We start from the raw sequence: 64326 nt of genomic DNA, 5'->3' as shown, positions 1-64326 counted from the left end.
TCGAATTGACCTTAATTTAATTGCAGTAAAGCAGCTATTGCTATTGGCAAAATCAACATTTTTCAGCCGGTTATTTTTGGGTTTCGATTCTTACAGACTGACTTAAAATAAAATGAGGACGAGACAAGAGCTATTAGCACCGAAAAGGCTTTCTTTGGATTAACGGATTAAAATCTCTATTTTAAAGTTTAAGACAAAAGATAATATTGTTTTCCAAAGATATGGAACATATAAATTTTTACAGTCTAGAAACGCCGAATATAATATAGTAATTATTTAGCAAATGAGTCTACCTCGACTGTTCCGCTATGCAACAGAATTTTAATTTTTTGAATATCACTCCAAAAAATAAAAACCTGCATGCATGGTACAATAAAATCAAGGTAGGGCTATGATGCCATACAATTTAAAATTTTTTTATTCTGTTGGCTTAATATGCCAACTTTATTTGTTTATGTACACACTTCGTCGATCCATACGTTGCAATAAACATATTGAAAACACCCGATTTTGAATATTTTCTGAACAATTTTTTATTATTGAAAAGAAGACACACACATAAGCAAATGAAGTTGACATATTAAGCCAGAAAAATAAAAAAATTTAAATCATATGGTAGTTCTGCCCTACCTTGAATTCATTGTACCATGGTACCTACTACTACTACCATGGTAGAAAAATACAGGTAGATGCATCAACGCTTGGGAACATTGATATGTCGAAAATTTTTAAATTTCTTTTCAAATATAAGTAGATTTCTATATGTTTTCTTATACGACGTCATTCGGAGGATATTATAATATACGTTTTTCAACAATTTTTATAAATTTAAATAATTTTTCATTCAACATTTTCAATTCCAACTTTGGTTTGACAGTTCATTGTCCCAGCAGTTGCGTCGATGCGTCTACCTATATTCTTCTACCATGGCTACTACCATGGTACAATGATATCAAGGTAGGGCTATGATACCATATGATTTTAATTTTTTTATTTTCTTGGCTTAATATGTCATCTTTATTTGTTAATGTATGTGTTTTCTTTTCAATAACAAACAAATTGTTCAGAAAATATTCAAATTCGATTTTCAATTATTTAATCAAAATAGTTGTTTGATTTTTTGTTGTTTCGATACTAATTCTGACATTACAAGCCAAACAGGCAGACCCATGGTAGAAAAATACAGGTAGATGCATCAACGCTTGGGAACATTGATATGTTAAAATTATTTTAGTTTCTTTTCAAATGTAAGTAGATTTTTATATGTTTTCTAATACAACGTCGTTTGGAGGTTATTATAATGCGTGCTTTTCAACGATTTTTACAAATTTAAATAACTTTTCATTCAACATTTTCAATTCCAAAATTGGTTTGACAGTTCATTGTCCCAGCAGCTGCGTCGATGCGTCTACCTATATTCTTCTACCATGGGCAGACCTCTATACTTGCAATTTTTTCAAAGTTGGCCTACCTTCTCTTCATTGTACCATGGCTATTACCATCAGCCTTTGAAAATAAACAGTACACAAACATAGTGTACTGTACCGGTACACTACCGCTAAAAATTTTTTTGTGATACTGTACCGGAACACAACGATGATCGTAGTGTACCGCAATCGGAGCGCTAAAAAATCGTAGTGTATCGCAGTCGGAACACTAAAAAAACGTAGAGTACCACATGCACCATATTAAAAAAACGAAATCATAAAACTGGTTTTAAACACCCAGCCATACTTTGTAAAATATTTAATTTTTACACCTACATTCATGGTACAATCAAGAAAAGGTAGGTCAACTTTGAAAAAATTGCAAGTATAGAGGTCTACCTGTTTGGCTTGTAATGTCAGAATTAGTATCAAAATAATAAAAAATCAAACAACTTGTTGCATTTATTTTGAATAAATAATTGAAAACCGCGATAACTGAATGAAAGGTCAACACTTCTTTTCAAAATCATATAGTATATATCTCTAAAGGATTATTTCGCTACAAAAACTCTAGATTTTGTCGATGCATACGTTGAAATAAACATTTTGAAAACACCCGAAATTAAATATTTTCTGAACAATTTTGTTGTTATTGAAAAGAAAACCCATACATAAACAAATAAAGATGACATATTAAGCCAAGAAAATAAATAAATTAAAATCATATGTACCATGCCTACATTCACCTACAGGTAAATTATTTGCATAATAACACATTACAACCATGGTAGAAAAATACAGGTAGATGCATCAACGCTTGGGAGCATTGATATGTCAAAATTTTTTAAATTTCTTTTCAAATATAAGTAGATTTTTATATGTTTTCTTATACGACACAAATCGTGGGTTGTAAAGATATGCATTTTTCAACAATTTTTACAAATTTAAAAAATTTTTCATTCAACATTTTTAATTCCAAAATTGGTTTGACAGTTCATTGTCCCAGCAGCTGCGTCGATGCGTCTACCTATATTCTTCTACCATGATTACAATGAACCCACTAAAATAACCTTTTTCGCGAAAAATTAAAAATTTTAATTTTCAATGGTTAAATACAAATTAGTTGTGTTCCAGAACCTACAAATTAGTACTAATTCTGCTACAACGCGTTCCCGTAGAAACTAGCAAAACTTGCAGCTCTCTCGAGAAAAAAATGGCGCTGAGTGGTGCACATTTCTGCTTGTTTTAGCTACATGAATTTGGCCGAGCAGAAATGTGCATATTGTAAATTTTACATTTAATTGGCAGGGCTAACAAGGTTGAAAAATGTATTGATACATTTCAATGTTCGCGCGTCACAACAAAAATAAAGAAAATGATCAACTTAAAAACTAAAGGAAAACCTAATATTTGTCGTGCAAAAAACAAAAAGAGAAATTATGGAGCAACTGATGTATTCACCTTTGGATGATTCCAGCAGTGAAGAGGACTGGCTGAATGAGGAATCAGATTATTAATTATTATTATAGGTCGTTAATTTTAACTAATCGTCTTCAATACTCTTTTTAAATTTTGGCGTCCTTTTCAGAAAGGTTTCACCAGTCCGATTAAGACAGCTTTCTTTTGGAATTTTGACATTTTATCACATTTCTGCTAATTTTCCGTTCCCTTTTTTTGAGCACACCTAAATGAGAATGACATTTCAAACTGTTTTCTCTTCTGCTAGTTTTACTACTAAAAAAGTACTCGAACACAACTATTATTATCACTTCAGATTTGGTCCTCTTTTATTCTTTCTACCAATTCCCATATTTTTCTACTTTTGCAACCAATCTAAACATACATGACAAATAAATAAATTCAGCTTTTATTTTCACAATATTGTATTGTATTTGTAATTTTTGCATTATCAAAAATATCAAACATCTAATTTTTCTCACAAATCCTAAACAACACATATGTGGTACACTACCGGTTCATTATTTTTTTAATGTTACGCCATGTGGTACACTACGATTTTGTAGTGCTCCGACTGCGGAACACTACGATTTCGTAGTGCTCCGACTGCGAAACACTACGATTTCGTAGTGCTCCGACTGCGGTACACTACGTTTTTTAGTGCTCCGACTGCGGTACAGTACGATACTCGTTGTGCTCCGGTACAGTATCACTAAATATTTTTTAAGGGTTGTGCTCCGGTACGGTACATTATCTTAGTGTACTACTCCACCTCGGAACGGTACGGAACACTACGGTACAGTAGCATACTGTTTATTTTCGAACGCTGACTACTATAGCTCAATAAGAAATGTTGCCCAACTTCAATGAAACTAGAAAAATGCAACTCTGTGCTGGAGTCTTATAGCGTCAAATAGACTTTTAAATATACATTAGTTGGTTGTGTTTATTTTTCATTTTTTAACAAACTTCTTATATTGGGGAAAAACCGCGAAACAAGTATGGTATTTTGGGGCTATTCTCCAAGATTGAATCTAAAATAGTAGAAAAATACAGATTTATTCCAAAACTGTACAATGAGTTGCCCATTATCGTCGTAAATATCCATTTATTTTGCAACCAAAGATATGAAATATTATTGTGTTTTTTACTCAAAACAATACACACAAGTACACAAAATGTGCATACGTTTTGACAGATTAACGGCACCAAAAGAAAAAAATATAAATAGCTTTGTTCTACCTTCTTTAATTTTGCCATGGCTACTACAAGAAAAAATTATATGCTAGGAACACAATTGGAGCGAACGACGAATTTCGCCCTACGCGGCGACAAAATGAGCCGCGAAAATTCGTCGTATGGAACACAATACCGACGAAATTATAAAACAGCTGATGAAGTTGTTTACTTTTTGCTCATTTGTTGACTACAATGAATTATACAAGAACACATAATTCTTTACGTTCTCTATTATAATTTCACTTATGTCCATCTTCTCTATTATAAATTCACTGATATCCATCTTCACTCAGGCGCAAGTACACAAATAAATAAACAAATTAATTATGTTTTTTTTTTTATACGAGTAACAGATAGTAGAGTGACCATAACAAATTTTAAAGTAAAAAGTAACTTTATTTACTAAAACACATAAAATTCGTACAAGTATGGCCACCTTGTACTGTTTTGTTCGCCGGTCGCCGGCGTATGAAATAGAAATAAAGCTAATTGAGTTCGCGGCGACCGACGAAATTTTCGCCGGTGCCGTGATTGTGTGCACTTCCATATACACATATGTGTTTTATTTTTGACGTCGAACCATGGCAGAAGAATACAGGTAGATGCATCAACGCTTGGGAGCATTGATATGTCAAAAAAAATTAAATGTTTTTTCAAGTATAAGTAGATTTTTATATGTTTTCTTATACTATGTCAGCCGGAGGCTATTATAATTCGCGTTTTTCAACAATTTTTACAAATTTAAATAATTTTTCATTCAACATTTTCAATTCCAAAATTGGTTTGACAGCTCATTGTCCCAGCAGCTGTGTCGACGCGTCTACCTATATTCTTCTACCATGCGACGAACATACGCCCCGAAAAAATTCGTCGTTCGCTCCAATTGTGTTCCTAGCAATAATCATGTGATTTCTTTGCCCTTCTGAAAAATATATTGTATATTGCAAGGTAGATGTACTAGGTAATCGCATCAGCCCAGCTGACGGCACCATTAAATGTCAAAACAAATTGTTGTAATGATGAATTCGCCCTAAATGAATGCAACAACAAATTTGTTTATGTTGTCTTCCCTAAAAGTACCTTTTAATAATATTTCAAATAATTTAAGAGCAAGTTTAGAGTGAAACCAGTAAAAAAATAAAAGAAAATAAAGGAAGGAGATTAGAATGGAGTGCAGGTTTAAGAATTAAGTTAGCCTCAACATCTAAGATTCTCAAAGCACATCACGGGGAATAGTGCAAGAATTCGACTCTTGCCATTTGCAGTTCCGGAAAACTTTCGGTTTAAACCAGTAAAATATAGTCATTATAAGTTTCTTGGTTTAAAAAATATCGCAATACTACAATTAATACTTATTTGTTTTACAATAAAAACTTTTATTGCGACGTTCGATTACGACGAGAGGCACACAAAATAAAATGTAAACAAACACCTCGTTTCTGATTGGTTGAAACAAATTTGCCGCAACCTTTTAATGTCATGGCGAATCTATGTTTTTCGCCTTAGATGCCAATTTTGACATTTGAGGGGACCACAAAAGTTGCTTTGTTGTAGCAATTCGCCGATGCGGTTACCTGTTAGATCTACCTTGGTATATTGGGTAGAACTATGAACTCATCGCTAAATATTGAAAGCAATTATTAACAACCATGAATAAGGAAAACGTAAGTTAAGAAGAAAAATAAATAATTTGTTATCGTTTATTCAGGTTTATTCACGATTGAAACTATTTTCCTACTAATTTGAATGGCAAATCTGGTTTTATTCTTCTATGCGGTCTAATTAAACCATTGATTTTGAAAATGCTTTGTTTTTATTTCTTATGCCATGTTTACGTTAGAACTTTTTGTAGGGTTAACCTACTTTGAGAGGATTTATTTGACGTAAAAGTAATGGATATGACAATTTAAATCCAAATCCAGTGGGTTAACCCTCATATATATAAACGTACTGTTACATCAATAAATAAAGGCAAATGACTGAAGGAAAACGAGCTCTCTTAGAAACAAATCAGGCGGTAGATCTGTAATACCTTTTTATTGTACATTCGTCTGCAACTGATTCCCCGATTGTCAAATTAATTTGAATTAGATTTGGCAACTCCAGTGCATATGGAGTGTATTTGTTGTAAAGAACGAACCGTAAACAACAGGGAAAAATTTTTGCTCTGCATAATAAGTAATTAATTAAGTAAAAAATACTTATTAGAACTAATCCAACACACATAATCAAGAGAATGAAATGAAAATCTGAATAAGCAGTGGATCGTATATTTATTGAATCTCGTGTTATGTTGCGGCATATTTAACTACAAAGGATAAGGCTTTGAATTTTATAAAAAAAACTACGGTCGAGGGTTATTTTTGCGTGTTGCGAAAGGTAGGGGCGACTTCAATGGTGTTTCCCTGGCAGTCACGAAATAATGCTATTAATCCCGGCACTACGAGCCGATTGCTGGTGGCTAAGGCATTTCTTATTGGGACATTTGCCTTTGGAACTAGATGTTGTGATGCAACAGCCACAGATATTGCTCTCGATGCCAAGGCTACATTGACGCATAGGATTGACAGTTTAAATCTTTTGGTCTACACCTTCCTGCTTACCTTGACGGTCTTAACGATATGGTTGTTTAAGCACCATCGAGTTTCCTGGCTCCATGAGACGGGCCTCGCTGTGATATATGGTATGTAATGATTGCTATAGTATGTAGTAGGGTTTAAATGCAAAAAAAAAAAAAAAAAAAAAAAAATGACGACATTACATGCATATGATCCCTTTATTTTGCATTGTCAGCATTTTTTATTTTTTAGTATGCAATTGGCGACCATAGCTATAAGCCTGATTTAATTTCGCAACAGAAAGTTTTTTTTTTTTTAAACTATTTCCTATTGTTACAGAATATAGAAAGAATATGGAACAACTCTAGTTTAGTAAAAACTCTTAGATTTTTTCGAAAATTTTTCCAGAGGTAGGTATTTTTACCCTGATCCCGGGAAACTATTTTTTTCTTGGGGGACGGACCCGGGACACCAGATTTTTGACCCGAAAGTCCGGGATCAAGACCCCGCCTGGACCTGGATCCACTTACCCGATATAGACAATATGGGTATCGATTGAAATATGGAAATACCTATCCAACAAGTGGTCACATGAAGGTAAGTAAGTTGTCATGGTTCGGAAGTTATAGTATATATATCGATTTTTTGGACCCGGATTTTTTATGAAACCCCAAAAAATTCAAAAAAGGGCCCATTATGGGGGTCATCAAAATTGTTTCCAAATTATAGCTGACACTCTGACCTTTCCAAAATGCTACAATTTGTGCTAATACCTTTTTCGGTTCCAGAGATATGGGTCTTTCCATCCGCATAACGCGATTCTAACCAGTTCATTAAAATGATGTTTTCAATAAAAAAAAGTGTTTATTTCGCGTAGCAGTCGTCGGAATAACAAAAGTTTTCTAAATTTGGAACTTTTTGTAAATAGCCGGCCTTCGGCCGGGGCTTGAGATTTTCACCTATGGGTATGTCCGACACCGGCTAACGCGAACAAAAGGTTCATAATTTCGGCACTTTTTGTAAATAGCCGGCCTTCGGCCGGGGCTTGAGATTTTCTCCTCTGGGTATGTCCTACACCGGCTAACGCGAACCAAAGATTTCTGAATTTCATGCTTACGCAAAATATACCTTTTTTTATTGAAAACATAGTTTTAATGAAGTGGTTAGAATCGGGTTATACGGATGGAAAGACCCATATCTCAGGACTCAGTAAAGTTATTAGCACAAATTGTAGCATTTTGGAAAGGTAGAAGTGTCAGCTATAATTTGGCATCAATTTTGTTGCCCCCATAATGGACCCTTTTTTGACTTTTTGGGGGTTTTATAAAAAATCCGGGTCCAAAAAATCGATAACTTCCGAACCGTAACATCTTACCCCATCATGTGACGGATAGGTATTTTCATAAGCTTTCCAACGATACCCATATTGTCTATATCGGGTAAGTGGATCCGGGTCTAGTCGGGGTCTTGAACCCGGACTTTCGGGTCAAAAATCTGGGGCCCCAGGTCCGTCCTCCAAGAAAAAAATAGTTTCCCGTGATCATGGTTAAAATACCTACCACTGAAAAAAATTTCGAAAAAATTGAAGAGTTTTTACTAAACTAGAGTTAAGCGAAGAATATTTGTGTACACATTTCGGAAATGTACCATCTGTTTACTGTTAATATGGACTGCTACAACTGTGCCATAGAAATAAAAAAGCTATGGCCATATCTTAACTAATGGTGGCATCGAAAATAATCAGTTGATTGATTGTTTTATGATGAACACTCGACAACATATCTACTAGGAACTAAATACCCATGTTTGCGGATATGAATGTATGCGGATATTGTTGTAGAAAATTTCCAGTTTTTCTATAGAATAAAAAAATTAATAAATACAAACTACTATATTTTTGCAACTACCTGATAGTCTTTCAAAATGTAGCTATCCGACTTATTGTGTTTTAGGGTTGACATGCGTTAAAATGTTGAGGAAGAATCTTTAAATTTTAAAAGTAATATATATTCTAAGTTATTAGCTTTAGTGTTGCAATATATTTGTTACATTACTATAAGATTTTATTTAAAGGATTCCGTCAAATACAGGGATATAAATTGCTTGACAAGTTTGACATCTGTTAGATTACAATTTAGTGGAATATATATTCTATTACTTTATTATCATAATTTTAATAAAAGTCTCTATGGGCCGATTCGAAGCTTATAGCTATTTTATATATCAATTCGATATAATTAACATATTTTCATTTTTGAATTGGTTATTATGTTTGTTGTTGGTTATTATGTTCACTTTAGTTCTTTATTATTTTTGTTAACAGAAGTTTTGGCTAGGTGCCTTTTAAAATTCGTTCTATAAATTTCTACAAATAAAAATTATAATTTAATATTTTTGCACATGCAGGACTAATTGTTGGTGCGGCAATTCGATATTCCGGTTCATCAACACCCTTAGTGCACTTGGAAGTAGAGCCGGAATCTAATTCAACATTCAACCAAACATTGCCACCTGATACGCTATGGCTAAAAGTAAATTCAATACAAAATAAAAATCTGACGTACAGAAACATTTTATATATTCTCCAATCTTCTTTTTTTATTAGTTTCCGGGGAAATTAACTCCAAACGGCAGTGATGCAGTTGAAGACAAAACATATGCCTACACTTTTCGTAGTCAAGTTTACGATGTAGTCGAGAACGAAATTGATTTAAAAGCTACATTTGATCCTGAAATATTTTTTAATATTATTTTACCACCAATAATATTTCATGCTGGGTACAGCCTAAAAAAGGTAAACTAATAAACTTTTAAGTAGATGAATTCATTTTAAAATATCTTTTATAGAAATATTTTTTCCGCAATTTGGGCGCAATTTTAACATTCGCCATACTGGGTACTACATTATCGGCGTTCCTAATCGGTGCTCTTATGTACGGTTTTGTGAAACTGATGCCAACATACTTGAGTAGCAGTTTCACATTTCTGGACACGCTGTATTTCGGAGCGTTGATATCACCAACAGATCCACTAACAATTCTGGCGATTTTTCACGATTTAAACGTTGATGTGAACTTGTATGCTTTGGTGTTTGGTGAATCTGTTTTAAATGATGCTGTAGCAATTGTTTTGAGTGGGTATGTAGTTAGTAAACATCTATTTTACATGCTACTAATGACAATTCACTTTTAGTGCGATACAAAATTATGGAGAACATTACTCTAGTACTGGAGAGTTTGAAACATATGCCTTTTTCCGAGCGCTAAGCGACTTTTTTGGTATATTTATGCTGTCGTTACTGATCGGCGCTCTAATGGGCTGTTTTACAGCATTGATATCCTTTTTAAACAAATTTCCATCTATGTTTGCGACAAAATTGCCCTTTACTATTGGCTACAATGCAAGCTAGTGTCGTACACACATAATATAATAATAATTGCATTGGGTCACAATTAGCACATGCAATGTAGTTGTTGGAAAATATGCTACGACAGGCGTTAAAATAGCTCTTTCAGCTTTTGTATTTTAGGACTATCGTAAAAACTATATTGCGCCTTAAGCATAGCCCCTAAAAAATAGAGACGAAAGTCAACTTCGTACGTGCAACTTTACTATTGAACAGGAAGGGGAATAAAAACTAAAAATTTGCAAGGTTTGCTTATGTTACGAACGATGTATCATATAATTATGTGGAATACTGCACTAACAATTGTATCTACATTTTTTGGAGCTGGGCAATTACATTAAAAAGTTATTAAGCTCAGAGATTAGCTGCGTAGTTCTTTTTGACAAACTAATCAGTTATAAATTAACATAAAGCTAAAAATTCAATTCATAGGTTTTGCCGAATTCATTTGTCAGCTCACTAGATAACAGGCTATTTATTCGTGTTTGTGTCCATTGCTATTGTACGGAGCGCATACGAAGTAGATTTCCGTTTGTAAATCATCGACACAATTTTTGCAACCCCTTAAGGCAAATATATACTTGATCTGCTTAAAATTTTAGCACCAAAATTGAAATATGGGCAGTCGAAGTGCGCTGGTGCCCCGATTAAAATGGGAAAATTCCACATTTTATATATACTTTGGGAAATACTTCCTCATTTTGCAATGTGTTTCTATTCGTAGTTGTTGCAGATGGTGGGTGAACTCCGAGAATGGCATTCATCCTGCAATTGCTAATGGCATCTGTGTATGAATGGCACTCAGACCTGCCTGATAGGCTTCTTGATCTAGAGGCTCTCTTATAGCGATGGACCTCCCTCTTTAGATCATGTATGTCCTTCCTGACACGCCTGGGTGGGGGATGATGACTCCCACGATAAGATCCAAGCAGGTACTGCAAAGAAAGCATATTGTTATGGGAGGGTCTTTCGCCTCCTCATGTAGATGGTCCTCTGGTGCCATGAGGTGGTACCTTGTCGCAGTTCTCAGGGCAGCATTCTGGTAGATCTGGATGTGCTTCCACTGCGTAGCAGTAGTATTCGCAGATCACACTGGAGGCGCATAGCTGGCCACAGACCGACCTATCGCGTTATAAGAGGTCAACAAGGTTTCCTTGTCCGCACCCCAAGTGCTGATAGATAGCGCCTTAAGGACCTTGTTCCTACTTTTCATCTTGTCGCAGATAGCTGTGGCTTGCGCGGACGACTTGAACATGCTGTCGAATGTGACCCTAGGATCTTGGAGTAGTTCGTGATCGGTATTAAATTTCCCTCGATCACATTCAGCTGTATTCTTATCTCCGCAGACCATTTGGTAAAGAGTATGCGGCAAGCTCCTCAATGTAGAGGTTCAACCTTTCACATATGTCATCAACCACTGGGTCCGATACCATGATCGTACAATCATTGGCATACGTTACCATCTCTATCCCGTATGGAGGGCGAGGAATTCCAGAAAGGTTAAACAGTTTAGGAGATATCACCCCACCGTGCGGAACTCTTTGTTTCACTCTACGAACTTCAGAATTCTTGTTCCGGAATTCCACGTACGACTGGCGTCCACACATATAGGTGAATATCCAACGTTTCTCTATACATATCAAACAGTGTGGCATGATTGAAGTATATAGGTGGCTTCGAGAGGTTGAGAATTTTCGTCAGGTACTTAACTCCAGTTGTTTTTTCATTACCATTGAGATTCCGTCTGGGCGCAACGCTTGGGATGACTTAGCTTTCCGAATGACATTTGCAACATCAGCTATCTTAAACAGTGTCGGTCGCTCCTCGGCGGAAAGAGATCTGATGTAACGTAGAACTTTCGCTTCGCCCTGTCGCTCTCGGGTTGCTCGATAAATTTTTGGAATGCCACAATTCATGGTGGGCATAAAAATCCTCTAGTACCAGGCGTTTATTGCGTACCAAGAACGAGCCAATATCTGGCAAATAACGCGGTTCACAGCGGGATATACACAACAACCGCCTTTACCTCCGCAGTACCACATTTGACTGCTACCCCCATACATTCCATGTATGTGTCACTAGAGACTAGCTCAAGCGAGATAGATCTGTACTGAACAGAATGGTGTAACGGGAACGCTAATCCCCCACCTCCACTTCTGGTGCGATCCTTCTTCAAAACGATGTAATCATAAAAGCGTTTCCTTCTCCGCTAATATTCCTCCGATTCATTAATTCCAATATTGTATCTATTTTGCCTGGAAGTCCGTTGCAATTGAATTGCAAGAACGATGCATAACGGTGTTGGAACAGCAACATGTGACGTAAGATTCTGTGGTATTGCTTGCTGTTCGGAAGACTGCGGTGGGGTTCCATACTCCGATGAGGACGCCGTCGCAACATAATCCCTGTAGTCACAAACTACTTACTCCGCAACAATTCTTGAAGTGCATCCATTACATCGCACCGAAATAGATCTGTGGTGGGCGACATTCTGAAAAACCGGGCAGAACCAATGTCTGGGGTTTCCTCAACCCCGGCAGTGTCCAATAAAATCCGGAGCAAGCATTCCGCGATATGCTGGTCCCAACGCAAAAATAGACAGCGGGTTGGCAGCCACTGACCGAAACTGTGATGTCAATCGGGTCAATCCGGTATCGTGGGATTGTTGCTATTCGTTTGCATTGCTCATTGTTAGAAAAACCTTTTTAGTGATTTCTTATCCAGCAATGCTGTAAATTTTTAATGCTATTGTCGTTTAACCAAAATTGTTAAAAAGAGATAATTGCAAATTTCAAAAATAGTTTTGTGCTTTTAGACCAAGAATTTTGAAAATTTGCACTGTAGAATGTATTTGAGCTTACGTACTAAAAGTAAAACGCTTGATTATTAGGTCTAGATATGACAGCTATTTGATCTGTAGTTTCGTTTAAAACCGCTAAGATGTTCAGCAAAAAATTATTTCAGATACAGAATTTATTTATTAAATTAAATTAAATGGTCCTCAAGCTCTTGTAAAGGGGTCGAAAATAGCAGGAAGTGTGAAAATTTGTACCAAAATTGTGGTCAAAACCATCAAATACTAAAAAGAAATTAGTTATTTGTCTACAAATATCAAACTGATGTGTAGACTAAGTTTGTATTTCTCGAAAATACAATTAGAGTTGGCGGCTGTAAATAGTTTTTTTTTTTTCAGAGGAGTTTCCCGACAGCAATATAGCCTCAGTTCAAGATCGTATACGTATAAGTAAACCTATTAAAAATACTGTCATATTTGTGGAAAATTTGGTGATAAGTAACTGAAGAATTGGGAGTCGGAGAAATAACAATAAAATTACGATTTGCAGTTATAAATGCAGTTCAATTTGTTTGTATATAGTTTATACAATTTTTGTATTACCAATGTTTTATTCCTTAACTCATTCAACACTTGACCAAATTTACTCGTGTTCGAGATTTTCCCCTTTTGGAGTCGGCGCTTTTTGTTCTCATGTCGTACAGTACCTTTTTAATAGCAGAGGCATCAGAACTCACCGGCGTGGTTGCCGTCTTGTTCTGTGGAATATGCCAGGCGCATTACACTTTCAACAACTTATCCGAAAATTCCCGAACACGAACTAAGGAAATCTTTGAACTGTTAAACTTTTTGGCAGAGAATTTTATATTTTCCTACATAGGCGTTTCTATGTTCACATTTCCTAAACACCATTTCGATGCCGTTTTTATTATAACTGGATTTGTAAGCATGCCGTCTCGTAATCATGTATTCATATTTAAAACTTATGTTTCATAATTTTTAAACAAATCTTTTAGATATGTGCGGCAATTGGAAGAGCTGTAAATATTTATCCTTTGTCGTGGTTATTGAACTTAAATAGAAAACCAAAAATTTCTTCCAATTTTCAACACATGTTATTCTTTGCCGGTAAGTTACAATTTGTTGTGTCGAAGATCTATGGAATTAATTATTAAATCTTGTTCTAGGGCTACGCGGTGCTATGTCTTTTGCATTGGCTATACGTAACACATTATCAGAGGCTAGACAGACGATGTTGACGGCAACATCTCTAATTGTAATTTTCACAGTTGTGATCCAAGGTGGTGCTGCTAACTTTTTTCTTAACTGGCTTCAAATACCGTATGTCAATCCCAATTCTTCAAATCGAATGTATACGAGTTATTAACGAAACCTTCTTCCTTTTAGAGTGGGAGTGGATGAGGAAATCGAACAGCTGAATAATCATCAAGTTCGCAGTGTGAGTATTTGTTGTTCATGATACTGTTTTTTCTGTTGTTAAATTTTAATTTTAATGTTTTTAACAAAATTTGTATATATTAAGCTGAGCATCCAATATTGCCTTTGTTTTATTAAATTCAGTTTTTTTGTGCTTCCGTTTCTTTTTCAAATTTATCAATATTATCACATTTGCCATTTTTAAACATATTGTATTTTATTCTTCAATATTTTTGGTTAATTTTAATTACTATGAAAGGTCTACAATTCTATGGAAAATACAACAAATATGGTATGTGTAAATAACTATCATTTTTTTCGTTTAAATTAAACATTTCATTCGTAACATTGCAATTTTATTAGGCTGTGATATATTTGATCTTCATAGTCTTACCGTTTTGTATTCGAAGTCGAAAGTATTGAAAGTGGAAAGTTTGTATATTATTTTGATTCATATTATCGATTTTCATAATAATATTTTTGATTTTTCAGTGCATAAAAGATTTTATTTTTTGATTAAAAAATTGTTATCCCAAGGATAAACAAAACAAAGCATTTTTTAAAAATGATTCCTTTAATTTTGATTTACGGAAATAATCTAAGCGCGGCTTTTGTATCTGACGACCAATCACGTTTTATATTTTGATCAAATCGCAATAAGGTTGCATATTTACTAAAGTTTTTTACGTACACAAAATATCTTGTAATCTTTAAACAAATCTATGACTATTCGTGTTAAAAGGTACCATGTTAGGCAAGGCATGTTGTTTTATAATATAGACCCGATAATATTTATTTCTTATGATGTTCATAATTTATCTAATTGATTACACCGTTTGCTTAAACATTCGTATAAGAGATTTAATTTTTATTTTCCAATCTCTCGCATTTGCTTTTTGCAATTCTTACACGGCACCGATTTATTTTATTTATCAAGGCGTTTTAATTGACCGATGCGTCGTCTATATCAGGTTCGTAATTGATTGAAAGATTTATAGGCGCAAAGAGCGATGTCATTTCAGATACATATACACATAGGATTCAAGTGACAATAGATAACATTTTAACTTCTTTTATAAAACTATCTCTTCCAATTTAATCGGAACTTATTAATCCAATTCAAGGCACATTTAGCAGTTGACAAGGTTCGAGATACTTTACTTAAAATATAATTGTAATGTACAAGGTATATTAGATTATATTGTATGGCACGAAGTGTGATTCTCTTAAACTCATAATAATAGGCCTAAATATCAACAGAGTTGAAAAGTCTGAGTTCTTAAATTACCCAAGCTAACCGTAATTGTGAAAAGAGAACTTTTAAGAGTTTTCTGACTTTTGTTTGAAATTGTTATTTTAAACATAGATATTTCATTTAACATTCAGAACTTTTCTTTCGAAATTCGTATCTACTGAATTTATGATTAGAAAAATTATTAACTAATAAACCATTTAATTTAAGACAACCTCAATGGAAATTCAGAAATGTTATTTGAAATTCGGAAGATTTCATCTATAATTCAGGATATCTTTAAACAAATTTTCTGTAGAAATCTTTCAGAGAAAATTATTTATGTGCTTTGCTGATTATTAATGTTGGCATATTTCAAAAATATTTTTTATTTTATTCTAAAAAAATTCTGAATTTTATATGAATATCAAATTCAAATCTAAATTCGGAATAAAAAATGGATAATCAAATTAGATAATTCAAATTAGATATTCTGAAATCAAATTCTGATTTTCAATATCAATATTATGCATTTCAAATAAACTGAATATCAAATGGAATATGATAACTTTTAATTCAAATATCAGATTTAAAAAAAAAGAGTTTATGAGCTCCAACTGTTTTGTTTGTTTGTTTTCTAATTACAGTTGGAAATAGTGTCAATGGTTAAACATTATTTCTTGCTTGAAAACGCTTTATGGAGTACCCTTTAGGGCATTCAATACATTTTTCAATATTAAAAAGTTGTGAGCTGTAAAAATAAATTTTTGTTCATCTTCCATTGTTTTCTTCTGACCCATGCAGCATACAATAATTTACCTTATAGAAAAATCTGTCATATTACGATATTATTTAAATCAGATATCATCGCTCACAGACACATTTGAATGACCAATGGCTTAGACATAAGATAAGTTTTTGCACATTTAATATTTTTGCCTCTATTGAAATCTTTACCCTTGACTCTTCGTATGATATGCTTTTTGTTTGCAAATATTTTATCGTAGTGAGAATAAATAAAATATTTAAAAATAGTCTGAAACTTATTTGCAGGACTGTGGTGATATCGATACAAACCCTGGAAGCAGCAGACGAAATGAAAAAGCCGTACTTGCCAGGTTATGGGGTAGTTTTGATACCAAGTATGTAAAAGTTTCATTGGATCAATTCAATGAATCAATGAATTTTACTAAAATATTAATGCGATCTAATTGAATTTTAGATATATGAAACCACTGTTGACTCACTCGAGGCCTACTTTGTTGGAAACTTTGCCAGTTTGTTGTAATCCCGTAGCTCGCCTTTTAACAACAACTGAGCAATTAACCCAGGTAAATGACAATATTAATTTAATACAGTAATACATAGGCCACACACATAGTTCAAAATTAAGCCATAGATTGTTATGACATTTTTTAGTTATGCTGTAATGTTTCCGAATTACATACTATCAGAGAGGTTTTTAGTTCGCTATTGTTCCTGCCATCTTCCTCGTGATCATTGACCATATCATTATTCGTAGAAATGCAATTTAATTGTAAATGTTACCCGCATACAATCTATTTTTCCTGCCTAAACTATTTGTAATTAAAATAGATTTAATTAACATTTTCATTTTCAATACTCTTCATTTTTATCATTTATATAATACCATCAATTGGTTATATATGACTAATACGAACGTCATTTACATTCTGTAAAATCTCTTCACACTCATTTCAAATCCAAACTTATTACATTAGGATGGTGATTTGCGTCGAACAGATTCGGATTCTGACATTTGCATAGATGATAGCGATTTAAGTCGAAACCGAAGTGGAAGCGGTGGTGGCGGCTCTGGAGACCCGCGACGAAATTCAATCAATCGTGTAAGTATACAGTTTGTGGCAAATAATCGTAGTACCTTTGCTAGTTACAGGAACTGTGATTGTGATTGAACTTTAAATGCAAAGAAAAAAACAACAAAACAAAATTATAAACTTTATACTTCATATGTTTACAATTACATCTAATACTACACCGAACCAGAACTAGTCATTGAACTGTTTGAAACGCGTACCAAAGAATAATTACACACACATGTACTAATGTTATCATTGACTGTATCTATTATCTACAAGTGTTATTATTATATTATTTTTTTTGTTATCTTTACAATTATATATTTTATTAGTATTATGTTATTTAAATTGCTATTTGGTTCTTACAATTTCCTATTTTTAAATTGGTTACAATGTGAAATTTTAAATCCACTGATATACTGTAAATATGTATGTAAATAACTAATTTTCCAAAAAAAAACCTCTACATTTCCTATAACACAGAATATTTGTTGCATGTTGTTGTAATCTGAAACAATAAATTAATAAGACTTATGAAACAAAATAACCATTTGTTTAACTCTTCTTTTTTTCTTCTTTTCCATAACTGTAATTTTGTTCTATGTTCTCGTTCTAACTTGTGGACTTATTTTCTAATTATCGCAAAAAACTAACGAAACATAACAAAAACAAAAATAAAACCAATCTAATATTTGACCCAAAACTACTCTAATCACAATTTTCATCATCATGGCTTGTTATACCAATTACAACTATTAATACACAAATACTATCATACTAATCCAACAACAATAACAACGCTTTTATAGTCTAATGTATTGACTGAAACTAATCAAATAATTGCTGATCTCAGTGTGGTTACAAACAACTTTATGTAAGGCAACATAATCGATTGTAACAAGAAAATATGAAGGTTAGTTTCATTTATTAATAATCTTAAATAAAACATTGACATAATTAGCAAATGGCATTTTAAGGTGGCAATTCTTGTATCCTTTATAAGACCGTAAATGTGTAATTCGCTTGTATGTGTAGAATGCTACACATACAAAACAATGAAAATGCAAACAAGGAAGAAATTTAAGAAAAGTTGGCATCAATGCACTATGGGGCCGATGGCAAGTTTTTGATGCAAAAAAAAAAACATTTTTTGAAGGTAGACATTTGAATAAAAAATTGATGGAATCATGGCTCAATAAAAAAGGTTGCTCAACTTCCAAGAAACAAGGAAAATGCAACTCTGTACCGGAGTCTTATAGTGTCAAATCTATTTTTAAATATTCAACACTTGGTTCTGTCTATTTTACTCTAATTTCATTTTCTATTTTTTTATATTGAAAAGAAGAATGAAATACTGGGGTTTCTCCTTAAAATTGAATTCAAGATAGAGGGACAATGCTGTTTCATCCCGAAATAACACATTTGTTGTCCGACAACGTGGAAAATATGCATTTTTGTTGCATCTAAATTTAAAATAATTTCAAATTATTTTCTTTTTGATTCAAAACAATACACACATATACAAACTGTGTATATGTTTTGACAGAATATGGGCACCAAAAGAAAAAAAATATTTAGGGGGTAGCTTTATTCTACCCATGGTACAATGAAGAGAAGGTAGGTCAACTTTGAAAAAATTGCAAGTATAGAAGTCTACCTGTTTGGCTTGTAATGTCAGAAATAGTATCAAAACCATAACAAAATCAAGCAACTTGTTGCATTTATTTTGAATAAATAATTGAAAACCGCGAAAACTGAATGAAAGGTCAACACTTCTTTTCAAAACCATGTTCTATATATCTCTAAAGGATTATTTCGCTACAAAAACTCTAGATTTTGTCGATGCATACGATGAAATAAACATTTTGAAAACATCCGAATTTGAATGTTTTCTGAACAATGTTTTTGTTATCGAAAAGAAAACACATACATAAACAAATAAAGATGACATTTTAAGCCAAGAAAATAAAAAATTGAAATCATATGGTATCATAGCCTACCTTGATATCATTGTACCATGGTTCTACCTACTGTAGTTGTGCCATGGATGGAATCATGGTAATGATATCAAGGTAGGGCAGAACTACCATATGATTTTAATTTTTTATTTTCTTGGCTTAATATGTCATCTTTATTTGTTTATGTATGTGTTTTCTTTGCAATAACAAAAAATTGTTCAGAAAACATTCAAATTCGGGTGTTTTCACAATGTTTATTTCAACGAATGCATCGACAAAATCTAGAGTTTTTGTAGCGAAATAATCCTTTAGAGATATATAGTACATGATTTTGAAAAGAAGTGTTGACCTTTCATTCAACTATCACGGTTTTCAATTATTTTTTCAAAATAAATGCAACAAGTTGTTTGATTTTTTATTGTTTTGATACTAATTCTGACATTACAAGCCAAACAGGTAGACCTCTATACTTGCAATTTTTTCAAAGTTGACCTACCTTCTCTTCATTGTACCATGGATGGAATTATGTTCATTATACTTTCAAAACCTCGAAAACAGAAATTTACAATCTGACAACAACTCAGGGCCTTATACCGAGCTGTCAAAGATGCCATATTTTCTTTTCACCTTATTTTATTATTGGCGTCAAATATATTGACAAAAGCAAGTAAAAAAGAAGTAAGTTCGGGCGGGCCGAACTTAGAATACCCTCCAACATTTGGAACTGATTTAAAAATGTTCAAAAAATAAAATCCGTTAAAAATTCTGTTAAACATTTAAAAATCCGAAGACGTGGACCTGCATTTCGCCATTAGTCATTGCAATATTAAAATACGAAATAAAGAGGTACCGTTATATCGGGGCTATACGAATTCCTGGACATGCATATTTAATTTTCTGTCACAGGCTGTAGTAACTATTACGAACTTTCAAACTATTTCGCTGAATATTGTACCTAAAATCGTCAAAATACCGAATAAATAGGAAGACCTGGACCTGTATAGACAATTTTCTGGCAAAGACTGTAGTTCCCATTATGAACTCTAAATACGAAATTTGGTGGGGGGTACCATTATGGGGGCTATACGATATCGTGGACCGATATAGTCCATCTTCGAACTTGACCTGCCTGCAGACAAAAGACTGATCTGTGTAAAATGTTAGCTTCCATTCTTTATTCGTTTCGACTCTAGCGTGATTATGACAGACGGACGGACAGGGCTAAATCGTCTTAGAATTTTTCGCAAGGTTTAAAATGCTAACGCTAAATTAGCATTAGCAACGAAAAGTTTCAGCCTTGCCTGCAAAAATTCTTCGAAATATGTTGCCTATCACTGAGCTATGCCAACAAATAGCAACACATTACAAAAAAAATAGTCGAGAGAGCTAATGCTATTTAAAATTGGCAGCCAACATAAAATAGCAGTGAGCGGCTGGCTGCAACAAAATTGAAATCAGCTCTAACATCAGCTCAGCACTGTTATTGCTTGGCAAGTTTTCCAGCCAACAAAAACAAATAGTGTTGTTGTGTTGCTCATAAAAAAGTTCATACTGTATGAAATGCGATAAAAATCGCGTTCTTATACATTTGGTATTTGGTAGTTTTCTGATGTTATTCAATAAATTTTTAAAAAAAGTGGTAAGTTAGATATCGAAAATAAACTTAGGTTAGCTGACCGACAAATACCACTAATATTTCGACTCCAGCACATGGCACAACAGTAGCAAGTGTTCAAAGAAAGAACGTAGCACCAATATCGTCACCAGTAAAAGCCCCTTAAGAAGGCCCAGCAATCAAGGTAGTAGAAGAGAAGAACATAAACAAACTTTGGTTTTTGTGTTGCATTCATTTAGTGCGAATTCAGCATCACAACAACTTATTTTGACATGTAACAGGTAGATGAACCTTGGAGCTATTGCTTATTTGTGTGCTGAATTTTTCAGCTTCATTGCCGGTTTGGCCTAAACAAAATACGTAGCTTATCAAAAACAAGGTAATACATATATATATATATATAATATTATATATATATATATATATATATATCATATATATATATATATATATATATTATAATATATAATATATATATATATATATATAAATATATATGTTATAGTGTCCTGTAATGTACTTTTTGTTTGCTTCCGCGTGTCATTTTAGGTTGAACGTTCGGTATTGGGGCGTATTCGGGAAACAATATACATTTGGTATATATATAGCATTTTCACGATATATATATTTTTATATATATATATATATATATATATATATATATATATATATATATATATATATATATATATATATATATATATATATATATATATATATATATATATATATATATATATCATTTCAATTGCAAAAAATGTTATTTGATCTGAAAATGCTATATATATACGAATCCCGACCTAAATTGACAAAAATTGAACTCGTTTGAAAACAGAAAATTTAAAACTTAAAAATTAAAGTAAAAATTTTTTCTCTCTATAGAGAGACAAATTTAACGTAGCGTACACAAATATTTTCTTTCCCGCCATGATGAAATGTTTTGTACGTCCTTATAACACAAATAAACCCGGTCAATATCTTAGAATTTACCAAAGTATACATGTAGAAAAGTTCGGCCGGGCCGAACTTTTAATACCCTGGAAGGACTTCAAATATTTCAAAAAAACCGTCGAAAAATACCGCTTAAATGAAAACCATTATATAGGAGCTATAGAAAGACAAGCACCTACATAAGTAATTATCTGTCATATGCAGTAGTACCGATTCCAAACTTCAAATACGAAATTTGAAACAATTTCAGTGGTACCGTTATATGTATGCTATACGAAGACGAGCACCTGCATAGACAATTTTTTGTCATAGGTTGTAGTACTCATTACGAACTTCAAAAATGAAATTTGAGACAATTCCAATGAATAATGTCACAAAATTATTTAAACACCGAATATCGGGAGGTACCGCTATTTGTAGGCTATACGAAGAGGTGGGCATGCATCAGAGATGGGCATAATGCACTGTATTTTTAGTGCACTAATAATTTCACTATCACTGTTCATTTAGTGGTAGTGCAATTTTTAATTCCACTACCACTAAAGGGTTAGTGGCAGTGAAAAATAAATTCACTACCATGTTTATGGGGAGCTGTACGAAAACGTGGACCGACATGGCCTATTTACGAACTTAATCTGCCTACTGGCAAGATACAAACGTTCGGACAATTTTAGCATCCTATGTCAATTCGTTCGAAAGATAGCTTTATTACAAGAGACAGACATTGCTAAATCGACTTAGAATTTTACGCTGATCAAGAATGTAGGGTCTAATATGAGAATTTCGATGAGTTACAAACGGAATGACAAGGTTAATATGCCTCCATAGAATGGTGTAGGGACATATATCTTATGATATAAAATGAACATTGTTCCTCTTGCATCCTACCACACCTACGCCGAATAAATGTTGAATCCGATATCTTCATTTGCGATTACAATTTAGAACATCGTTAGTTGTATTGCAAACATTCTACTGGGCGTAGAATGCTTATTTTCCCAATTGTTAATAAAATTGATATTAGATATTACAAAAGTAATATCTAAATATAGGCCACAAACAACAAATAGTCGGTTAAAAATAATCACTTTAAATCGACTCGATTTCTAAATCCGAATTTCAAGTTCTAGTTGTTTAGTCTAGTTTAAAATGGTAAAAAAATGTTAGACACCGAATCTTTGTTTACGTATAAATACACGCTTTTTATATATTCAGCCATATGGCTACAGAGGGTATATATCATTTGATACGGCCAAAACGTGCCTCATCGAAATAACAGTTTTAGACCCTAGGTCTCTTTGCACCAAATCCGTTTCCGGATATTTGGAGTTGATCTAGCGATGTCCATCCGTCCGTCTGTCTGGCTGGCTGGTGCGCACGATAACTCTCGATTTGACACAAACTTGGTACATCGTAATATTCTTTTCAAACTTATAATGAGTTCGGAGATGGTAGAAATTTTCACAAAAAAAAAAAAAAAAAAAATAAATAAAGGAGAAAGGATAATGCAATTTTGCTCCAACTTTGCAAATCCGTCCAAAAATACCGCTCAAAGGAATCCCGTTATATGGGGATTATACGAAGACGTGGTTCTGCATAAGTAAAAAAAAAATTCAGATAATTTCATAAAAAAATCTGCCTTAAATCATCAAAATACCTATCTTTTTACTTCTAGCTGGTCCGGTCCGCGTTGCCGGCCCGTAATTTTAGTCTTCAAAGTATATTTTATTTTTTTATTTTTTATACTTATGTAAGCGACACAATTGTTATTATAAGTAATACCTCCATAGTAATAGATCACACAGATCTGTTTCATATAAGTGGCAAAATTTTCATTAAACATAATGGCTCGAATAAATAGATATAAATACCCATTGCAAAAATGGGTACTCTAGACGCAAATTAGGAAAATCTGCCCAAGACCCTCAAAATAGGTAAAATCAGGAGGTACCTTTATATGGACGCGACTCCAAAGATTGATATTCTATCCCCATAGAAGCTATGTTGGCAAATAATTGAACAATAAAATTTTGGTCCAAAAGTGGGCCTATACTTATCAAAGTTTGAAAGAGAATTTTCTTCTTCCTAAAATTTTAAATTACCAAAACTTGAGGAAATTAATTTGATGGCTAAATTAAAAAGATACGCGAAACCGAGGGATACCCATATATCGGGGCTATATCAGAACTTAGACCCACATTACCCACATTTTGAACAAATGATTGTACGTGTAGTAACCCCTAGAACTGTATCAAATTTCAAACTATATCGCAAATTTTGCGAAGTTTAGAGAAAAATATTTGAGACCCATTGTGTACGGTTAAAGCTATATAATGCCCCTAAAAAAGTATGGCCTGGGAACCCAAAACCCTTTTGAGATTTTGATCTACTAACCAAATACTTTTCACTCAGAATTTCCCAACCCCCCGATTGGGTGTTGCACAATGCCATTACTCGCTATTGCACATAGATCCCATATAATTGTGCCTATGATTTAAATATCTTGAAGGTTTCAGTAAAATTTTTCGGAGGATATGAATTCATTTCTTACTAAATTTTCAATTCGATCTACCATTTTGTATAGTCCGCATATATGTATATATATTCTGTATTTTACTGATTACAGTCCCAATGAATTTTAATATCGAGTTCTCATTGAGCGTATTACTGCCAAATGAAAGGTGTAGGTCCACATTTTGATATGACCCCTATAAAGCTATATCGGCTATTTTTGTTTGTTTGGAAAGATTACAATTTGACAGCGTATTGTGCGCCAATCTCATTATCTTTAGCTTACATTCACAATTCAACATGAAAAAATTTCATGCGATAATTAAAATTATGAAAAATTAAAAAAATACATAAGAAAACAAATTTAACTCACATTTTATTTGCGTGATTTTGTAACACGACTTTTTTTTTTTTTTTTTTGATTTTATTCTTTTCTGCCATCAGGCCAGTCGTTCTTGAGTTATAAGCGCAGTAACTAACATAAACTTCTTTTTTATATATAGATGGTAAAAATAATACTTTATTTTGTTCACAAAATAAAAAAAAAACTATTGAATAAGGTATAATAATATAAAAAATGTGCATCATATAAAAAAATTCTTGAACTTGTTCGCGGTTTTAGAATGGTTTGCAATGAAATAGTCTCTCTTTTCGTTATTTCCTTTCGATAGTAATTATTATTTAACTTAGATGTGACCACGTTAAATTATTTCGACAGCATGTATTCAGTTCGCCACTACAAACAATTCAATGTAACCCGACCGCAATTTCCGTTCTCAAAAAAGTGTCAATAAAGTTAATCAAACTGAAAAAACACCGTTTGTACACGATTAAATATGATTTTTTTGTATCATTTTGTGAATGATACAATTCGTATAGTTCCACTTAGCCAATAAATACATAAAATCTATAAATAACAGTTTTGTCCGTTGTCGCTTTATACTCCCCAAAAAGACTACACATCATATTAGAATTCAAAAAGAAAAAAACTACAAATTTACATTCGAAAATAGTAAGTCAAAATGGAAAAAAAATCACGCAATATAAAACATTACGATTCTACATTTCAAAAGTCAAAATGAAAATGTTTAAATTTCACATTTTAACGCGATTTTTTGGATTTTATCCTTTTTTGCCAAGAGATTATTTAGAATTTGTCGAAATCGTTAAAATCCGACTAGTGGTTCTTGAGTTGTAAGCGTAGTAACTAACACAACTTTCTTTAATATACAGGGTGATATAAAAAGAACTGCAACAAAGTCAAACGCCATAATTTTTACATTTTTTTTAAATTTTATTGAATGAAAGCAAACAATGTCAAAAATAGCATCAAATTTTAGAATAAGTTTAGATTTGTTCGAATTGGTCACCTTTGGCAATCGTCATACGCTGCTCGAATGTTTCCCTGCGGTATTTTATTCTGATGCCATTTATTCTGATGCCACGGTCGATTAATACGAGCGGAGAGCGACCATCGGCTTTTATGGCATCCCACACCATCACCATGAGTTCTGGTGGCCAACCGAAGGTGCACATTTTCAGCTGACCTCTTTGGCAAGTAAACGCGAACATTTTATTTCGGAGATAACCAAATTCGGCAGTTCACCACTTTCGGCCAAGCGAAGTAACTCTTTAGTCTATTTTCATTCTGTTGCGGTGTAAGTTTTTGCACTTTTTGAAATTTCAATGGCTTTACCCCGAGCTCATTTTTCAATCTTTGCCGAATAGAATATTGCGATATGATCAGCTAACGACCCACTTTTCGGCCACTGCGACGCGGGTTTCGATCAAGTCGCTTCTTTACTTTTCGAACCAATTCTGTTGATGTTGGTGTTTTCTTCCGTCCACTTCCATGACGTCGGGCTACGCTACCATTATCGCGCTAACGAGCGATGGTACGAGACACAAAAGATTTATTCACATTTAAATGCTGGAGTGCTCTAACGATAGCCACTTGTGGTTTTCTATCCAAATATGAAGAAATCACACCATCAGGCTTGAATTCCATCACGAATAACTTTTATTCTGGAAAATTCTCACCAAAATGCTTTTGTACGCTTGTAAACACTGTCACTGGAATAATTTTAACAGCTGTCAGACGGGTGGCTTGGAAATGACAGCAGTCTGAAGTTGGTTGCAGTTTTTTATACCCTCCACCTTGGAAAGGAGGGTATATTAACTTTGTCATTCCGTTTGTAACATCCTTAAATATTCGTCGTAGACCCCATAAAGTATATATATTCATAATCAGCATAAAATTCTAAGTCGATTTAACGATGTCCGTCTGTCTGTTGAAATCACGATACAGCCCACATTATTTGACGTAGAGCGCCAAAATTTAGCAGAGCAATTGGTATTGTATCTAGGATGGTTGGTATTGAAAATAAGATATATCGGTCCACGTTCTGGTATAGTCCCCATATAACGGTACCTCCCGATATTCGGTATTTTGATGATTTATGCCACATTATTTAACGGATTTGTCTGAAAATTGGTATTTGTAGGTCATAACGGGTCCCTGTATGTGTGGCAAAACATAGCATGTATAGCCTTCATATAACGGTACCTCACGATATTCGGTATTTTGATGATTTATGCCACATTATTTAACGGATTTGTCTGAAAATTGGTATTTGTAGGTCATAACGGGTCCCTGTATGTGTGGCAAAACATAGCATGTATAGGTCCACGTTTTGGTATAGCCTTCATATAATGGTACCTCCTGATATTCGATATTTTGATTATTTTTGCCACAGTTTTTTAACGGATTTGTCTAAAAATTGGTATTTGTTGGTCATAATGAGTTCCAGATCCGGTGGCGAAACATTGCATGTATGGGTCCATGATTTGGTATAGCCCCCATATAACGGTACCTCCCGATATTCGGTATTTGATGGTTTTTGCCCCTTTTTTTCACGTATTTGTCTGAAAATTGGTATTTGTAGGTCATAATGGGTTCTAGCTCCGTTGGCGGAACCTTGCATGTGTAGGTCCACGATTTGGTAGAGCCCACATATAACGGTACCTCCCGATATTCGACATTTTAATGGTTTTTGCCACATTTCTTCTAATGTTTCCTTTACCCTAATGTGGAGGATATTAAAAGTTTGGCCCGGCCGAACTTAATGTTTTTTTACTTGTTTTCATCTCACCCTGTATATAGATGTTAAGTCTAATTTTTTTTATTTTCAACACACAAAAAAATGTTGAAAATGTTCAACTTTGAAATTTGGTACGCCCGACGTATTGGGTAACATTAATATGAATACATGTGCTTTATTTGTGTGGTGAAATACGTCGACCGAGAACGTCGAATTTTAGAATAAAATAAAAATTGGTGAATTTTAAAAATTGCCAATTTTTAAGACCTTATCAGTTGGTAGATTCTGAGGTCCATATCTCATGCGTATTTGGGTAATGCGGACGTAAAAAAACGAATTTTATTTAACATTGAATGATTTTCCCTGATTTAGAGAAACACAGGCTTTGTTTTCTCTCCATTTTGGATCGCCTTAGTGTGAGATGTTGTCTAATTGTGCATAATACACCACAATAAAAACTTCTCCTTCATTTCCATCCCAAAAATGCATTTTATTTATTCATTTTATGCAGCGCTTACATACATATATATATATATAGCACTAATTTTTTTAATTTAATTAATATAATTTGTTTTTATTTTGTTTCAGATTGACAATCATTTGCGCAGTTATCATTTGTAGCGAACCTGTTCCTTTTGTTTGTTCTAGTTTAGTTGTTTTTTAATTGTCCTCGAAAAGGCTATACTGCACACACGCTCTGCAAAAGGAGACATAATTGAGAATTGAAACTACTTAGCTTCGTGATCGAAATCTCTTGGAATGCTGTGAGTCTCGTTTTTGTTTTTTTCAAAGCAAGTGTAGTATGTGTTGTTGTTACACTTCATAATGTTTAAACTTCCTAAAATGTGATGTATTTTAAGTTGCTTTTTTTAAGTAATAGACAAAATAGAGAGTGAGAGAAATTACTTACAACTTGTTTGAGGGTGATATTTTAATTTTAATTAAATTTAAATTAATTAAATACATACATATATACACATATATTCATCCAATATGCAAATAAAAAGTTATTTATTAAAACAATCAAAAGTTCCTTTTATATTTTCTAGTTTTATTATTTTAGCTAAATCGTTTATTTTTAAAATTGTATTGATTTGTTCTGTTTCGATAATACCTAAATACGGTATCCAAAATTTGACCTACTGGGTCGATGTTTTTCATAGCACAAGTTTAAAAAATGAATTTAGATTAATGTTACCGGAAAATCTTGACAATTGCAGTATAAATTCAAACATACTTGGTCTACTATAAAGGATATATCTGATTCTTTCTATAATATTCAGTATTTGGAATTTCCATGCTAATGTTAAAAAAAGCTTTGTCTAATAGGCTAGGGTTACCCGATCAGAACTTTAACTTATCAATTACTCATGTGATGAAGATTGCTCGAGTTATTCCGATTCTGATGTCAATTTAGTTTCGTATCGTACAATTCCTGCCGCTCCCATCGCTAAAAGTGTATTTGCCACTAACGATGTTTCAGGGAAGCACATAGCACAGAGAACGAAAGAGAAGACTATTGTTGCAGCCCTTAATCTGTTTTCGCATTCGATGCGGTGGACTATCGTATGCTAATTCGTCATGAACTCTATCCTTCCAAACGATGTGAGATTTGTATGGTGCACTTGACAAAAAGTAATTAAAATTTAATAATTACAATTGTAACTTTGAACACATCTCTATGTATTCATGTAGGGAGCAGTTTTTATACTCCAATCAAAGCTCCGAAAAACTCGCTCGATTTTACCCAAAGAGTGAAACTCACTCGCTGTCACTCGAATAGGAGTGAGCATGTTTTCCTTGTTTTTGAGTGGGAGAAAAATTTGTTCAAAATCAAGCAGATTCCATTTTTTTCGAGCAATCTTTTTTGTCATGCCGTTGTGGTGTTGGCATGTGTGTGTGTGTAGTTTTGTAACCACCAATTGCAAAACATAACAAAAACAATCAAATCAAACAAAGCATCATTGCTTACAAGTACCAACAAAGCATTGCTCTGTTCGAGAACCTGCAAGAATCTACAAGTTTTGCAACAGGTGCGGGGAACGATTAAAATACCGTCTTTCTCACAACTATTCAAGGCGATAATTCGATTGTTTCCAATTTATCGCGAGCGATAAAGTTGCGATGAGCGTTGAAGCATTTAAATCCCTCACGAGCATAACCTTTGAACGAGAATCTCACGAACGATAAAACTTCGCTGCATGCGTCGTCGATTTGATCATTCGCGAACGTTAGTTTTTTGGGAACGCAAAATAAGCTCATGCGCTAAAATCGTATTTTTAATCGTTCGCGATTGATTAAAAAACGCTCTATTTTATGTTGCACATCCATTCGCTGTGTGTGTACACATTTACATATTTTCCTGCTTATGCATTCGGTAGCAGAGGGCTGCAATGAGTATGATTGAGTAGGCTTGATCACACACAGTGGAAATACAATCAAACTCAATCAGTCGGTCAGATGTAACATGGATAAACATGAGTTACTCAAGCCAAATGAAAAAGTTGTGATCAAACATGTATTGATCGAAGTTTTGTGTTCGCAATCAAACAGCTCACATAAGTTATTTGTTTACGAACTTATGATGAATTGTTCATAACGGGTCGATCATCTATGATGAGTCTGATCGGTTTGATTCATCCTAGTTGAGTGAGTGATATGATTTGATTAAAACACAAATGTTCGAATCTGAGCTAAATAATTGTAATTTTACTAAGCATTTCATAAAAGAAATTGGTACAAATTATATTTAATAAACAGACAATTTTTCATTTTATTTGGATTGTCGGTTTGTTAGACTTCAGTGACTTATTTTAAAAAACAAAATTAATATTTTTAATAAAGAAACACATCATTGGTATTTAGTAAACAAAAAATGTTTAAATATTTTTTATTTTACAATATTGGTCAATATTTTTCACAAACTTCAACTTTTGCGTTTACCTACACATGTGTAGTTTCTACTTGCAACAATTTCGGTCGCACTATCACAATATTCTTCCATTTCAAATATTATAGAAGTCAAAATAACCTGTCCCAACTTGATTGAATGGTTGAATAAAAAATGACGCTGAGCGAACTCGATTCAAAAAAACAATAATTTACATTCATGTGTTCGATCAATTCATTTCATTCAGATCAAAAATCATGTAAGAAACCGAGTATGGTTGAATTTTTGCATACTCGTTGCAGCCCTCTGTTCTGTACCCTATTGCTTTTGAGACGGGACTTAATTATGGTCCCTTCTAACATGCAATAACCTTTTCTTTTCCAATCGCCCAAGTTAAATGAAATACACCAGATAGTAAGAGAAAAATAACAGATTTTAGAAACTGTGTGAAAACATCACACGTCGATTTATATTTCATTAAGTATTGCAAACATAAAGATATAGTTTAAAAAAAAAAATCTATTATTCTAAATAGAAACTGAATAATATAAAATCAAATGAGCTCAAGCCTGAAGAAACTAATGTAAAAATTAAAAAAAAAAACATTTAGACCTGACATTTTTCCAGTCCTTACATTTGGCTTCAGCGTAAAAGAACAAAGGAGCGTAGGGCCAAAATCGAACTAAGTCAACATAAAACTCCCTTCGATGACTTTAGCCAGTCAAAAAAGCGTTTTATGTGTTCTCACCTTTACACTATTGCAGCTCTGGAACAAAGCACATGTTGGTGCACATTCATTTTTGTGTATAATATGAATTAAATAAAATAAACGAGAAATTAATTAAAAAAATTAGCTCTTTTTGTATTTTTTCTTGGTCTTGCAAAATATCCGCACTTAAACTATTATTTTTTTTATTTATCAGTGGTAATAATAACACTTATATTCCCATTGAATTGTATAACATTTTGGAAAACAATATCTAGAATTACTGTGCACACCTACTGTGCAAGCGCCATCCTAACAAATGACGAAAAGACGGTTCGAAATCTTCTAGGAATGCGTTTTGCACTCAAAACCACCGGTCCATTGCAATACATTCTGCCGCTTTTTTCTTTCATTTTGTACACGATCAACCTGAACCCCCTGCCAATAAAATTGCAAGAAAAATCGTCAATTTTTCAGAACAAAATCGAAATAATCGCCATTTGCATTTTTAAAAATCGGCAACGTAAAAATTACTAAATAAACACATATTTTGCTTTAAAACAAAACATGATTGTTTATATTATTAAAAAAAAAAAAACAGAAAATAAATATGTACAACTATGTAATTCAATAAAAAGAGAAAACTAATTCAGTTTTGCCAAAAAAAGTAAATAATAACAATAAAATACAAACATAAAATAATCTACAAAAATTTAGATATTTTAATATACAAAAAAAGTATATACATTTTTGGTATTAATTTTTGGCAATCTTTAGAATAAAGCATTCTTTCCAACGCATCATAATTTAACGAACTTCTATAATTTTTTGTACGAATTTAGACAAAATTGAAAAAGCCAGAGAGCTAACTACACGTTTTATTTCGGAATTTATTTTTTCCAAAAGCTTTTCAAAAATATTTTTAAAAATTTATTCAATGTTCAACTCCCTAAACTCGGATTCTGTTTGTAAAATAAATATAGGGAAATCTTTAAAAATATCTAACAAAACATTATTTCTCTTCTTCATTACTGTTTCCAGATCAATAGGTTTTAAACATTCAAATGAATTTAAATTAAAATCAAACCGTTTCAATAACTGATTTGCAACGTTCAGTCTAATGAAATTTTTTAAAATGCTCCTAAATAGTAACTCCATTTAGTTAAGTAAATTATGAATTTCTGTTGATTCTTGTTGTAAATTTGTAAATGTTATTATTGACATGGAGATTACACTAAAAAAAGGCATTGTATGTTCTTAAATGGCATTACCCATTTTTAAAGTGAAAAATCTCAAAATGGCAGCGCTGCCCCCTCCCTGCAAAGTTCTCAAACAACTCTTGATCTAGTGACTCAGCAGTGCTCCCACACAAAACCCAATAGTGAAGACCAGACTCCGTAAAAATAACCACAATTTTCAATTTTATGAATATCTCAAAGTTGTTAATATTTAGATCATTATAGATTTGAGTGACTTCAGTATTTTCACTCATACTCCTGAAACGACATAGACGACATCTGCTTATTCGAAGATTTTTTCTATGATAAGCCGTGAGAGCATTTCATTGTCTATTTATTCATTATTCTATGCTGGGAGTATTTTTGTTCGATTGGCTTCCTTACTTCTAGTCCCACGGTTGATCCGTCCAAAATTATGTTTCTTCGGGTTGAACTTCATTCCTCAGCGACGCATTTTGCTGTTTAGGATTTCAATACATGTTTAGGATGTTGATAAGTGTGCGGAGCTCAACATAATATATATATATGAATTTTAAAGCTGACGCTGGGGGATATTAAAGCCCTTTCAAAAGAAAGTTTTTACTAAACTGCATATTATCAAAAATATGGTAAAAGTTATTGTTTTTCAAAGTTAAAAATCCGAAAGAAAAAATTTTATAGAGTGACTGAATTTGCGACAACTTTCATCTTTAATAATTAGTAGGGATGTCACTGGTAAAGATTCCGAACGAATGTGGTTTTAATTCCGAAAATTGTCTTCGGTTTAAACCACTTTGGAAGTTCCAATTGAAATTGTATTTTTATGGTATACAAGTATCATTAAAACACTTTCAAGTAATAAAAATATGATAGCAGAAAAATACAATTAAATTTACTTTTTTTATTTATTTAAAATAATTAGCAAAATTTAATTGTTTCTCAATTGACGAAGCAAATTTTTAACATCATTTACGTTTTAATCATTTAGGGGCAAGCACAAAAGTTTATTTATTAGTTTCAATTAAACTTGTTATTAAAATGTTCACCTTGCACTGGGGTAGGACAAGTGGTCCGAAGCAAATTTGAAATTCATTACCGTTCATTACTTTGCGCCACAATTACAGACATTGTGTAAAAATTAACAAAATTAATTTTATTTTCGAAAAAAAAATCTTTCCACTTCTACAGTGTTTTCTAATCAAGTGGTTTGTTTTGATTTCTCATTCATTCGTTCCAAGGTCGGCCAAGAATACTACTTTGACATTGAAACTTAGTAGTTTTTGCCTTATTGAGATGTGACTCTCTTTGAATTTCAAAGCACAATATGTCTTTTGGCGGCAAACTTGATTGCCAGATGGGCTTACTGGCCGACCTTATGTGGGCCATGATTCGTTCTTTCATTTCTCTAATGATGCCGTATTTACATTGAATAATGAGATTTTCGTAATTCACCAAATCGATCGGAATCTAAAGATGCTAAAACAAAAACGATCGATTTTGAATTACGAAATTCAAACTATTCCGATTCGATTTTGTTGCATGCCTATATACATACATAGTTTTTAATAATATTATCATTCAAAATGCGTGTATTAATATATAAATCAATAAAATTTCTGATTTTATATATATGTAGAAATATTACAAACTCCCAATGCAATTGAAGTTTTTCTGGCGGAAACTACTAGGTAGCAGCATTTTTCCTTTTCAGTTAATTTTCAAGAGGAATCTTTGGTTTTAATAGCAAACCAGGGAAAAGTGAGAGATTCCACACGGAGTTTTTATTCATAATTTGACTGAAGTGTCGCAGCCATACCTAACCCTAAATTTACTAGCATAATTCATAAACAATAATATAAATACACGCTGTGCTTAGTTTTTTGCATTGCAGAATTTTTTGTTCAGTATTTCATTGTGAACATTTAAATAACAAGATTAATTTTAACTTATAAAAAACTAGTTGGCCCGGTCCACGTTGCCGGCCCGAAGTTTTAGTCTTTAATGAAAATTTTGGCTCATAAAGGTGCACAAATTTTATTATAAATATTAACTCGACTAAATAGAAATAAATACCTATGGAAGGAAGGAAAATAGTCGAAGTTAATTACGCTTTTACCATAGCACATAGCACATATACACCCACTACCATAGCACCTCAAATTGTACATTAGAGTACCCATAAAGTCTATGTTCTTGTTCATAGTAAAATTCAGTGACGATTAAACTATGCCCATGTGTTTGTCCGCCAATAGGTAACAATCACTATAGATCGGCGGACCTAGGGAATATATAGGGACTGTACCAAAATATCTACCTATGTTAAAATTTTTCTGTAAGATGGTTTTATACTCTCAAAGTAGCCTAAATTGATTGGAAAATGTGATCAAGACCCTCGAAATAGAGAAGCCAAGATGCTAAATAATGGCCAAATCCATAGAAAAACCTGGCTCAATGGTTATAATTTTCTGAAAGGAGATTTTCTTCAATTTCGTAGGATATGTATCCTTATTAAAATTAAAATTAATAGAAAAAAAAAAACAAATTTAAAAATCTTGAACTTGTTCGCGGATTTTTTACAGCAAAAACTATTCAAAAAAAAAAAAAAAAAAAAAACACTGCAAATGTACCTTTGAAAATAGTAGGTCAAATTAAAAAAAAAATCATGCAAAATAAAACATTAAAATTGTATATTCCAAAAGTGTTTCAAATTTATCATTTTACGTGATTTTCTTTTTTGGATTTTGAATCGTTAACATCAGACCAGCGGTTCTTGAGTTATAAGCGTAGTAACTAACTAATTTTCAGATTAAATGAAACCTTTTGCAATTGCAATGAAACTTTTTGCAGTGGAAATGAAACCTTTTGCCACCGAAATGACAACTTTTGCAACCGAAATGAAACTTTTTGCAAATCAAATGAAAATTTTAGATTTACAGAAGGAAAAGTTATAGAACATTTTATTTTTAGTAGGTTTAAAATTTAATCAACTAATTATAAGTAATATTTAGTTAAAGAGGAATTTGTATTGATTACTAATACCTATTTATTTATAATATTATTTCTTTACACTTAAAAAAATAACGCTCCCATAAAACGTAAGTGTAGATGCAGAAAGATTAAAAAAAATTTTCAAGGTCTTTCCTCCAAAAGACCCGAATTTGTTTCTCAATTGACGAAGCAAATTGATGCCACATCTTTTCTTTCTTTAAAATTAGATTTTTTCTTCCAATCTATTTGTGAAAACTAAATAATCTGGCCTTACGAATGGTAAATTGAAGCAAAGAAAAAAATGTAAAAAAGGAATTTGGTATATATGTATATATATATCTATATATATATATATATATATATATATATATATATATATATATATATATATATATATAAATTTTAAAGAAAGAAAAGACGTGGCATCAATTGCTTCGTCAATTGAGAAACAATTAAAATTTTCTAATTATTTTAACCAAAAGGAAAAAAATGTAAAATTGAACAACAAAAAAATGGAAATTATTCCCCCTTCCATTGTTAAATAAAACAATGTAAATCCACGTCTGGTTCCACATAATGGTTCCTCCAAATATTCGGTATTTTGATGATTTTAGCGTCATTATTCACCGTAGTAGTTTTAAATTACGTATTTAGAGTTCGCAATGGTAACTACAGTCTGTGACAGAAAATTGCCTATTGCCCTATAGGCCCCATATATAAGTACCTCGGTATTTTGACGATTTTAGGTACAATACTCACCGAAATTGTTTGAGATGTCGTATTTGAAGTTCGTAATGGAAGCTACAGCCTGTGACAGAAAATTGTCTTTGCAGGTCCAGGTCTTCCTTATATACGGTATTTTGGCTACATTATTCACGGGTTATTTCAAGTTTCGAATTTGAATATGGTAATGGCTTGTGACAAACTATCAATGTAGGTGCGCGTCGTAAAGACCCTAATATAATGGCTATATTCGGTATTTTTAAAATGTTAACAAATTTGTGGCGAATGTTATTTTTTTTCGAAAATTTTCAAATTCGTTCTAAATGGTGGAGGGTATTCAAAGTTCGGCTCGGCCGAACTTACTGCTTTTTTAACTTGTTATTACATGAAAGTGTTTTAAAGTTACAAGTTCCCAAAAAAATACAATCTCAATTGCGAATTCCGTAATTCTGAAGAAGCTAAATTAATTCCACTTTCGATTCTAATTCTAAGGGATTTTGGTTTGCTTCTTCAGTTTTCGATATTTCAATTAGTTTATCATATTAAAAGACACATCTCTGAAGCTATAGGCTGCTAGTCATTTCAAAGTGCAACAAGTTGTTTTGTTAATTTGACAATTTTTCAAAATTTTTAGGGTAATTGCAAAAATAACTACCCATTAACTTTGTAAACAGAAATTTTAATCTCAACAAAATTTTAAAATGCTGTTAATAGTTGATCGGTTCCAGAATCTTCTAGTTTCGGTATCTTAAAGAAAAATCGGCTATCGTGGTGAATATTTTAATTATTGCGTGTTCTGAAACAGGTCAAATATTTGATATTAAAGTACGTTTTAGTCAAGTTTTTTTTTATCCGAGTTGACCGAACAAAATAGCAAACACAAGGTAAATTAACTGTCTATTCAAAACAAAGTACCCACATCAAAAACTGTGTGTATTTTGTGACATTAGAAGGAAAAGTGCATTCAGATGTGTTATTAGGCCTGTCCCGTTAATTATTGTTCCATAGTTCCAAGCAATTCGAGATAAACAAAATTGAAATACCTTTTTCTCAAAACACTTAAATGGCGGATGTGTATATGTATGCCATCGAACTAAATCAATAGTAATTACTAATTTCAATATGGCTCTTCTCAATCGAACTCAGGATATGCAAATCGAATAGCCCAAAATGTTAATGCATATCTGATTTGTAATTGTTATTTTTGGATAGAGAATGATGGAAAGTAGCGCAAGGTAGTTAACGGAAGAAGCGCTAAGCTCTCGGCCCTTAAAAAGAACAATTTAACAAATAAAATAATTTTTTCCTTTTCTTTTTTTCTTTTTTAATGAAAATATAAGAATTAAGTAAAAGAAACACACAAACACATTAGAATCATTTATGTTAATGTACACCCAAATAAATAGTTAATAATACTCTTGTCTCTTTTCTTGTCTTTTTAATGTTTGCCATACCCCCATTCAACCAAAGATGGAAATAATGGAAAACGTTCAAAGTCCTGTATCGACACGCATTACACTTTTAGGCTTTTATGGCAAGAATTTATAGAGTAGTGATGGTGTCACTAAATATGAATTGTAATCCTTTAGAAAATTTGGAATTTGGAAATGCCTACATAACTATCTATGTAAGCATGTGTGTCTGTAAAGTTATACCCTATTTATATATGATGCCATATATTATACATACATACTTGATAAATACTCATAGAAATAATTTGTATCTATTTACATATGTATACAGATATTATTACATATTTCCGATAATAAAATATATATTATAAATTTTGAATAATTGTTAAAAGATAAGAGTTTGAAATTGATGACTTCAATTTGTTACTTAACTAACTTAAAAATATATTGAAATATGCTGAAATTTTTATACGAAATATCAGAACATGTGAATGTTGAGAAACACACATGCGAAAGACATACTCGAATGTAATAGTATGAGATTATATCTGTGTGTGCATATTGTCACGTAATAGCCTGTTTTGTGTCCTTAAAATATTTATATGATTTTCTGCAAATATTGTTCAGTGCTAATAGAAACAGTCTTAATTGTTATATTCTATTCTAATTATTTTGTAAGTGATTTCACTTTTTGAATGTGTAATAATGACGATATAATAATAAAGATATGGGTGAATCATACACAAATCAAATGTGTATTCAATTTCTTTTCTTGTCGATTACAAAAAGGTAAGCTGAAACAGATTGCGGGTTTTACATATGATATATGATATTTTTACAGCACAGGCCATTTGGCAACGCTACTAACATTAGATTAAATAAAATGTTAATTTCTAGATCGAAGGAGATTCTTAACTCTTTTTCAATCGAATGCAGATTATATTTTTGTTATTATTTTAATTCGCCGGTTGTCTCACTTATGTGTCACGGCGTGATGATGCTGGTGACTCTGCAATGGACGATGAAGCAGTTTTACAACGTTACCTAAAATTCGATGTTGCGTTCACAAATACGCAAGTGGCTATCGTTAGAGCACTCAGGCATTTAAATGTGAATAAATCTTTGTGTCTCATACCATCGCTCGTTACCGTGATGCTGCTAGCGTAGCCCGACGTCATGGAAGTGGACGAAAGAAAACAGCAACAGCAGCAATCAGCAGAAATGGTTGGAAAAGTAAAGAAGCGACTTGATCGAAACCCGCGTCGTAGTGGCCGAAAAATGACTCGTGAGCTGAACATATCGCAATATAGTTAAAAATGAGTTCGTGGTAAAGCCATTGAATTTCCAAAAAGCACAAGAACTTAAACCGCAACAGAAAGAAAATAGACTCAAAAGAGCTAAAGAGTTGCTTCGCTTGGCCGAAAGTGGTGAACTGCCGAATTTGGGTTTCTCCGATGAGAAAGCATAAACAAACAAAATGATCGTGTTTACTTGCCAAAGAGGTCAGCTGAAAATGTGCACCTTCGGTTGGCCATAGTGCTGATGTGGGCCACCATAACAACCCATGTTCGCTCTCTGCTCGTATTAATCGACCGTGGCATCAGAATAAATGCCGAATATTATCGCAAAAATATTCTGGAAGGTGTATTAAAGCCTTGGGTACGCAAACATTTTGGCCGCAGACCTTGGACATTCCAACAGGACTCAGCACGCGCCACCCAAGAATGGTTACAAAATGAGGTTGCTCGCTTCATTTCCAGCGCACAATGCTCACCAAAATCTCCGGATACCAATCCGTTGGACTATTCTATCTGGAGTATTTTGAAAAGCAAGGTTGGCACAAAAAAATACCAAAGTGTCGATCACATCAAGCAAGCACCTCTCCAGGAATGGGCCAAAATACCGCAGAGCAACATTCGGGCAGCGTGTGACGGTTTCATTGGTTGTTTGAAGGCCACAATTCGTGTCAAAGGTGACCAATTCGAACAAATCTAAACTTATTCTAAAATTTGATGCTATTTCCGAAATTTTTTGCTTTCATAAAAAAATAAATAAATTAAAAAAATGCAACAATTATGGCGTTTAACTTTGTTGCAGTTTTTTACCTCACCCTGTATATCGCATTTTCAAATTAAAAGATACCTTTTGCAATTGGAATAAACCTTTAGCAACGGAAATGTAACTTTTGAAAATCAAATAAAACTTATAAATTCATAGAAGGGAACATAATAAATCATTGTTATTTGTAGGAGGTATAACATTAGATCAACTAATTATCATGGTACAATGAATTCAAGGTAGGGCAGAACTACCATATGATTTAAATTTTTTATTTTTCTGGCTTAATATGTCAACTTCATTTGCTTATGTGTGTGTCTTCTTTTCAATAATAAAAAATTGTTCAGAAAATATTCAAATTCGGGTGTTTCAAAATGCTTATTGCAACGAATGCATCGACAAAATCTACAGTTTTTGTCGCGAAATAAACCATAAGAGATATATAGAACACTAGCTGAACCCGGTGCGCTTCGCTACCCCTTTTGATTTTATATGCATTCGAAATTTTATTTACGAACATATGTTGGTTAAAAAAAAAAAAACAAATTAAAAATTAAAAAAAAAATATTGCACCATTTTAATGCGTAAATAACCAAAACCATTAGAAAGCAGTAACATGACATACATACACGAAGGGTTTGTCTTTCGGATTTATTTATTTCATAGCAAATACCAAGCGTGCAGTAAACTGCAATCTTTTGAATTTGAGTGTCATTTCTATTGCAATTAGTGAATTCGAGATAGCAACATACTTCGCCGTAATAAGCGTATTTCAAATCAATTTTTGTGTTGTTTTTAGTGTTAGCCTAAGGCGTTGTGGGTCAATGGTTCTTATTAAAATCATGTCCCAATCTGATCCGATTTAAATATAATTTAAAAAAAATACTTTTACACCAAACTCCGCCACACCTTTCATATTTCATTGAAATTGGTGCGTCCAATATGTGAAATCATAACTAATTTCCAATTAATTTCTCACATTTATTATTGTAACCAAATTCCGCCACATATTCTGAATTTCATTGGTATCGGTCATATATATCATGTTTGGTGCATAACATGTATGAAATCGGCCGAAATATATATGCTAACTATATTCAAACCTCAACTGATCAATATAATTTGGCAATTTTTTCTGGTGCCAAATTTTGTCTCTCTCGCTTTGGGTGCATCAAATATGTGAAATCGGCTGAGTATATATATATGGGAGCTATAATCAAATCTGAGCGTATTTGAATATAATTAGTCAAATTTATTTTTGTACCAAATTTAGCCACTCATGCCGAATTTCATTGGAATCGGAAATACGTATCGTGTTTTGTGCTTTAAATATGTGAAATCGGCGGAAAATATATATGGGAGCTATATCCAAATCTGAACCGATTTTAATATAATTTGACTAATGTATTTTCTAATCAAAATCCCGTTACATATTCCAAATTTCTTTGGAATCGAACATACATATCGTGTATGGTGCATAGAATACATGAAATCGGCCGAAAATATATATGAGAGCTATATCCAAATCTGAACCGATTTAAATTTAATTTGACAAATTAATTTTGGCTCCCAATTCCGTTACTTACTTTAAATTTCATTACAATTGGAAATACATATCGTGTTTGGTCCACCAAATACATGAAATCGGACGAAAATGTATATGGGAGCTATATCCAAATCTGAACCGATTTCAATATAATTTGGGAAATCAATTTTTAGATAAAATCTATCACACGTTTCAAATTTCATTGAAATTGGGGATACATAGCGTGTTTGGTGCATCAAATGCTTGAAATCGGCCGAAAATATATCTGGGAGCTATATCCAAATCTGAACCGATTTCAATATAATTTGACAAATTTATTTTCGGATTAAATCCCGTCACACATTCCAAATTTCATTGGAATCGAACATTCATATTGTGTTTGAGGCATCAAATGAAAAAAATCGGTCGAAAATATATATGGGAGCTATATCCAAATCTGAACCGATTACAATATAATTTGGCAAACTTATTTTTGTTCCAAATTCCGTTACGTATTCCAAATTTGGAGACTGTATCTTCAACAAATCAGTAGATATGTGCATATAAAATCTAAATTTTTGGGAGGTACCTCCGATTCTGATGCTATATCTCCAGTTCCAAGTGGAAATTCAAAAATGTATATAGCCTATGTTACTTTCAGGCGATGTTGCAGTATACATGGAAATTTCAGGAAAATCTATTCAGCGGTTTTCGAGTCCATAAATTACAAACAAACAAACATACAAACATTTTCCTCTTTTATAGATATAGATGATATTGAAAAGAAATTTTGACCATTCATTCAGTTTTCGCGGTTTTAAATTATTTATTCAAAATCAATGCAACAAGTCGTTTGCTTTTTTATTGTTTTGATAGTAATTCTGACATTACAAGCCAAACAGGTCGACCGCTATACTTGCAATTTTTTCAAAGATGACCTACCTTCTCTTCATTGTACCATGCTAATTATTACTAACAACTATATAATAGTGTTTGAGTTTTGCATTGTTAAGGCGAAGATCATATGTTTATAATTTACGTGTTAATTTCACTTCCGAGACGAGACGAAAGGAGTTGGCCGGGGCGCGAAAATGTCTGGTTTTATTGATGTATCTTGCATGGCAGAAGATGTGTGTGTGTGCAAAATTTTTTTATCTTTGACATATCAATGTTCTCAAGTATTGATGCACCTACCTGTATACTTCTACTATGTGTTTACTAACATCTTTAAATAGCTGTAAACATAAACACACGAAAACGAATACAAGCCTTTGGAAAAAATAGTCAAATAAAATGACTTTAATTAATATAAATTGTTAATTATATATATATATAGCTGAACCCGGTGCGCTTCGCTACCCCTTTTGATTTTATATGCATTCAAAATTTTATTTACGAATATATGTTGGTTAAAAAAAAAACAAATTTAAAAATTAAAAAAAATTATTGCACTAATTTAATGCGTTGATAAACAAAATCATTACAAAAGCAGTAACATGACATGCATACATGAAGGGTTTGTCCTCTGGATTTATTTATTTCATAGCAAATACCAAGCGTGCAGGAAACTGCAATTTTTTAAGTAGAGTGGCATTTCTATTGCAAATAAGTTAATTAGAGATAGCAACATACTTCGCCGTAATAAGCGTATTTCAAATCAATTGTTGTGTTGTTTTTTAATGTTAGCCTAAGGCGTTGTGGGTCAATGGTTCTTATTAAAATCATATCCCAATCTCCGATTCCCAATCCGATTTAAATATAATTACAAAAAAATTACTTTTACACCAAACTCCGCCACACCTTTCATATTTCATTGAAATATGTGAAATCGGCCGAGAATATATATATGGGAGCTATATCCAAATCTTAACTAATTTCCAATTAATTTGTCACATTTATTATTGTAACCAAATTCCGCCACACATTCTGAATTTCATTGGAATCGGTCATATATATCGTGTTTGGTGCATAATATGTATGAAATCGGCCGAAATATATATGTTAGCTATATCCAAACCTCAACTGATTTTAATATAATTTGGCAATTTTTGCTGGTGCCAGATTTTGTCTCTCTCGCTTTGGGTGCATCAAATATGTGAAATCGGCTGAGTATATATATGGGAACTATAATCACATCTGAGCGTATTTGAATATAATTTGTCAAATTTATTTTTGTACCAAATTTAGCCACTCATGCCGAATTTCGTTGGAATCGGAAATACGTATCGTGTTTTGTGCATCAAATATGTGAAATCGGCGGAAAATATATATGGGAGCTATATCCAAATCTGAACCGATTTTAATATAATTTGACTAATTTATTTTCTAATCAAAATCCCGTTACATATTCCAAATTTCTTTGGAATCGAACATACATATCGTGTATGGTGCATAAAATACATGAAATCGGTCGAAAATATATATGAGAGCTATATCCAAATCTGAACCGATTTTAATATAATTTGACAAATGTATATTTGTTTTAATTTCCGCTACACATTCCAAATTTCATTGAAATTAGAGATACATAGCGTGTTTGGTGCATCAAATACATGAAATCGGTCGAAAATATATATGGGAGCTATATCCAAATCTGAACCGATTTCAATTTAATTTGACAAATTCATTTTGGCTCCCAATTCCGTTACTTATTTTAAATTTCATTACAATTGGAAATACATGTCGTGTTTGGTCCACCAAATACATGAAATCGGCCGAAAATGTATATGGGAGCTATATCCAAATCTGAACCGATTTCAATATAATTTGGGAAATCAATTTTTTAGATAAAATCTGTCACACGTTTCAAATTTTATTGAAATTGGGGATACATAGCGTGTTTGGTGCATCAAATGCTTGAAATCGTCCGAAAATATATATGGGAGCTATATCCAAATCTGAACCGATTTCAATATAATTTGACAAATTTATTTTCAGATTAAATCCCGTCACACATTCCAAATTTCATTGGAATCGAACATTCATATTGTGTTTGAGGGATCAAATGAACGAAATCGGTCGAAAATATATATGGGAGCTATATCCAAATCTGAACCGATTACAATATAATTTGGCAAACTTATTTTTGTTCCAAATTCCGTTACGTATTCCAAATTTGGAGACTGTATCTTCAACCAATCAATAGATATGTGCATATAAAATCTAAATTTTTGGGAGGTACCTCCGATTCTGATGCTATATCTCCAGTTCCAAGTGGAAATTCAAAAATGTATATAGCCTATAGTACTTTCAGGCGATGTTGCAGTATATATGGAAATTTTCAGGAAAAACAATTCAGCGGTTTTCGAGTCCATAAATTACAAACAAACAAACAAACAAACAAACAAACATACAACATTTTCCTCTTTTATAGATATAGATATATATATATATATATATATATATATATATATATATATATATATATATATATATATATATATATATATATATATATATATATATATAAATATATATATATATATATATAATATATATATATATATATATATATATATATATATATATATATATATATATATATAAATCAATTCTTGTTCGTTGGTAATGGAATCAGTTGAAAACGGCTGGACCGATTTGCATAATTTTTTGTACAAACGTTCGTCATACCCCGAGTTAGTTTAAAAAAAATATTGACTATGCCTAATTTTACGTTCACTATTTCGATTTATATAAAATCCTTATATTTGCCAAAATAATGAAGATATCGGTTTGAAAATTATTACACGAGATACTGTTGACTTTCCCTCCAATCCTAAGTATTTATTTGGGGGCTGAGGAACTGACCATGTCTACTTTTTAATCTATCTATACATCTATATATGTAAAAGAAAGTTGTGTTAGTTACTACGCTTATAACTCAAGAACCGCCGGTTTGATTTTAACGATTCAGACAAATTCGGTGTTGTCTCTTGGCAGAAAAGGATAAAATCCAAACAGATCGCGGAAAATGTGAAATTTGAACATTTTCATTTTGATTTTCAAAATGTACAATAGTAATGTTTATATTGCATAATTTTTTTCATTTTGACTTACTATTTTCAAATTTTATTTCTATTTTCAAATGTACATTTGTAGTGTTTTTTTCTTTTAGTTTTTTTTTTGTTGTTTTTGAAAATTAATATGATGTTTAGTCTTTTTACGGTAGTATAAAGCGACAACGGACAATAATGCTATTTATAAATTTAAGTATTCAGAAGGGGATACAGAATAAAGAATTATTTCCACCATATAAAAGAAAGTAATGTTATTTACTACGCTTAAAACGCAAGAACGGCTTGACGGACTTTAACAGTTCATATAATTTCAGGATGGTACCTGCCCAAAAATAAATAAATAATAATAATAATAAAAATAATAAATCCCATGAAAATTTGCCAATAAAATGTAAATGGCGATCGCTCATGTCTAAAATTGGCATTTAGCTTTTAATTTCAGGACCTACATCGTGCATCAGCTGGAAGATGAGAACATATTTTAACAAACAAAATTGACCGACAAAGCGTCATGGGACTCATTTCAAAACATGGACCTACTTCTTTCACATGACAATAATCCGTCCAATCAGAACTCAAAATGCAAAATTCATCGGGACTGCAATCAGTGAAATGCGGAATATAAAGGATGCAAATAGTAGAGTGGATTGGACATTTAGTCAGAAATGGATTTCTTCCTAAACTTTCAAGATACCTCAAATCACTTTTGCAGGTCACCATATGGGTCATAACCCCCGGATAAGGGTACAACCGAATTTCAAGTATATATATTCTTCATACTAATATCGGCAAATTTTGGTAATTTGAGAAGAAACCATCCTTGCAAAATATTATCAGGTTTTGGTATAACCATCATATGATTTAAGCTATTTTCGGGGTCTTGGACACTTTTTTCATTTTTTGGCCCTTACTTGGCATCTTCTTTCTAAGGGGGTAGAAATAAACTCCAAAATGTGTAACTGAGACTCATTCAGTCGGAAATTGTGGCAGAAACATGAAAAAATTACGAATATAATAAAGTAGCACGTGACCAAACATTTGTTTGATCATCATTGAATTATGCTAATATGAAAAATATGGACTTTATGGACAAAAAAATAGTTCCCATCTTACGGGTGTAAAAGAGTAATTATCTTTGAATATTCTAAAATCATTCTGCCAATTACGAGGTAGACAAAATTAAATACCACACAGCCCGAAATACAAAGTCCAAATTACAGCACATTTGAATGGAAAATGTTTCTAAGCTCTTTATAATAGAAAAAATTGAACTGGGTTTTCACCTGGGGATATTATAGATGTTTTATATAATATAGGTTTTAACAGTCAAATCAAAGCTTATAGCTGAAAAATAAGATCAGGCTATTCAAACTATCTGACACCAACGGTAGGCGAATGTAGGCCATGAATATTTATTTCTATTTAGAAATATCTATTCATTCATTACTCATTATATACAAAAAAATTATGCATTAAAAACTAAAAGTACGGGTTTTCAACGCGGACCGGGCCAGCTAGTCTATATATATATATAAAAATCAATTGTTGTTCGTTGGTAATGGAATCAGTTGAGAACGGGTGGACCGATTTGAATAATTTTTTGTACAAACATTCGTCATTAAAGAAAAAAATATTGGCCACGCCTACTTTTACGCCCACTATTTCGATTTGTCTAAAATCCTTGTATTTGTCAAAATAATAAATATATCGGATTTAAAGATATGAGAATTATTATACGAGATACTGTTGGCTTTCCATCCAACCCTAAGTATTTATTTAAGGGCTAAGGAACGCGCCTACTTTTAAATCTATCTATCTATATGTAAAAGAAAATTGTATTAGTTACTACGCTTATAACATAAAGACCGCCGGTCTGATTTTAACGATTCAGACAAATTCGGAATTGCCTCTTGGCAGAAAAGAATAAAATCTAAAAAATATCTCTTAAAAATGTGAAATTTGAACATTTTCATTTTGACTTTTAAAATGTACAATAGTAATCTATATATATATATATATATATATATATATATATATATATATTTTTTTTTTTTTTTATATCTATATATAAAAGAAAGTTTTGTTAGTTACTACGCTTATAACTTAGGAAGCGCTGAAAAGAATAATATCCAAAAAAAAAATCGCGTAAAAATGTGATATATTAACATTTTTATTTTGACTTTTGAAATGTACAATAATAATGTTTTATTTTGCATGATTTTTTTCCATTTTGACTTATTTTTTTCTAATGTACTTTTTATACCCTCAGCCATATGGCTACAGAGGGTATATATCATTTGATACGGCCAAAACGTGCCTAGTCGAGATAACGGTTTTAGACCCTAGGTCTCTTTGGACCAAATCCGTTTCAGAACATTTGGAGTCGATCAAGCGATGTCCGTCCGTCCGTCCGTCTGTCTGTCTGTCTGGCTGGCTGGTGCGCACGATAACTCTCGAAGGGAGTATCCAATTTGGTCCAAACTTAGTACATCGTAATATTTTTATCAAACTTAGATCGAGTTCGGAGATGGGCAATATCGGTCCACTCCTTCTGGTAACTCCCCCACAAAAGTTCGAAATTTTCAAAAAATTTAATTTTTGCACAGAAAGAGAAATTATAGTCCGATTTTGCTCCAACTTTGCAAATCTTAATATTTGCGTCAGTGTGAGGTCGGGTGTGAAAATGGAAAATATCGGCCCACTCCATCAAGTACCTCCCCCACAAATGGTAAAAATTTTGAATAATTACAACTCTCATAAAATGTGATGTAAGTGTCCGATTGTCTTAAAATTTTACACATCCCAATATTTACATTAACCCAAGGTCTGGTGTTAAGATGGAATATATCGGTCCACTCCTTCTGGTAGCTCCCCCACAAAAGGTCGAAATTTTCAAAAAAAAAAAATATTTTTTTTTTTGCACAGAAAGAGAAAGAATAATTCGATTATTCTGCTACTTTGCAAATCCTAATATTTGCACCATTGCTAGGTCTGGTGCGAAAATGGAGAATATCGGTCCACTCCTTCTGGTACCTCCCCCACAAAGGGTCAAAACTTTAAATAATCACAATTCTCATAAAATGTGATGTAAGAGTCTGATTGTTTTGAAATTTCACACATCCCAATATTTATATTAACCCAAGATCTGATGTTAAGATGGAATATATCGGTCCACTCCTTCTGGTACCTCCCCCACAAAAGGTCGAAATTTGCAAAAAATATATTTTTTGCACAAAAAGAGAAAGGATAATCCGATTTTGCTCTCACTTTGCAAATCCTAATATTTGCATCAGTTCTACGTTAGGTGTAAAAATGGACAATATCGGTTCACTCCTTCAAGTACGTCCCCCACAAATGGTCAAAATTTTGAATAATTACAACTCTCATAAAATGTGATGTATGAGTCCGATTGTCTTCGAATGGCGCACATCCCAATATTTATATTAACCCAAGCTCTGGTGTTAAGATGAAGTATATCGGTCCACATCTTATGGTACCTCCCCCACAATGGTCGAAAATTTGAGATATATATTTTCTGCACAGAAAGGAAGCAATAATCTAATTTTGAAAAACATAACGCTCAAAGAAAGTGAAATAAGGATTCACTTTTTTTCAAATTTCACACATACAAATTATTTTTGCTAACACCAGATCTGTTTTGAAGATGATCCTATATATCTGCGAACACCTTGTGGTACCTCACCCACAAAGAGACACATTTTTCAATATTTTTATCTGTCATAAATTGCGAAACAACTCAGTGATTCCTTACAATTGCTATATCCATTTGCTATAATAATATTTATATCATATTTATGTAGGTCCGATACGAAATTGACAATATTGACCCATTCTTTAAAAACCCACTCCATAGAGGGTGAAGAGGGCTGAGGGTATACATCTGTCGGCAAAACCGACCGATACTTTTTTACTTGTTTAGTGTTTTTTATATTTTATTTTTGAATTTGAATATGAATACCAATTTATTTAATTGACTTGATTTCTTGAGAACTGAAATTGAAGACGGGTTACATTAAAGTGTGGCAGAATTATGTGGTGGCGAAACGGAAACACCGAAGTCAAAAGATAATTACTTTTTCAAAATCGCTAAAAAATCATTAAAATAGAGATCTCATTGCAAAAATTCTTAAATCAGAAAAAAATCGAAAAGAAATGTTAAATGGAATCGAATTTTAAAATAATAGTACATTCTATTGACAAACTTCGTAAGGGCCTTTATACTTTTGCTTTAAAAAATCATCGAACAAGTTGAAGATTTGTTTGTCTTTTTTCAATTTGTTTTTCGGTTAAGGGTGCAACCCGATTTCGAGTATAGTTTACATTTTAACCATATTTTGCATACTCATTTCAGCAAAAGTTGGCAATTTGAGAAGAAACCATCCTGGCAAAAATGATCACGTTTTGGTGTAACCATCATATAATTTAAGCTATTTTCGGAGTCTTGAACATTTTTTTTTTCAATTTTAGGCCTTTTTATGGATCTTTGTTTCTAAAGGGTAAAAAACCTCTTCTCATAAAATTTTCAATTTTCGGGTCCATCTTGGTCTTGACCGCTATCATCAATTGATTTGGCTAATAAATGTTTTTAGGCTACTCTGGGGTATAGAATCATCTTACAGATAATTGTCCATATAGGCCTTTATTTGAGTATAGTTCCCACATTAGTGTACCTCCAAGTCCACTTTCCCAACTAATGTGTGGTCAGAAAAGAAAATGTTGTATTATATTGAATTTTTAACCCCAAGAGAATATTGGTTGGGAACGTAGATTTGGGATGTACGTCTATATGACATAAACTCCGAAATGTCAAATTGGGACTCATTCAGTCATTCAGTTGATCTGAGTTTTCACATGGGTATATTATAGAAGTTCTTTATCATATAGGTTTTCAACACTCACTTAAAGCCTATGGCTGAAAAATAAGATCAGTCTATTCAAAATATCTAAAACCGACGGTTGGTGAATCTATTATAATTTTTGCATTGAATGTTTATTTCTAGTTAGAAATTGCTATGGAGTTATTTTACTTATAATAAAATAAGATATTAAAATTCTAAAATCGAGAAAAATCGACAATTTTTCAATGAAATCGTATTTCAAAATAATAGTACATTCTACCGACAAACTTCGTAAGGATCTTTTAAAATTTGCCGTAAAAAAATCAGCGAACCAGTTGAAGATTCTTTTTCTTTCTTCAATTCTTTCTTTTTTTCTATATTGAAGTGTGCATTTCTTATTGTTTTCAATTCTGAATGAATAATATTAAAAATGAAATGAGTGCGCAATACGGAATGGCGATCTTTCATGTATAAAATTCCTATAAAGGACGCAAAATAGAAATTCTTCCTAAACATTCAAGATACCTTTGATCGCTACTCGATTTCAAGTATATTCTACATTTTAACCATATTTTTCGTACTAATTTTGGCTTATGTTGATAATTTAAGAAGAAACCATCCTTACAAAAAATGATCACGTTTTGGTATCACCATCATATGATTTAAGGTATTTTCGAGGTCTTGGCCACTTCTTCCATTTTGACATCTTTTTTTCTAAGGGGGAAGAAAACCTCTTCTCATAATTTTTTTTATTTTTCGGAAAAGGGCTCATCTTAGTCTTGAGGCTACCTGGGGTAAAAAACCCTGGGGTAGAAAACCTTCTTACAGATAATTATCCACATAGGCATTTATTAAAATATATTCCCCACATTAGTATACCCCCCAAGTTCACTTTCCCAACCAATGTCAGAAAAGAAAATTTGGATTCTATTGAATTTGTAACCCCCAAGAGAATATTGGTTGGGAACGTAGAATTGGGATGTACGTCTATATGAAGTAAACTCCGAAATGTCAATCTGGGACTCATTCAGTCGGAAATTGTGGCAGAAACATGAAAAAACACGAAGTTAGAAAGTAACGCGGGACCAAACATTTGTTTAATCGTCATTGAATTATACTGTGATGAAAAATGTGGACTTTATTGGATCTCCAACGCACCATTTAAATGACAAAAAAAATTAATGCCCATCTTACGGTAATCGGAGCAAAAGAGTATTTTTTTTGGGCTATTCTGACAACATTCTGCCCTCAAGTATGAGGTGGACAAAACTGAATACCACGTAGTACGGGATTTTAAACGTTGGAAATACAAAATCCAAATTATAGCTCATTTGAATGGAAATGTGAAGCTTTTTACAATACCAGAAATTGAGGTGAATTTTTACATGGGACTATTATAGATGTTATTTATCATATAGGTATTTAACACAAAAATTAATTAGTCATGGAGTCATTACTTATAATGAAGTCATTACTTATAATCAAAATTGTGTCGCTTGCATAAGTCAGATCTGTGATTTATTAGGCTAAAGACTAAAAGTACGCGCCGGCAACGCGGACCGGGCCAGCTAGTATATATATATATATATATATATATATATATATATATATATATATATATATATATATATATATATATATATATATATATATATATATATATATATATATATACTAGCTGGCCCGGTCCGCGTTGCCGCGTATATATATATATATATATAAGGCTATTCAAAATATCTGACACCAACGATAGGCGAACGTAGGCCATGAATATTTATTTCTATTAATATCTATTCATTCATTACTCATTATATACAAAAAAATTATGCATTAAAAACTAAAAGTACGGGTCTGCAACGCGGAACGGGCTAGTTCTATATATAAAAATCAATTGTTGTTTGTTGGTAATGGAATCAGTTGAGAACGGCTGAACCGATTTCCATAATTTTTTGTACAAACGTTGGTCATACCCCGAGTTAGGTTTTTAAAGAAAAAATATTGACCACGCTTACTTTTATATAAACCAATTGTTGTTCGCTGGTAACTTGTAATCAGTTAAGACCGGCTGGAACCATTTGGATATTTTTTTAAATGTTAGGGCGAACATTTAGGTTTAGGTTTTTATGCAAAGAAAAAGTGACCACACCCATTTTTCAAAATCCTTATATTTGCAAAAATCATGAAGATATCTTTCCCACAGTTAGTATACGACGTAATCCTGATTCTCCTTCCAACCCTAGGTATCTGTTTGGGGTCAGAGGAACTGGCCAAACCTACTTCTTTTAATTTATACGTGAAAATTTTGAAAAAGTATAGTAACACATCTGTTGAGAACGGCTGGGCCGATTTGACTCAAATTTTCTTTTGGTTATTTGTAATTACAGTGGAAACGTTGTCATGAGAGAAAATTTTGAGAAAAATCGCGGGACTGAAAAAATTGACTATTCTATTATGATATGGAGCTTTGTGTAGAATCGTTTCAGAATGACTTTTGAAATTGAAAAAACCAAAAAATCGAGAAAGTTTGCATATTTTCTATAAATGCTATTATATGGTTGCCATACCCAAATTTGTGTTTAGGCTACTGGGTAGAGAACCAACTTACGTGGGGCTATTATAAGCAGTTAATGTATACTTTTTGATATATATGCTATATTATTTAGGTTTTTAACTCACAAACTAAAACCTCTTACTGAAAAATAGGATCAGGTTTTTTGAAAGACGTATTTATTTATATTTAATCGAGTCATCATTTATACTAAAAATTGTGCCACTGATGTGAGCCAGATTTGTGAATTATTATGCTTTAAAAACTATGTATTAAAGACTAAAACTACGGGCCGGCAACGCGGACTGGGAACATTTTCAACTTTGACAATTGAAACAATTTCTTTTTTTTGTGTGTGTTGAAACTAGAAATGAAGTATACAAAAATTTGAATGCTTGTAATTGGAAAACGTCACAATTGGGTGAATTTTTTTTGCAGATTATAACATATGGACCTGGCTTATTTGGGTAATACGAACGTACAAAGCAATTTACCATATGTTCTGTTCCAGAAATTGAATTTTTGTGTACGCAATATAGGGTAGCACAAGACGAATTGTACGAACTGTGTTATTTTCGACACACTGACTTTGTCAACTCAATCATGGGCCAAGTATTTGATCGACATTGGCAGTCAACAACAACCCCCATTTTGATTCATGTCTGTCACTGACACTCAAAAACAGCAGTATGTCGACGATGACAGCGAACCATGTCATCGACATATTTGTGAGTCATTTGTGTAGGTGTGCTTAAATTGAGTTTGTATGTGCGTTGTTATTGTGAAGCAATAAACATATTTAAAAATAAACCAGTAAAGAAAGTCCTAAAGTCGGGCGGGGCCTATTTTATGAAACCCTACACCACTATGCTAATTTAGTTGAGCTCCACATAACAATTAAAAGTTTTTATGGGAGAATTCAATCATACTCCCTATGGTTATAATTTAAAATTCAAAGGACTAAATATGCCGAAGCATTTGTGTCTTTTAAATTCGGACTTGTATTGCCCATTTGGTGCAAAATTAATTTGATATCAGTTAAAGATAAATATGAGAGCAGTATCCAAATCTGAACCGATCTCGATAAAATTTGGCAAATATATTTCTGAGCTGTATTTGATATATTTCCCTGGATATCGTTGTTACGGAGTGCATATTACGGCTGCGGAGGACAAAAATAACAAATTGGATGAACAATATATATGGGAGCTATAGCTTTATCTGAACCGATTACGATCAAATTTGGCATACTTATTTTCGGGTCTAGTTTGGTTGTATGTGTATGTATGTTTGGTTCCATACTATTCGGGCTGATATTACACTTTTGGTGCACAATAAAAGACAAATCGGACGAAGATATATATGGGAGCTATATCTAAATTTTTACCGATTATCTCCAATTTCAATAGAGTTCGTCCTTGGGCCAAACAAATGTTGTTTGGAAAATTTCATCTCAATCGGATAATAAATGTGACCTGCATTTTGTTCACAAGAATACATGGACAGACGGACGGACGGACTGTCATGCATAAATCAACTCAGAAAGTGATTCTATGCAGATCAACATACAAATGCACAAAGACATAATACCCTGACCACCTTGTGTATGGTATAAAAATGAAGTTTCTGTAAACTTGCGTATTCTTGTAGTTTTGAACAGTGTTCTGACACTCACTGAAGAAAACGGTTTCAATTCTTAATTACGAAAACATGAATCAAAATTAAAAATCAAATGTTTTGTTTTTAAGGAAATGTGTCAGAATATTATTATACCCTACACCACAAAGTGGTAAGGGTATTATGTCTTTGTGCATTTGTTTGTAACATGGAGAAGGAAGTGAGATAGACCCATAGTTACTTTTGAGGATCTCCATAGAATCACTTTCTGAGTTGATTTATGCATGTCAGTCCGTCCGTCCGCCCGTCCGTCCGTCTGTCCATGTATTCTTGTGAACAAAATGCAGGTCGCATTTATTATCCGATTGAGATGAAATTTTCCACAAGCCATTTGTTTGGCCCAAGGACAAACCCTATTGAATTATTGGAGATAATCGGTAAAAAGTTAGATATAGAGCCCATATATCTTCGTCCGATTTGCCTTTTATTGTGCACCAAACGTGTAATATCAGCCCGAATAGTATGGAACCAAACATACATACACATACAACCAAATTAGACCTGAAAATAAGTATGCCAAATTTGATCGAAATCGGATATAGCTATTGCTCCCGTATATATTGTTCTTCCGATTTGTTATTTTTGTGCTCCGCAGCCGTAATATGCACTCTGTAACAACAATATTTGGGGAAATATATCAAATGCAGCTCAGAAATACCTTTGCTAAATTTTATCGAGATCGGTTCAGATTTGAATATAGCTCCCATATATAACTTCGTCCGATTTACAATTTAGTGTGCACCAAACGTCTAATATTTGTCCAAATGGGATGGAATTTGGCACTTACGACCGAATTTAGTCTAGAAGGTAATATGCCAAATTTGGTGAAGATCGGTTCAGATATAGTTATATCAAATACAGCTCAGAAATATCTTTGCCAAATTTTATCGAGATCGGTTCAGATTTGGATATAGTTTCCATTTGCTAAATTAGCAAAGTGGTGTGGGTATCATAAAGTCGGCCCCGCCTGACTTTAGGACATTCTTTACTGGTTTTTACTTAGAATTCATAGCACAATCGTGCAAGTAGGTAGCGTTGGTTGATCTCCTCATTGTGTGAATGTCCGTTCGTTTTCATTAATAATTGTGTCTTGGTGTTGCTATTTTTGTGAAAATGCATGTTATGACGATGGGTTTGAGCCTGACCGACATGACGAGATATCGATCATTTGGTTGAATGTCTCGTAATGTTATGCGTCTTCTTTTCATGGCATAAATAGAGAAATATGTCGCATTTGCAGCCCTTTAATACGCAACCTAGAATTTTAGGTAACGCTGTTATTTTACACATATAGGTGCTTACATGGTACAATAAAAAAAATTAAGATAGGGCTGCCAGTTGATTACAATTTTTTCTAAGGGTGCCCGAATTCTGCAAATTTTGTGTATGTATTTATTGTTTTGAAAATTAAAAACAAAATATTTTAAAAATAAATGATTAAAAGAAGCGTATATTTCGGGTGCGCATTAATGGTATTAAACAGTTGATTATATTTTTTCCTCAGAGTGACCGACTTCTGTCATATGTGTTTTGAAAATATATCAAATTTTTATTTGAACAGGAAAGAGAATATTTGTTTTAAAACTGATACAATTTCTATTGATCTATGTAAAAAGTTAGTAAATCAATTGTACAGTTTGCACATGTTTTTAAGGGAAAATCCAGGCATTTCATTCATTTTTCGCGCTACTTAACTCATATAAAAATGTATTTCTGTATTTCTTTTGTTGTGAAATGCTTTTCATAGTGCATTTTGTCTAGTCTTCAGCTTTTTTTCTTTGAATGTGATTCTGTTGTATGGGATCCTTAATATGCAATATACTCAGATAAAATAGAATCAACACAAAAACAATTTTTGCTTTAAGATATCTACAGTAGTTATTTGGTTTTGTCTTCTTATACAGCAGGTTAAAATAAGTTAGATTATGTAAACTAAAAAGCAGACGTATTACGATGAACTCAATGATGATACTAAAAATATTAAATGGCAATATACCTTCAGATTTACCTTCTTTAGTGGTTCATCGCATGAACTATTCAGTGGTAAAATATGTGTTGATTTTAAGTCTCTTTAGAATAAGCATGATGTTTATTTTTCAAACAAGATGATGAAGTAGATTCTCTAGCTGGTTTTCAATTTCATACTCAATTCCCATCATGATGCGGTTAATGGCACAATTACAGAAGGTACAAAAAATCTACCTCCTTAATACATTTTTTTATTTTGGTGCATCAATCCTGCCCAAAAATGTACACAACATCTTGTTTTTTTTTTTGTGTGTATTGTTTTGAAAAAGAAATAATAATAATCAATATATACTAGCTGGCCCAATCCGCTTTGCCGGCCCGTAGTTTTAGCCTTTAATGCATAGTTTTTAAAGTATAATAATACACAAATCTGGCTCACATAAGTGGCACAATTTTTAGTATAAATGATGACTCGATTAAATATAAATAAATACGTCTTTCAAAAAACCTGATCCTATTTTTCAGTAAGAGGTTTTAGTTTGTGAGTTAAAAACCTAAATAATATAGCATATATATTAACCAGTAAAGAAAGTCCTAAGGTCGGGCGGGGCCGATTTATGATACCCTACACCACTTTCCTAATTTAGTTGAGCTCCACTTAATAATTAAAAGTTTTTATGGGAGAATTCAATCATACACGCTATGATTATAATTATAATTTAAAATTCAAAGGACTAAATATGCCAAAGCATTTGTATCTTTAAATTCGGACTTGTATTGCCCATTTGGTGCAAAATTAATTTGAAATCAGATAAAGATATATATGGGAACTATATCCAAATCTGAGCCGATCTCGATAAAATTTGGCAAAGATATTTTTGAGCTGTATTTGATATATTTCCCTGAATATCGTTGTTACGGAGTGCAAATATTGGTGCACAATAAAAGGTAAATCGGACGAAGTTATATATGGGAGCTATATCCAAATCTGCAAAGGTATTTCTGAGCAAAGGTATTTCTGAGCTGCATTTGATATATTTCCCCAAATATTGTAGTTACAGAGTGCATATTACGGCTGCGGAGGACAAAAATAACAAATCGGATGAACAATATGTATGGGAGCTATAGCTATATCTGAACCGATTTCGATCAAATTTGGCATACTTATTTTCAGGCCTAATTTGGTTGTATGTGCAAAATTTCATACTATTCGGGCTGATATTACACGTTTGGTGCACAATAAAAGGCAAATCGGGCGAAGATATATGGGAGCTATACCTAAATTTTTACCGATTATCTCCAATTTCAATAGGGTTCGTCCTTGTTTGCATAGTTTCATCTCAATCGGATAATAAATGTGACCTGCAATTTGTTCACAAGAATACATGGACAGACGGACGGACAGACGGACTGACATGCATAAATCAACTCAGAAATTGATTCTATGCAGATCATCAAAAGGAACTATGGGTCTATCCCGTTTCCTTTTGCCTGTTACAAACAAATGCACAAAGACATAATACCCTGACCACCTTGTGGTTTAGGGTATAAAAAGTATACATTAACTGTTTATAATAGGCCCACGTTCTCTACCCCCAAAGTAGCCTAAACACACATTTTAAGTCAACTCGATTAGAAAATTTAATCAAAACATCGAAATTTGTAAAATCGGGAGGTACTTTTATATGAGCGCTACTCCGAAACATTGACATTGAAAAATTTCCGCAAAGAGGTCTTCTACAAGAAGCTAGATGCCACATAAGGGCAAAATCAATTGAAAAATGCGACCAAGACCCTGCTAATAGCTAAAATCACCCGATACCTTCACGTATTTGGAAGAATTTGTTTTTCTTTCTAAAATCTCAAATTACCAACATTTGAGGAATTTGAAAGTGGCTATATCATTTAAGGGGCTATATCACAATGTAGACCAACCTGATACATATTTGTACAAATGATTCCTCATGTAACCCTTAGGACAGTATCAAATTTAAATCTTTATCGTAAGTTTTGCGAAGTATGGGGCAAAATATTTGGGGCCCTTTGTGTATGGTTAAGCTATATAAAATTGACTCTAAAAAAGTTAGATGCGGGAACCCCTCTTTTGGGGTTTTGTTTACCAACAAAAAAATTCCTAACCCCAAGATTGTCTGCGGCGCAGTGTAATTACTGACGATAGCGCATAATGCCCGTATAGCGTTACCTATGATTTAAGGCTACATTTAAGGGTTCGGAAGAATTTTCCGAGCATATGAATCCTTTTCATACTATATTTTCAATTCACTCCACTATTTTGTATAGTCCGCATATTACAGTGCTTCTTCATATTTCACTGATTGAAGTTCCAATGAATTTTGCATTTTTAATTCTCATGGGATGGATTATTTCCATATATAATCAAAATCGAAAATTTGGGTATGGTTGCCATAACAGCATGTATAGAAAATATGCAAACTTTCTCGAGTTTTTCGGTTTTTTTTCAATAAGAATTTTCAATTCCAAAAGGCATTCTGAAACAATTCTACACAAATTCCATATCATAATAGAACAGTCAAGTTTTCAGTTCAGCGATTTGTCTCCAAAATTTGTTTCATAACAACGTCTCCACTGTAATTACAAATAACCAAAAGAAAATTTGAGTCAAATCGGCCCGGCCGTTCTCAACAGAAAATTCTTCCCAAACATTCAAGATCGCTTTTGGAGGTCATGATATCGATCATAACTCACGGATAAGGGTACAACCCGATTTCATATTTATATAACCATCGTATGATTTATGCTATTATTGGGGTCTTGACCACTTTTTTAATTTTTTTGGCCCTTATTTGGCATCTTTTTTTTCTAAGGGGGTAGAGAACCTCTTCGCATAAAATTTGAAATTTTTGGAGTAGGGCCCATATTGGTCTTGACTATATTCATCAATTGATTTGGCTAAAAAATTGTATATATGCTACATTGGGGCAGGGAACCATCATAGAGATAATTGCCCCATAAGAATTTATTTAAGTAAAGTCCCGATTGGAGTATCCCCAAGTCCACTTTCACATCGAATGTGTGTTCAGAAAAGAAAATTTTGTATTCTATTGAATTTGTAACTCCCAAGAGAATATTGGTTGGGAACGTAGATTTGGGATGTACATCTATATGAAATAAATTGTGAAAACATGAACAAATTACAAATATAAGAAAGTAGCGCGGGACCGAATATTTGTTGAATCGCCATTGAATTATACTATGATGAAAAATATGGACTTTATGGGGTCTCCAACTTACAATTTAAATGGCAAATAAAATTAATTCCCATCTTACGGCAATGGATGTAAAATAGCTATATTTTTGATTTGGCCTCTATTGTCATATTGGATTATAAGGGGTAGAAGAAAGTTTCAGTGTAGGTCGGTGTTTCGGAGTATACCCATATAAAGGTACCTCCTGATTCTACCATATTTCAAGGATTTGGCTAATAATGTGTATTTGGGGTCTGAAAATCTAACACAAACACTTCAACATATCTACAAATTTTAGATATGGGTACAAATATTTTAAAACACTTTAATCGACCAGTACGTGAACACTTATATCAGTCATATCTGTGAATAATAATGCTTTGACAAATATGCATAATAGACAAAAACTACGGGCCGGCAACGCGACCGGTCCAGCTAGTATAAAATAATTTGGAATTATTTCAATAAATGGTAGAATTTTGGGATAAAACTGTATTGTCCTACTATCTTAGATTCAATTTTGTGGAATAACCCCAACATTCCACATCAACATTCATGGTTTGTGATTTTCCTCATTATAAGTTTCTCCGAAACTTGGTTAAAACATCTATATTAAATAGTGAAATTTTATGTTCAAAATATCAATATTTAGAAAAGATCGTGTTTGTAAAAAAGCTGGTGGTGTCCTTATTGCAGTTGATACCAAATATACCACTAATTTAATTGATCTAAATGATTTTCTTGATATAGAATTTGTTGGTGTTTCCATTGAATTGGGCATATCTAAATTGTTTGTAACTTGCTCTTATATTCCCCCTTCATCTTCACTTGACATTTATAATCAGCATTTATCAGCAATAAATTTAATCACTGAAAAAAAGGAAGATTCCGATCGCATTCTGATCCTTGGTGATTTAATATGCCCTCCATTAGGTGGCTTCCAATGCCAGATTCTGAAGCTTTGATTCCTTTGCCATCCGAAATGACAGTACCCAGTATACATTTTATGTTATAAATAGTTTGTGTGACTTAAATCTTTATCAAATAATTTGGCGTTTGTAAATATAACACAGCATTTTGATATATCAGAATTCCTCCAATATGCACTCCTGAAGATTATATATCTCCATCCATCTAACTTTATATATCTCTATGACTCACAGTTATGTAATTGAAGAAAGTCAGTCCGACTCATTTAAAACTGTCCTTAATTACAAAAAACTAATTTTCGAAAATTTAATACCCTCATTTCCTCCGTAAATTGGGCTTTCTGTGTGCCTGTGTAACACCCATAAAGATTTAGAATATGTAATTGATAAATTTTATGATATTTTAAATAGATTTAAACTGGACTGTGTTCCAACCACTAGAGTTAAAAATTCAAATAAATATCCATGGATAACCTCTGAGTTATCAAGTTTAAAAAACTCTAAAAATAAGCTTTTTCGTAAATATAAAAAATCAGGCTTAACAATAAACTACACTAATTACTCTGTTGCTAGATCTAAATATACTTTAGAGTCTCGTAGATTGTATAATCTTTACCTAGACAAGATTAAAAATAATTTTTAATCCAATCCTAAATCTTTTTATGATTTTGTTAATCTAAAACGAAAAGTTTCCTCAAAGCCCTCAGTATTGAAATATAACAATAAAGAATTTGTCACATCCACAGATATCGCTGAATGTTTCGCAGATTTTTTGGCCACAACCTATTCAGTACATCTTGCCAACTTAAAGATTCGTATCCTTATAAGTTATCACAGGCTGATCAAATTTGTATGCCTTTTCTACAACGTCAGGATGTGTCCAATAGTCTGCGTAGTTTAAAATCGATTAAATGTCCAGGACCGGATGGCATACCTAATATAATTCTTAAATATTGTTCAGAAACATTAGCACTTCCGTTAACTATATTGTTTAATTATTCACTTAAATTTTGGTCACTTTCCTACTTTCTGGAAAAAATCTTATATTATACCTTTACATAAGTCTGGTAGTCTTACTAATGTGTCAAATTATAGAGGAATTGCAAAATTAAGTGTCATACCAAATTGTTTGAAAAATTAATTACTGCAGTAATTTCACAGAAAATTCAATCTATATTGAGTCCATATCAGCATGGTTTTCGTAGTGGTCTTTCAACTACAACAAATCTTATAGAATTTACGTCAACAGTAATAAAAGGATTTGTTCAGCGTAAACAAACTGATACAATTTATACTGATTTAAGTAAAGCTTTTGATAGGGTTAACCATGAACTCCCAATATATAAATTAAATTATATGGGTTTCAATACAAACTTAGTCAAATGGATATCATCTTACTTAAAAGATAGATCACAACTAGTTTTGTTTGAAGGGTATCTATCGAAAACGATTAACGTTCCATCGGGTGTTCCGCAAGGAAGTCACCTTGGGACCGGTCTTTTACTTATCAACGATTTACCTAATTCCATAAATTACTCGAAATTGTTAATGTACACAGATGATGTTAAATTATTCATTTCCCATAATTGTGATAAACGAGCTAGTTTACTTCAAAACGATTTAGATAGCCTTTTTAAATGGTGCAGGTTAAATTGTATGGAGTTAAATTTAAGCAAATGTAAGCATATGTGCTTCTCCAGATCTTCTTCTCTGATATTACAATATAATATTGACGGTCATTCATTATCTGTAATTAACTGTAGATTCATTTGTCGATCTAGGCCTCTTGATGGATCCAAAATTAAATTTTAATAGCCATGTAATAACAATGGTAAATAAAGCAAATGGTGTTTAGGTTTTGTTAAACGGTGGCCAAAGAATTTTCTGATCCATATATAACAAAACAGTTATTTACGTCTCTAGTTAGACCTACATATATTGGAATATGATTCTGTTGTATGGGATCCTCAATATGCAATATACTCAGATAAAATAGAATACGTGCAAAAAACATTTCTGCTATTTGCCTTACGAGGTTTACATTGGAATAGTGATTTTGTTTTGCCTTCTTATGCTAGCAGGCTAAAATTAATTTGGTTGTCTACACTTAAAAGCAGACGTATTATGTTGAACTCCATGTTTGTACTAAAAATATTAAATGGTAATATACCTTCAGATTTCCTAATCTCATCTATTAGAATTAATGTTCCGTTTAGATCTAGTAGATACTACCAATTATTATATACTGATTTTCACCGCACGAATTATTCAATGGGCGAACCTCTTAGTAAAATGTGTGTTGACTTTAATTATGTGTATTGTAATGTAGATTTTTGTATGAGTTTAGAAGTTATTAAATCTAGAATAATTTTATTTTTAAACCATTAACATACATGCTTTATTATTGACAAACTAGCTGATGAATTAGATTCTGTAGCTGGTTTTCAATTTCCTACTGAATTCCCATTATTATGCGGATCATGATGTGTACGCGATCCCTCCGTAAAGGGAGGTCGCCCCCTCGGTCGGCAGGGGTGGGAATGTGAGGCAAAAAAAAAATAAGACTTTTTTTAAATGTAATAAAATGGAAACCAATTGTTGCATATTTGAGAATCTATTTGACTCCGGCACAGAGCTGAAAGATCGCTATTCGTTGCAATATATGGCTTGGGGACCCTCGTGAAAAAAAAAATCCCAAACATTTGAAATGCCCAACGCCATCAACAGAAATCACACATATCTTCGGAGCAGAATCATCGTCATGTTCATTAAAAATAATATCAATAAAATCAAAATAAATATTGCTCACAAGTGCACTACAAAATAATCATTTACTTTTCTAACACCAATGTCCGGAACATAATCCCCACAAGTGCCATCATCTTAACCGTCTGTTTATCGCCGTTCAACCAGCACTACTAAAAATCTCCTACCATTAAATTCCCTCCATTCGTTTCGCATCTACACATGCAGCTATCCCCCTATTTGCATCCATAAGCTTCTTTCTAAATATCATCTCCAGATTAACACTGGGCAAACAATTGCTACAAAAAAAAAGCAGCCAAACTGGGAAATTTTTCAAGTCAACATCACAAATCCAATAAAATGGACAAAGCATCACTTCTTAGGCAATAATCAATCAATGATGAGTCATGAGTCATCATGGAGCAAATAAATAACAAGCAAATAGTTATCCCTGATCGGAGTTCATCAGATAAGGAGTGTCAATACGCAACAGCAATCACATGAAGATAATTGTGACGACATTGTATTTTTAGTCGACGCTGATATTGTAACCATTTTATATTTGATATTTGGCCATGAATAACAACAGGAAAACAATTTGAAATGTTGGTTTCCGAATTAAAAAAAAACATGTTTGGCAAAAAACATTGAGGCATGTTTGGCAGGTAATTTTAAATCAGATTGCCATTGCTATAAAATAGATACAAACGGGCCTCCGATTGGAGACTCCAATAGGTGGTTTTCTAAACTTCTTCTAGGTTGGAAAGATTTAAAGTTAAAACAAATTGTAACATATGTTATAGTTCATGAAAATGAGCAAGTGGACAATGCTGATGACGAGACTGATGTAACTACTATTGAACTTCTTGATCGTCCAAAAAAAAACAATGGTAAAGTCATCAAGAAAGGAGAAACTATTAAACTCTAAAGAACAGTATAAACTTTTGAACAACACAATCGAGTGTCAGGCAATGCAAATATTTTTGTTTCTGCCCTTAACGCACGCCGCTGCACTACTAATACAATTTCCTCTTCATCCTCAGTTGAACTTAAGACGCATTTTTAATATATTCATTTTTTTCACTATATTTTTTATTTTCCGAAAGAGACGAACAAAATACAAAAAATATCTTTTTTTATCAATAACAAGCGTGTTGCCAACTTTTTTTAATTGTTACCAATTTTTATTTTAAATTGTCGATGTCTCTTCTATGCCTTACCGTAATACTTTTTTGCTCACTTGCACTAAAGTCGACGACGACTATAGGAGGGACAACCGTACAATAGGGCCGAATAATAAAAAAAAAACAA

The 64326-nt window shown here is 32.7% G+C and overlaps 1 protein-coding gene across 10 annotated transcripts; it reads left to right on the top strand.

Moving 5' to 3' along the window:
* The first annotated feature begins 6220 nt into the window (after positions 1–6220).
* On the top strand, positions 6221–38221 carry LOC101901309 (sodium/hydrogen exchanger 7). 10 transcript variants are annotated; one of them, XR_009341973.1, is made up of 16 exons: positions 6230–6807; positions 9089–9213; positions 9288–9476; positions 9530–9819; positions 9875–10016; positions 13516–13824; positions 13899–14010; positions 14070–14223; positions 14290–14341; positions 14579–14611; positions 16586–16692; positions 16773–16881; positions 17293–17418; positions 18201–18304; positions 28116–28291; positions 37522–38221. XR_009341973.1 is itself a non-coding variant. In XM_059121068.1 (15 exons), exons 1-14 carry the CDS (start codon positions 6519–6521, stop codon positions 18267–18269), a joined length of 2106 nt encoding a protein of 701 aa, XP_058977051.1. In that variant the 5' UTR covers positions 6230–6518; the 3' UTR covers positions 18270–18304; positions 37522–38221. The 10 variants fall into 10 exon arrangements, 9 of the variants coding, with proteins under 9 accessions (XP_058977054.1, XP_058977049.1, XP_058977051.1 ...); XM_059121068.1 differs by lacking the exon at positions 28116–28291; XM_059121067.1 differs by lacking the exon at positions 37522–38221 and having other exon boundaries at positions 28116–28432.
* Positions 38222–64326: the final 26105 nt, after the last annotated feature.

The sequence above is a fragment of the Musca domestica genome, unplaced genomic scaffold (genome assembly GCF_030504385.1).
Source record: "Musca domestica strain aabys unplaced genomic scaffold, Musca_domestica.polishedcontigs.V.1.1 186, whole genome shotgun sequence".
NCBI classification, from domain to species: Eukaryota; Metazoa; Arthropoda; class Insecta; order Diptera; family Muscidae; genus Musca; species Musca domestica.
This window is presented reverse-complemented; position numbering and strand designations above follow the sequence as displayed.

Coding starts and splice junctions, on each gene's coding strand:
- LOC101901309 (XM_059121066.1), top strand. CDS start 6,519: ATGGTGTTTCCCTGGCAGTCACGAAATAATGCTATTAATCCCGGCACT. Junction 9,820..9,874: donor GTAGCAATTGTTTTGAGTGG/GTATGTAGTTAG, acceptor ATTCACTTTTAG/TGCGATACAAAATTATGGAG. Junction 13,825..13,898: donor TTTTTATTATAACTGGATTT/GTAAGCATGCCG, acceptor CAAATCTTTTAG/ATATGTGCGGCAATTGGAAG.